This window comes from Dermacentor andersoni, unplaced genomic scaffold, assembly GCF_023375885.2.
Source record: "Dermacentor andersoni unplaced genomic scaffold, qqDerAnde1_hic_scaffold ctg00000039.1, whole genome shotgun sequence".
NCBI classification, from domain to species: domain Eukaryota; kingdom Metazoa; phylum Arthropoda; class Arachnida; order Ixodida; family Ixodidae; genus Dermacentor; species Dermacentor andersoni.
The window spans coordinates 36,334,859-36,406,947 of NW_027314752.1; the positions used below are offsets into that span (position 1 = coordinate 36,334,859).

Consider the following 72,089-nt stretch of genomic DNA (forward strand, 5'->3'; position numbering starts at 1 on the left):
CCTCACATCTTTGTTTTAGTCGTGAGGCAGCTGATTTATTATAAGTGAACAAAACACACCAACAGTAGAAACCATGATTTATTGCAAGCAGATACACTGAATAAATTTTAACAGCTTTATATTAGCGCTGTAACATGAACTCCCACTCTATATATCTACCACAACTTTCACATTAAGGAAGCTCCTGTTTCAATATATTTTTGTACTTTTCTCAGAAAGACTGTAAAAACCTGTGAGAAAGTTCAACTGGATAGATAATAACAATGTTTGATCAGAAACTCTGCAAGACAATTATTGACACCTCACTACTGTACGACTAAATTTCCTGCCTTAATTTGCATTTCACTCTCTAATTATTGGACCCACGTGCAAGAACATGCAAATCCATCACAATGTTGGAATTTAGATAATGTGAAGCTCGTTTGAATTGGCAAAGTAGCAGCAGTAGGGACTGACACCAGTACTTCACAACTTGTATCATGGGGACATGGGCAATGTACAATGCTTGCTGAGGGAAGAATATCGATTAGAGGTGCATGGACACGGAAGTACAGCACACATCTATGTACCTATAAGGCATCATACCCCCTGTGTCACAGTGCTACACCAATTTGAGGGACTGACCAAGAACTAGCACATACCCTTCTGTGCATACCCAGTGCTCAAGTTGTCTGTTCCAGTGGCCCACATCGACTACCGGGCTAGACAGCAAGTTGTCCTATTCAGGCAGCATGCCCAGTTGTCAATGCAATCCCAAAATATAGTCGGCAAGGAAATGACAAAATGCCAAACCACAGGGAAGAGGCTAAGAAAACATATTCAATGGCACAGCAATGGTGACAAACCATGATGCGACGCATTTCTTCTGTCATCCTTTTTTTTTAAGCTTATGATGTACAACCATGGGCTATGTAAAAGGGAGTACTAAATTACTTTCCAAGCAATGATTGCTCTTCGTTCTTAAGTGTCATGTCGCAGTGTCATGTCAATCATCGAGACATGTCAATTCAAGAATTATTCAAGGCAACGTCTGTTATTTTGTGTGTAATGTGTTGCTTGAACAGACAACTTAAAGCTTAGAGAAATAAGAAAACACGTAAACCGAATGTGTGAACGTTTTTGTTTTACTTCGCACCGCAGCAAGAGAGAAGTACTTCCATTTCGTCTGCTTGTCCCCATGTCATGCAGTTGAGCACAGACACCGAAACTGTGTCATTTTCTACAGTGTTCCTGTGCAGGATCATGCTCTGATTCTCGCGTGTCTGCCTCAGTATTCGTGTAGCCCTGAATTATACCACTAGTCAGGCGTCCTCATGCGCAACGTCCAAAATCGCGCGCTGCGTGAAACGAGACAATAACAACAGCTCGCACGTGACACTGTCAGCGAAAGTGCACCGCGCCGCAAAAAGCGAGGAGAAAAAAAAACTGAAGTTGGGGCCCATAACATATGCATCACGCAATCCTCCAGTTCCTGTATCGGAGAACGCAGGGAAGGAATTTCGCTTGCGGAGGCTAGATGGCATGAGTGGAGAGAGTGTCTCGCTTGGCAGTGGAGCTCGCCTGCTGAAATCGGGTTCACGGCACCGAAATATTTACATGTCAGCTATAATGAGCCAATTTGAAAAATTTATGCAACAGAAGGTTCCCTAAAGGGCACGTAACAACTTCCAGCGTATAACCAAAATTTGCTATGGGGCCTGGAGAGGGGCCCTTTAAATTCAAACAAGATGAGCAAATAAGCATCACCTATCCTACGTGCTCAAACGTACAGCCTTGCGGAACACATCTACATTCTATGTGATTGTAAAATCACCGAGAACATTTGAATACACATGCTGCTTGTCAAAATTTGCATCAGTGTGCGAGGTTACAGTTTGCATCAAAAGTTTGTGGGGCACAAAAGTTGAAGAAAGAAATCCTGGTTATTTGCAAACCTGGGCACGCAGCCTAGGTTTAAGATTTGCTACTCATGCCAGCACACACAAACAACACAGTGCTGCACTGTTTCACTGGCTTCAAGCTAAAAATGGGCTGAAATTTGGCTTTCTCTTGCGATGTACATGTTGTAAACTTTTGACGGTGACTGTACATGATTAACACCATACCTGCTATTAGTTTTGCACAGAAGCAGCATATAGTTCCCAATATGTTATACAAGTCATTTAGAAACAAAACCCCTTAAAAAAAAAGAAGTCAATAACCTAATAATTTCATGGTTTGGCCTTCGGACTCAGTGCCATATTGTGCAAGATTTTTCACATCATAGGAGGCAAGAAAAAGAAAAGCTCTTGTACACTATCACAATTTCTCCTAAATTGTCTCATACAGTTGGGCCTGTTTCTGCATTCTGTATTTTAAGCAAACAGAAGGACAAGTACAAAGGTCATGAGAAGTTTTCTATGGGAAAAAGACTTTTGGTTTTCTTCTCATAGTGTTTTCCACTGGTCGCTGCAGCAGGTTTGCGCTTTCCACTGGCCATTTCAGATCCACTTCGTGCAGGATTGTTCTCACTTGCTCCACTGCAGTGGCGCTAATTTGGACTATAACAGGACAAGAAGCATACCTCACTTCTACCTTCATGTTTATTGGTGCCAATGGCGACTTTGCTTGCCATGGCAACGTACATACAGGAAGTCAGAGATGATTTTGGGAACCGGTTTGCAAAACTTGTGCGCTAAAACTTCCTGTGCGATTTACCCGCGGAAGCATTCCTGCTCTCCACTGGCAGATTTGGATTGGTGAAATCCAAACATTCATTCCAGGATTTCAGAGACTGCTCCGGATCACCCAATAGAAAACACAATTAGTGTCTTTATGGCGCATCAATCTCGGGCATCAATTACTTAGCACTTCAGCGAGTTTCAAGTAGGTTAGAATTGACAACCTTGACGCTGTAACAAAAAGTAATGTTTACGCATATTATATGTCATGTCTCATAAATATATGACAGTCACCTGCTTTCGCAAGAATGCAAAGCCACTTTTGCTGCTTCTTTGGTAACACTTCAATTTTGTTTGTGCCAAGGTACATGCCACTTATAGACAATGTTAACAGACACAGAGTGCAACACTCATCCAAAATGTTTGAGCACCACACATTTATGAACAGATAGCTCTAAACTGAATCTCTTCTCAGACCATTAGATGCTAGGGACAGTTACAGTTCGCAGAAGTGACCAGATGTCGTTGAAACTAATGCACTTATGCATGATGATGAAACTTATGCAAACATTTTTCTGAAAGAAGCTGAGTGCACTGTTTCACAACGGTACTGAATCACTCATCAGGACAAAGTCTTGGGAAAGTTGGTCAGGACCACACAAATTGCAAGCATTTCCTTCGCTACAGGAAGCAAGGAAAGTGGGACAGGCTGCTGAAATATGCGATAGTCCCTTATCTTGGGGATCACAAGCTCTATATCTTCACGCAGAGACACTATGTCGTCCACTGTCAGCACACTTGCACTCCCATGCTGTCCTAGAAGCCGTGAAACATTTGGTGGAAGGCCCATTTCGTGCAAAATGTCTTGAACTGTTACGTCCCCGTCGCCCATCTTGCAGCTGTCGTCACAGGAAGGCGGCCCTTCTTGACAGTCATATGCCTTTGCAAAATGTCTAGCCGATGCCATGTCCATGGGAGGGCACACAAATATTGTGGCACTACGAGAAGAGATTGACGTCACTACTTTGCCAGCGTCTGAAATTTCTTGCAGTTCGGGGCAGGAGTCGGTTGGACGGTGATTGCAGTTGCTGACAAATTCTGTAGGACTGCTCACCAATGGTGCACCTCTTGCATGTGTACAATGGCCAGAGCAGAGATGATGCAGGTGCCGGTAGATGAATCTGGTCCAAGTCAGGCAGATATTAGAGACTGTGTTGCATGACACGCGAAACCGGAAGGCTAAGTCTGGCTCAGCCAGCCCCAGTCGGTACCGAACAGGGAGCAAGAACAGCCTGTTGCGGTGAGAGAGGCACCTACTGCTCCACGATCTCGTGTGACTTCCGACTCTATCGCCAGGCAGGCGCTGGTAGAGGTCCTCGAAAGTTGCGTAATCAGGAAGGCCAGTGTAGAAGTTCACGTCCTTCCAGCTGTGCCGAAAGCTCTCGATGGAGAACTGCCATTTCTCCAGCTTCTGGCACTTCTGCTCGAGCAGCTCCACTGTCCTTGCTAACTTGTACTTGTCCTTCTTTGCATCCTTTGCCTCCTGCCTATAGCACTCCACGGCACGGTTCATCTGTTTAATCTTCTTTTCCAGCTGCAAGACACGTTTCTGAAGCCCATCCAACTCGAGAGACTGTTCTCTGTTGCTGGGGTGAGCATCCCCCGAGTGGCCCAAGCGGACAGCACTTGGCATAGCCTGGCTGGGACAATATACAAACTCGGGGGGAACCTCTGTAGCTGTTTCCGAGAGCGTTTCCAAGGCAGTGTCATCCGGAAGAATTGCCATGCCATCTTCTGAATTAATGGGCATGTCGATGTCTGAAACAGCGCCCATGCTTGCATCCGTGTCGGAATCGGACTCGTACCCACCGGACGCTACTATTTGCACACTGCAGTGGGATAGTGCCTGTGGTGAACTGGTATCTTGGTTCAACATCTGAGTTGGCTCGTCACACGATGCATGGTCAGGACCTACACGTACTTCCTTCTCCACTCTACTCCCGGAAGCGGGCTTGCAGTATGTGTGCACGGGGTCCACAGTTACTCTCTCCTCAACGTCACCTTCACATTTCTCAACTTCATCTTTGCATTTCACCTCAACAACGGCGGAGTTTATGTTGGAAACCAACTCGTCGCCGCGACACACTCCAGTGTCCAACACGACTGCGGTAAACGGACAGGTCTGACCGAGCTGCGGCCGAACGAGATGGACGTCAGAGGTACGCGGGACTGTCGCGATGAGCAAAGCTGCGTCGGGAACTGGGCGACAGTGCCTGGCGGCGCCTTTCTCGGGCACCCTGCCGGCGAAGATGTGGGGCACGCTGCCATCCTTGAGGTAGCGCTTGCCATTCACATAGCCGCGATAGGTCGTCCTCATCGAAGTGCCTTGAACACACTTTTGTAGCTCGGTGGAACTTGAGATCTCGGTCCTCGTCCTTCGTTATGGCATCCAGCCACTTCTGCAGCAGATCTTGGTTCCCATAAGGCAAGCGGAAAAATGAAACCTGCACAAAATTCACTTCACTGTCATCAAGATGCCTGGTTTCATCTGTCGAGTGTCACGCTAATTTCATTCTTAACGAAAGTATGAAATGAGAAAAGGCAGGGAGGACAAGATGGAAGGTGGGACGAGTGCTCTTTTACACCGGGAGTTTACTAGGGAAATCATGCAATTTATATACATGTCAGAATAACACTTGGCATGTAACAAAGGCCACACCCCCACCACACTGCTTTGAAGTACATGCACCAGCTCTCAGCGACACCATCAATTTTGAAAGCATCTGCTTAGCCTTAGTTGGCACAAGTTCACCTTTGTAGAAACGGCACTAAACATGATGACACATAGTAGTGAAAGATGGGACAAGTGCCACTAGCAAGACTCATCCCACAACACTGAAAGTGTTCCAGAGATACTGCATCTCAGATTCAAACAGATATCAATGTGTCACTCACAAATTTCTGTTCTTTCTGCTTTATGAAAAATGTCACTAGTATCTTACATGCAAGGATGTCCCTGCTATTTTCAAAAATTCCTAACTCATGCAGCCATCGTTCACACCCACACGCAGAGACGTGCGCGCTTATTAAATGAACACTGTCTTTATTCCTAAAAATAAATGTGTGGCCCTTAGCAAATGCGTAAGTGACACACTGACATCACAGTATGCATCTGAGAGGTGGTATCTCGAGAATGTTTTCAATGCTATGCAATGAGCGCCCTGATCATTGAGATAGTGTGATTGCGCAGGTGGGGGGAAGGGGCATATAAAGTCTTACACCACTTTCATCGTCTTGTTTAGTACCATTTCTACTCAGATGGACTTCATTGTATTCTAAAGGAGCCAAAGAGTGAACTTGGAAAATGACAAGGACATTCAGTGAGCAACAATGGCTTGAACATAACAAAATAATTTGAAATATGCCACGTAACAATAACAAATACGGCACCGGACTTTCCATTTAAAAAATATGAATCTTGAATTCCATTTCCTTCTTTGATAATCAATCTGCTGGCATGAAATTAATGAAAATAAAGTTTTGAAAAAGTTTTATCACCCTATACTGAATGTTCCCATGTAGTGTCTCTTTCAAAGCAAAGCTAAATAATATGCTAGATCAGTTTGTAAATCGTAGAATATCCTTTCAAAACCATTCCATTCGTTTCGCAAGAAAATGGTATGAGAAATGACCAGACACGAGATCCAATTTTCCTTCCAATTCAGTGCTCAAACCAGCAACTGCACAGACCTCATAACATTTTTGCATACTTGGACCCTTCCATTGTGGTAAATGTCATTGAAAGTTGATACATTTCAGCCTTTTCTTCCTTCAAAATGCAACGCAATCCTGGTTTTGACCAGACGCAGAGAAAACCTGCGTCATCACTGAGAGTTCCTGTGACTAAAAAAGAGTGGTGGGGACCAAGGTGCGCAACTTTTCTTTGTTAAACCATACAAAGGCAACAGACAATGAAGGCAAGTGAAAATGACTTATTTTTAATTACAATGTAGACGTAATAAGCAAAAGGAAAATTAATGTACGTGCAAAAAGACCACTTATCGCAGGTGAGAGCTCAACCCACAACCTTCAGATTTTGCATGCAATTAAATTCTCTACCATCGAGCTACTGTGGCTATTATTACCCCATCCACTTTTGAAGGCATTGGCTTATGTGCACAATATTTAGCCTTCGGAGTGTTAGTCAGCACTATTCATTACTACTGCAGTTGATGTGGAATAGCCATGTTCCACAAGCACCTCAATGGCCAATAGTTCTGAGGCTAGATCCCCTTAGTCAGCGCCATTCATTACTACTGCAGTTGATGTGGAATAGCCTTGTTCAACAAGCACCGCCATGGCCAATACTTCTGAGGCTAGATCCCCTTGTATGTGCACACACAAATACTCAAGAAAGTGGATGGAAGGATCGCAGTCACAGCAGCAGTTGAGCAACACATACCAAATGCATGGCACGCTTTGCCTACTACCATTGCGGCGGATGTGGAACATTCTTGTATCATGTTAAAACGTGGCCATGAATGTTTCAAAGCTAGACCTAGTACACATATACAAATACCGTAGGAAGCCAGTCCAAGGATGACCATCGCAGTAGCTCAATAGTAGAGCACTAGATCTGTAATGTAGAAGATGCCTGTTTCAACTCCTACTCGTGGCAAGTTGTCTGCTCGTTCACTTCCATTTCCCTTTTCCTTATTGTTTGTACATTTCAATCAAAAATAACTTAATTTCCCCACATGCTTTTCCTGGCTTCATTATCTGTTGCCTTCATTTGGTGGGGTGTGGAATCTTAAAATGTTGCATCACTATCTATCTAACAATTCTGTGTTCTTTCTGACTTAACAAAGTATGACTTACGAAATCCTAATGATACTATCTTCTTGAAATGTAGTGCGAAGTGAGATAGACAGAAACTAGAAGCAGACAGGACGAGCGCTATTAAAGCGTTCACATTGAAAAGAGCCCTGTGTACAAGAAATGTAGTGCTCGTCCTGTCTGCTTCCAGTCTCTGTATTCGCTCTACAATTCCAAGATCATGTTACCATACCAACTCGCCCAACTTTCTATCCTTTTGCATTACATAGCAATACTCGTTTTTTCCTGCCTTAATAAATTTCACTCAGAACTTATACAGTAAAGCGTCACTTCAACAAATGTCAAAGAAAGAAAAAGGTGTGACGTAAGTTAACCAAAGCATGTGCACAATACCCTTTTATCAAAAGCCAAGGAAGTGTAGAACCTTCCAATTAAACGTAGCTGTTATTGACCATTTCAAAAATTTGGAGGATGTTAAGCTTCACTTCTAAGAGGGGAACGCAATAGCATTCAAAGATCCCGGACTGCTTTTCACATTTCGCACCAACTGCAGCTTATGTAACCACAATGTTTATCGGGAAACGCTGGCGGTGAACGCTATGCACAAAGACGCTTTCTGGCCAAAACGTGGCCTCTTGCATGGGTCATGATGGATGGATGTATGGATGCTATAAGCATCCCCTTTGGAATGGGGCGGTGGGTAGTGCCCCCAAGCTGTTGCTATTAGTATACTGCCTAATGTCCTACCTAGGTTTAAAAAAAAAATTTAAAAAAAATGATGAACTCTCAACTAAATTTTCTGACCCCCTATTGTGAACTCTGCTTTTGTACATCTCCATTTTTTGTTGTTTCCCTACTTTTCTTCCACCGATCTTCTAATCGCCTCTTACTAATCTCTATTGCAGACATGTTTACTCTTCCCCTGCTCTCCCTGAACCCAAGTGCTTCAAGGAGGCCAGTGGTACCTAAATCGACCACTGGGCAGATGTCTTCACATTCTAAAGCATGCCCCATCATTTCCCTAGCTATACCGCAGCAACACATGCCTCTTCCTTCATACATCTCGCTTTATAGGTGCGTGTTCTAAGGCATCCCGATCTCGCTTCGAAAAGTAATGAGCTTCCTTCTGAGTTATCATAAATTGTTTCTTTCCTGATTTCATTTTTTCCTCTTAAGTAGTTACTCATGGCAGGTTTCCTTTCCATTGCCGCCACGCATGAAATTATTTCAGCCTTTCTGACTTACCGCTTGACATTCTTTGTTGCTGTAATGCTCACCCTACAGGCTGCATACTTGCTGGTAAGCTTCCTAGTTCTTTTCCTCCGCTGTGAATCAATGTCTTTCCTGTACAGATACCTCAACCCTCTCCCAGCCCATTTAATTTCTTCCATATTCCTTAGTCGTTCTTCATAATCAATTTTACTGTGAGCTTCAGTCGCTTCAAAACTTGTCCAGCCCATATCACCCTGCACAGCTTCATTTGTAGGCTTCCCATGAGCACCCAGTGCGAGGTGTCCCACTGACCTTTGGTTCCCATCGAGTCCTGCTTGTACCCCTGATTTCAAGCAAACAACTGCATTTCCAAAAGTAAGTCCTGGAACCATTACACTTTTCCATATACCCCAGAGCACCATATACCCCAATGCCGTCAGCATAAAATAAGCCTGTAAGCTGCTGCTCTACTACTGTGCCCGCCCGTTTGTATAAAATTAAACCTGATATTACTTCCTTCTAGCGCCCTCTCAATCCTCACCAAGTACATCATAAACAGCAGTGGCGATAAAGGGCACCCCTGCCTCAGTCCCTTGCTGATATCAACTTTCTCCTCGCTCCTCATCCCTTCGCATTCAACGCAAACGGTATTTTCTAGGTAAATCTCTCAAAAGCTGTAGACAATCGTCACCTAAGCCTTCCCCTTCCAGAATATTCATCAAATAGTTGCGGTCTACGTTGTTATACGCTCTCGTGTAATGTCTAAAAAGGCCAAATATAACGGTCTGCTTTCTACTCTTGATATTTCAATACACTGAGTAAGAACAAATAAGTTATCGTCCAAATGCCTACCAATTCTGAATGGAATGGAAAAACTTTATTTCTCTATATCTCAGAGAGATTGGCGGTGGGCCGGTGTCTTCATGCCTTGAGTCCTGGCCGCTTCACAAGGTCGGCGCCCCTATTCCAGGGCACCGCTGAGTCTTGCTGCCTCGCAGGCGTGCTGCACAGTTGCCCGTTGGGCTGCGAGCTCGCTGCTGGTGAGCAGACCCTCCCATTGTTCCGCACTTGGGTTATTTACTTTATGGAATGCGAAATTACGCTTGCATTCCCACGTGATGTGGTATAATGTGGGGGTTGTTCCGCACCACGGACATGTATCCCTGTACTGGGTAGGGAACATTTTGTGTAATGTGTGCAGGTTGAAGAAAGTACCTGCTTGCAGTCTTCGCCAGCTTACTGCCTCATGTTGTGTGAGCGATGTGTGGGGTGGGGGGTATTTAAGTCTCCTTCCTCTGTAGTGGTTAAGTATTTCTGCATACGTCGGCTCCACCGTTAAGGGGGCCTCTAGGGTTTCCAGCCAGTCTAAAGTTCTCCCAAAATGCCATTATTCTCTGCCCATGCTTGCAGTTTTAATTTGATTGCCTGCATTGCTAGCCTGTATATTACTGATGTAATGGTCAACAGTCTATGCGAATGAAGATGTTTCTCCCCCTTGCCTTTATAAATTAAATTCATGAAGGCGATTCATAGAGCGATAAATTGTGGAGGCGAGCGCCATCTGGAGAAGCTTCAAGGTACTGGGAGTGCCTGTTTATGGCCTTTAATATTTGTGCGTGCCGACATGCGCAAATCTCGAAGGCCATGGCTGCTCTATGAATTCTAGAAATGCTGGAAAATGGGTTTGTGTTTGAGTTTCCACATAAAAGAACTACATTTTCTTGTATATTCAAACTACAATCTGATGATATCATGTCTGTAGGTTGTGTGTAAGTCATAATTTACCATTTTCCCAATGTATTCTACTTTGAGAAATTCAATTAGTTCAGTAACTTCTTTGCACTACACAGAAGGCCTGTGTGGTTGGGTATGCGTGGTTCAGAATTATTTTTGCCAGAATGACGGCCGAAACTGGACGCTGGATTTTCTGTGACATGGGGCCCTTAACACTATTGCGTCAATTCAGCAACCTACACAATTGGACACACACACGCACAAAGGAAAAGTCAAACCTCATGCTTTCAACAAGAGAGCATTTAAAGCTGACTGCACATTCAAAGTCTCTGCAGCAGTGCTGAGCTACTTTACTGCTGGACAAGTTAATACATATCATGCAGGGTGACCGGAGGCATGCACTGCCATGGTAGGAAAAAGCTTGTCGAACGCTTGTAATTCCAATATTTCCTGTAGTATTACAAGCCATGGGTGCGTAACCCAGAAACGACAGCAACTAGTGCTCCAACCGCAACAGCTGTATGCAGTTGGCAGCAACGAGTACCGAACCCGTACGGCAGCACACAACAACCTTATCTTTATTGAACACCCCAATCTTGGTCCAACCAAGTTAATAACTGGTTACAGAATGCTCTGTAGATTTGTTCTACTGTCTCGTAAATGTGACAGTGTCTTTGAAGTTCCCTTCCATTTTACACTTTCACAGTGGTTCACGGAGCACTCTGCCTACATTACCTTGAGCAAGGCTGGCAAGTCATAAGTGATGGATAGTAACACAGAAATATAAACGAGCAGAAGGAATCGTTGCATTACTCCAGCATAATCGTATTTTCCCGTATTTAGTTTGGTAGGTCTATTTGCGCCAAAACAGGCCTTACAGTACTATCTTTAAAGTTCATAAAGGGAACCTCAATGATATTGGCGATATTGTACAAATGTACCGAGTCGTTAGGGTAGGTCCTTCTGATCATTAAGTGACACATGTAATCCTTCCATGTAAAATGTGTAATTTTTTATTAGGTTTTAAAAATGTGTACCGCTACCGATTGCAGCGGCGCGGCTCTTCTGAGTTTTGAGCCACCCCATCCTGATTGACACATTTGGCCCAACTGACGTCAGTCGGGCAAGTTATCTGATTGACTACCCAGGTCACGTCATCTATGATTTTTCCAGCTTTATGGTGAACAAATGCTGTTCATAATAGTTGGAATGTTCTTTAATTCGTTTGTATAAAAAATTTACAGAAATAGAATGCATGACAACTTATCCCTATACTCAAGCACTTCCAGCATACAGCAACAGTCGTCTGCTTGTGTTACAATGTGCTCCGTCTTGATGTGAGCTGTGCAGTCAGTGTTGGTCTCAAGCTTTCTTTTCATAAGCCCCATAGTTCACCCTTGCTGTGTTGTGCAAATGTAGCAATCAGTGATATGCCAAGCAGTGACATCGTGTCCCTCCGGCAGCAGAAGAGCGAAGTGGCTGCCGCGCACCGGGCTGTCGGTGTCCGATCAGCACCAGGATCGATGCATCTGCTGTCGTCACTTAAAGCCGGAGCATTACTGCCATAACAGAGGGCTTTAGCATGTCTTGTATTAGGGTAAACACAAGCGCAAGCGGACTGACCATTTTACTGTATGAGCAGAATCGCAAACGTGAATGACCTGCACGGTACAGCGACCTGCTGGCACAGAGCTCAACCAGACAAACACAGAGCTAATATAGCAGTAACCAAGCATATTCTACTTTGCTGGTAGTGTAAATTTTCAGCAGAAACACAATTGTGAACTCACTGTCTTTTTAAATGTTTAAAGTGTTTTACACTTGGTTACAGAAATGGTAGCTCTGTGTTTGGCTGATCAAGCTCTGCGCCATACTGTGGCTACACCGCTTAGGCTGCTCAGGCCACTGATGTTTACACGGAAGCCCCTTCATCACAGCGGTAGTGGTATAGAGGGGCGTTAGTTTACACCTCTGCCCATCCACCAAAGCACCCAGCTCACTTACGGTTACCGTAATGCTGAACACGCTATGCGCTCACACAGTCACAAACGCTGTCAGAACGGTCACAAAGCACGCTGCTTGGATGGCTCTCATGGGGGATCGACGGCCAGGCGGCTAGCGGAGAGGTTGGAGAGGCTTTGTGCACTGGTGGCATAATGGAAAGGGCATTAGAGGGATGTGCTTGTGAAGAGGCAGAGAGACTAGAACAGGAAGTGTGCAAGATACCGATAAGCAACAGAAGTGCCAAGGGACAGGTGCAGTTGCTGTTTAAATGCACCATTGCACAGTGATTGTGTGTAGTTTGCAATGCATACTTAGTTTGCTTATAATGCCAATGCACACAGCATTGCAATGTACACTTCAGCATGCTCTTTTTGATGCTCTCAAATGGTTACACACAAGGAAATTCTAGAAATGCTGTGCATTTTAAATGTGTTTGAAAAACGCTGATTGCCAACCTTAAAAGTTCCATGTTTCTGTTCATGACACTCCATACGCAAAGTGGCTGGTACGAGTAATGCTTGAGCTTGTAAAAAGAATGTCCTCTTAACATCGCTTAAGTTTCAAGATATGCTGTAATGATTGTGCTACCAAAAAAATATTGCTAAACAGCTATGTGTATGACAGTTGTCATGTACAATTCAGCTTAATTTTCATGAAACTTGTTTCTGATGCTAGCAGAGACAACAGGAAGTAGATGACATGACGTTATAGCATGATGCAGAGCCAGTGATGGCGGAGCTTAGCCCCAATCATGCGGCGAACGAGTTGAGGAGGAAAAGCATGGCTATGTAGGAGAGTAACTTTAACCGTCCGTAGCTGCACTGATGTGAGATGCTTCACTTAAATTGTTGCGCTAATGTTTTACTGTAGCTGTACCTTACTCATCTAGAAAACTTGTCCAAACCATTTCAGTGACTGTTTCATGTTTTGTTGTGATAAAATGTGGCTGAATAAGGAATGTCGTAGGAGGCAACCTTTCAGCAAGGCATTTTGTCGAAACGCTCAATTCAGCAGTTGTCTGATCACCGTTATGTGTTGCACGGCTGTTCATTTGTTTCAACCTTCAACTTCCCGTAAACTTATTTCTTGTTTAAATAATTTTTTTTTCATTAGCTACACTGTACTTCAAGGAAGAACACAGCCAAAAACGGTGGATTAAACCCGACAATGTGCTCACACAAATTTTTTTAAGGTGAGAAAAAATAAGCAGGGCTTAAAGGGTCAGAGGACAGTTCAGAACATGAATAGAGATAACTCGGTTGATGGAAGGATTCCCTATTGCAGTGGCTAAAACGAGCCGTGTTTTTCTCATGAAACGTGGACTTGTATTTTTAATTATTCACTAAAAGTCGCGAACGATGACCTATGGCACACCACGCGGCAAGAACATGAAGCTACTTACGAGGTCCACCACGTGACCATCTACTATTGTAAGCGGTCCCTGGTCTTTTTATCAATATTGAAATGCAGCACACTTTTTATTATTATAAGTTTTTCCTCACTTACAATGTGCAGATAAGCTTTTCTTAGTAGCGAGCAGAAAAATAGCGCTGCCTTCGCCTTCGTTTTCAATGAGTTGGCTTGGCTAGTCTATTGACAACGACTACGGGGGCCAGCCAGTGATGACATGGGAGTGTACAAAAACGCAGTACAAATGTAAGAAATTTCTGTACAATAATGCATACTTATTGCAGCAGCTTTTTATTTTCAAAAGTGGTTGAAAAGGTTAAAATGTCGGCGGTTAACAACAGTTACAGTCACTGCTGTGGAAGCTCAAAGGTGGGCGGCTTTCAAATTTGCGAGGAGGACTATCGACATCTCTTTCACTTCTCAGCGTTGCTGGAGGAGGGACTTACTTTTTTAGAGGCTGCTCAGATAGAAAAAATATGCTTACTAAATATCCACGCACTTTTGGAAGTAACCGCTGCAGATGTCAACACCACGACCTACTGGAACTCCAGACCTGCACAGATATCCGGCTTCTATGGGAGCAGCTTGCGCCCACTTTCGTTCAACCGACGGCCGTAGGTGGCGCTTTTATAACCTGTTCGTCTGCTACGCAGTGGGCAGCTGTGCGGCGTTGTAATTAGTACGGCAGCTGATGTGTTGTGACGAACTGCTTCTCTAATTGATGATTTTTGCTAACACAGTGACAGTGATGTCACAAGGCTTTGATCGGTCACTTGGCTCCAAAAGTTCACAGCCCGAACCTAAAAAATGTCGGAGCGTGTAGTCCGCTGCTCTCTAAAAAAGCGTTAGATAACCGCTCCTATTGCCTTTTTCAAGCAGATTATTATAAATCACATTGTGTATAGAGTTCGCAACGTACACAACAGTTTCATTGTACACGTTGTAAAATTCGCTTCTGCGCCGCTCTTTAGAAACTTGAAGCCACCGTAATGTTCGACGACAGAACGATTACCACTCATTTTAACTCTTAAAAGTTGTCCGTGAATGCGCCGCGAGTTCAAAAAGTGAACTACGCACACAGCTTCACTGAGTACGTATCTTAAGCACCACCGTTATGCTGCCGCCGTGCCACGCAGAAAAGCTAGCTTTACAGTTTGAAAAGAGTTCCTTGACACGATTTAAGGCCTGCAGTGCAGCACGTTTTAAAGCACTGGGATCGCTCAATTTTTTTGCTAGCTTTGTACTGAGCTAGACATCCAACGATATTAAAAACAAGATATGCTTACCTTCCCTTGAAACAGAATCGATCAGCATATTGCACATATCGGGCGGAGGACTTACTCGTGAATACTTTTACTATACTTTTACCAAATCGCCTGCCTTTCACTACGGCTCACAGCAGTAAATCCTAATGTCATCTACGACATTAGGCTGTCCGTTATCAACTAAAAAAAGCCAGATTATCCTATGAATCTTTTTAAACAATTTTTCCAATCTCTTAAAGAGGCTAGGAAAGGGAAATTGATGCCGTCGATCTAGCATTGTAGCTGCCACCTATGCTCATTGTTTACATTTCTTGCACCGCTCCTCCTCTTCTAGTTTCACTATTCAAACGCAAAGTATTCGCAAATATGTCTTCTTTTGTATATTTGTGAATTTATTCATTTACCGCCAATACAAGCGCTTTGTGCCTGCCGAAGTGGCAAGACAAGCGCTGAACAGATCGCAGAAGCAGACGACAGCGAACAGGTTATAACTAGCGCCACTCTGCTCGTACGTTCTTTCCCTAGCGGCAAAAGGGGCGAACTAGACCAGGCGTGCTGGAGGAGGGAGATCTGTGCAGGTCTGGAGTTCAGTAGGTCGTGGTCAACACTACTAGAGTGACTTAGAATTGGAGAGTGCCCGGAACGAGGTTCCAAAAGTGAAGCCAAACGACCGTAACGCCGCTAGAGGCGCTGCAATCGGTAGCACTCATGCGGCGTGGTGCAGAGGTAGAATGTCTGCTTCCCACGTAAAAGACCGGGGTTCGAACCTCAGCAAGGGGTAGTGTTTTTCTCTTTTTTTAATACTTCATGCGTTGATGTTTATATTATTTATGCGGCTGCTTAATGCTTGCTTCCATTGCTATCTAATGCAACAAAGAGTCAACCATAACATGCGGGAATAACAACAATATAATTTTTTGAACGTTGAACGATAATTATTGCAGCGCCACCTCACGAGAATGAACAAAACTATCCCAACCAAAGCGTGGCCTCCGAGACCTGTACGCATACACAAGCCTGCTGACGCCGGCTTGACGGGATCCGCTTGCTTGCTTCGCTGGCTGTGCTTCCCGAAGCCATCGACGCAAAAGGGAGAGACGGGCTGTAGTAGCCGATGTTCGGTGATCGCGAAACGGCGCAGGTTCGAATACTGCATATGTTGCGTCAACGCGCGTACTCATATACTGAATGCACCCCAAGAGAGAAGTCTCCCATCGCTGATGCTATGCAAGAAGCATGCACTCCTGGAAATATTTTCAAAAGTCAAAGTACTATGTCCATAAAGAAGGCTGTTCAAGAAGAGTAGTCTTCGCTGTTAATTAATTAAACCTACCTCTACGCACAAATCTCATTTCCACGCACTTCGCTCATGAAAACCATCATGTCCACTGTTTTGTTTACAATTAGCAGGAATGAAAGCACAGGCAAAATATCACTTCTTTAGCGGTATGCGTCGATGGCTTCTGAAAACACAGCCAGCGGAGCCTGTCGAGCCAGCGTCGGCAGGCTTGTGTATGCGTACAGGTCTTGGAGGCCACACTTTGGTTAGGATAGTTTTGTTCATTCCCGTTAGGGAATTATCGTTCAACGTTCAAAAAAATTTTATTGTTGTTATTCCTGCATGTTATGGTTGACTCTTTGTAGCATTAGATAGCAATGGAAGCAAGCATTAAGCAGCCGTATAAGTAATGTAAACATCTATGCATGAAGTATTAAAAAAAAGTAAAAAACACCATCCTTTGCTGAGATTCGAACCCCGGTCTTTTACGTGGGAAGCAGACATTCTACCTCTGCACCACGCCGCGTGAGTGCTACCGATCGCAGCGCCCCGGCGGCGTTACGGTCGTTTGGCTTCACTTTGAATGCATTGAAAGAGCGGCCGTTCCGGACACTCTCCATGTTCTAGTACACTCTAACACTACCGAGGGTTGGTTTCGTGTTGCGTCATAAAACACTAGGCCATTAAAAATCGGTTGTCAGTCCCTTGAAAGTGGGAGAGGGGGAGAGGCAGCAAAGTCGGCAAACTCGAATCACGGAGATGGGAAAGCGCATTCTCCCTCACAATTAATGGCAAAGATTCCTTGACTGATAGTTCGCGACAAATTTCAAGGATCCTATTCTTTCGTCCGTGAAATTTTCATTACAAATGCTGCATGCTAGATACGGATTAATCGGCTAAATCTTCGAATTAGTGCATCCTGCTATTCCGGTTACGACTACATTCACACACAAACACGCACATACAAGCGCGCACGAGCAGTGCACCTCGAGCACAGAAACTCAGCTCAACGCATGTGCGTTCGCCGCGAATCGTATTTTTACGGTTTCGAGTGAACACAAGACGGTCGCTAACTTTTCTTTCAACAAATGCGCTTGAGAAGAAAGCTAGTGAAACGTTATAAGATCTCCTCTCGCTACTGTGGACGTGATCACGAAAGCAGACATACACGGGAAAACTACGCACAATCAAACGTGGCCAGGCAAGGCAAGCAAGGCCCCTTGCTGCAAAATACAGAAATGCAAGCTTACCTTACTTTGCGATTTGTATCCGGGATCCACGAGTTGCTTCTGTCGACACGACGGTACGCAACAGTATTTTCCCATGGTCAAAAATGGTGCGAATGCGCGAAGAGACATTTAACGTCGACTTCCTCACATGGTGGTTTCTAACGGCTGCGTATGGCGGATCCCATGTCGGGTTCCTTCGAGACTCGGCAGGTGGCGCGAACTGTTGAACAGACCCCTGAAGCGCACACAACACTTTCCGCTCCACCGACAGTCCCGTCGCTCGCTCAGCTTCTAGTTCCCCCGCCAGTTCCTCGCACAACAACCGCACCGTTCCCTTCGAGAGGCGAAAACGCCGTCGAAAATGGTCATCCGGCATGTCAAACGCGTCGTCTGGCTCTCCCTGTTCACGTCGGCGACGGCGAAGAGCCACGGCCATAGCGATCAGAGGGGCGGCCATTTTTTTCATGCCTTCGGAAACGACCCTGCCTCTGGCCGTTCCAAAAATCCGTGCCTTTTGCTCCGCATAATGAGTGCCTCAACGTCACGATGACGATTACAGTTTTTGCGGGTTCCTGACGTCGCGTGATTGACAGACAAAATGGGCGCGGCCCGGTCATTTTCGACCAATGGCTGCTCAGTGATGGCGGCAAAAGGCATGGAAAAAGTAATAGAATTGCTACAAAATCGCACCCCTGGGGTGCGATTTTGTAGAAATGACTTTTTTCATGCCAATGCCTTCTCGCGTGACGTCACCGATTTTGGAAATTGTGTGTACGTAGGCACGACGTTTTCTTGGATCGTCCAATCAGAAGCTCCCTTCATTGGCCGGATGTTTCTTTCGTGTTCTCTTCTCTTTTTCCGGGACTGTATAGCAAATTTGTTTTGTAAAACGGCACTTAATAAAAGCGGACTTCCATGCTGCGTAAAGCAAATTCATTTTGTTACCGTACAACGCAAAAGCTGCCGCAGTCCAAAGAAATGCAAACGCAAATGCTCTATTTTTGAAGTCGTAGCCACATAGTAGTCGGATGTGCATCCAATCCATGCCGTTGAGCGCAAGCAAAATGGCAGCCTTTGTTTACCTGTGAACAGCTGACAGCCCCTAGCGTGTCTGTCTGAACAGCTGACAGCCCCTTGCGTGCCCGTAATTGCGGCCCCGCCCACGTCAGATACTGATTGAGGTGAGTAATTATTGCTCGTGTAGTGCTTGCATTGTCGTGTGGTTTTCGCTGCATGTCTGACGTGTGATAATTTCTTCTTTAGGAAGAGCCAAGAAGAATTATCCGTAGCCCCCGAGGTGAAACTTTGCAACATAGTGGATCGAGAACTGTCAAGGCATTTTCCATAGGGCACCGCCATGACATAACGATAGCTTCCTTAAAGTTATCGCTGCATCGGTAATACTTCCTGCACTGATACGCTCCGAGAAAGAAGCTGCTACAACATTAAATGTGAGTAGTGACTTCACCTTTTTTTACATTAGTGGTATAAAAAGGCAGAAATAAGTCGTAGTGAGCACTTTATGCAGGCGCTTAGCTTAGACAGAATGTTTGCCTCTAAATTTCTTACTGTGCTGCGGGCCGGCTGAAATTCCCAAGTTGACAAAGAGAAAATGGCAGCAAAAGGGCCGCGGGTGTCCAAAGAGCAGGCGGCTATTCTCGTGCAGTTCATCGAGCAGCACCCATACCTGGCGAGAGCTTCTACAGAGTTCTCGCCACGTATGACTGCTGCTCGAAAAAACGAACTGTGGGAGGAGGTGGCGGCGGTGCTTAACGCACAGGGGCCAGCCGTAAAGGCCACCAGCCGTTGGCGGAACCATTGGGCCAAGATGGCCCATAAAGCGAAAAAAGAAGCGGCCAGGGCCGCGAGCGAGAAGAGGTGAGCTTCTAATGATGCTGACAGTAACGTAGTTTCACGTTGTCGTTGTTGCCGTGTTTGCAGGGCTACTGGAGGTGGCAAAGTGGGTGGCGTGGACGGCCGCGTCCTCGACGTCCTTATGAGGACAGGAGGGGTCCTTGTTTCCCCCCCTGAGTACTTCCCCGATAGCGAGGTGCGTACATTGGATTTAAAGAAGTGTTGTTTGTGTGACCTGCTGTGACCTCACAAATTTTCAGCATTACATTGTAACACAATATTGCAAAATTTTTAAGCCCTTTTTTTTTGTGCAAGTGACAATATAGGTTATGTACTCTGAGCAGCAACTTGTGTACATGATGCGCATTGCACACACTGCTCGCAATGTCTGAACACTACTCTGACTGCAGGACGAGGCAAGTTCAGAGGAAGCTGCAGGGCCCAGCGGTTCCCGCAGACATCTACCAGCGACAACTGCTTTCGTGGTGTCGGGCCCTGCAGCTGTTGCTGGGCCAAGTGGCCTTACACGTAAGGCAGTGACCTAGCTTTTGTAGTAGCATTGTTGTTTGCAGTTGCTGTATGATCTTGCTATGAAGTAAAGTACGTCACTGTGCTGTTATTACCTTTGTGTCGAACATCCAGCTCTCATTCATGGAGGAGAAATGCAACACTACAAATGACATCATGTTGTAATAGAGATTCCTTGTGCTTCTTAAGGGTTACTGCTACCAGCAACTTTCTGTGGCATCTTTTGCTCTAACTACCTGTTTTCTGTATCATTATTGTAGCTATGCAGCTATAATGACATTTCAAAGTGACTGGTTAGGACAATCAATCTGTGTAGGTTGGATAACAGTGAATGAGCAGTCTTTGCTTTTGCTTTGCATGAAGAGCCACCGGCTACCCCCCAGGTGCTGCGGCCTACCACCCAGGTGCCGCGGCCAACCCCGCAGGTGCCTCAGCCAACCCCGCAGGTGCCGCAGCCAACCCCGCAGGTGCCGCAGCCAACCCCGCAGCCAACCCCGCAGGTGCCGCAGCCAACCCCGCAGGTGCCGCAGCCTACCCCTCGAGAGCCACGGGCACCCCGTAGACAGCCCAGGCAGCAGGAACTTGATGGTGCTGTGATGACGGCTACTGCCGCATACGTTCGCCAGAGCCAGTTGGAGGAAGCCAGAGTTCAAGAGGACACTCGCTTCCGCCAACAACTGCTGGAGCAAAACCGGCAGGTATGTGCAAGGCCACAGATGTATATTTTTCTGCGTATGAAATTGATGAGCATATGACCTCTCTAAAAATTATATTAATCAGTGAACAAGCATAATGTATACGTGTAGTCCTGTGGTGATATCTTGTACACATTCGCGTGATATAACATGTGTAAATATCTACGCAATTATGTGGCAAAAAGAAAAAAGTGGCGTTGAATTCAAGGAAGCAGGTATAGCAATGTAACACATCTTAATGGAATGCGACGGCACAAGTTTGATGGGCCAGAAAGATATTTCCAGTGTTTGAATATACAATGACAAGACAATAGCCTGCAAATGGGGATGAATGCAACACACAAATCCCTGTTACTGAGCTTCTGTAATTAAACTAATTACACATCTTTGCTAACAGCACCACGAGGCCCACCTGCAGAGCCTGCGGCAGCACCACGAGGCCCACATGGAGAGCCTGCGGCACCTCGGGGAGGAGGTGGCGGCAATGCGGGAAGTGGAGTCTCAGCGCCTTGAAGTGCAGCGGCAACGCCTCGAAGTGGCGCGTCGGTCGCACGAGACCAACGAGCGCCTGCTTCAGCTGCTGCTGGCTGCACTGGGGCATGGTGGCAGCCAAGCCCCTCCCCCCTCTCAGGCCCCACATAATTAAACGATGCAAAGGTAGCATAGGCAAGGAATTTGTAACTTATCTTAAAATTTGCTGATGTATTAATGATATGAAGGGCAAATATTGCTAGTTTGCAAATAAATAATTGCTGAAGTCACCCTTTAATGCAACCATAAGTAGCATAGCCGTTGCAGCATGAATTTTTTCTTCAAGGTTTACTTCAGCCATAAGAGCGTGCACACCATCAGGCTCACCTGCAAAAGTGCCTGTAGGCCTGGTGTGTGCGGGCATTCCGACTGTGGCGCTGCAATTTTGAGGTGCCTAGTTATTGTCATGTCAATTTAAGCACGACGCCACACTGCAAGTGTTCTACAATTTAATCCTTGTCATCGAATGGTGAAATTTTCAGGCCTTACTATAATGTCGAAAGCAACCTGTCAATATACATAGCAAAAAAGAAAAAAGTTATGAAAATTCCTTGCCTATGCTCCTTCTTTTCATTTGTAATGTTTATTTTTTGTTTGTTGCATATGCATATTTGTTTGTGTCACTACGTACTGAGCTGGAATGTCTCTTTTCTTGCACATCTGTCTCATTATCAAACAATTTGTTGTCATTCAGTAATCTTTCAGGTTGTGATACATTGTATTTTAGCCCTTGTGGTGCAATTTGTGTGTAATATTTATGCAGTTTGTCTTACTGAATATCATATGGTGCTATGGCTCTTTCAGTTTGAGCGCCACAACAGCATGTTCCTTTCACATGTAGTGATGTACCTAGACATTTCGCTGTGATAAATATTCGGTTGGCATGTGATTTAAGCACCTGCTCATTTCTGTTTCTGGTGCAGTTTAGGCCAGTTGTTATTACTGTGTACTTGTGCAGTGTACAACAGTTTTCTGAAACGATGCGTTACCTGTGATATATTACGATGCAAGAACAATGTGATCCGATATTTATTCCAAAGTGTCTGTGATATGTTGCATAATGTCTCTACTACTGAGTACTCATGATTCTCACACTTCAATGTAGAGACTGTCACATGTGATGTGTGCATAAACAAGTGTATGTTGAAGACTGAAATACAGAAAGGTGCAGTTTTCCTCTAGTGCTTTTATTTACACATCGCAACCACATTTCTAGTGCTAGCTTGCACTGTACAAATATTACTGATTAACATTGCTGAGTTCTGCTATATACAAGTGAGGTCACTTTGTTAAAATCTATCAACTGCTCGTGCGTGCACACACTTCACGGGAGCCACAGCGTTTGACATGTCGGATGACCAGTTGGACGGCATTTTCGTCACTCGAAAGGAACTTTGCCGTTGTTGCGAGACAAAATGGTGGAGGACCTAGAAGCTGCGCGTGCAACAGCACGTTCCATGGAGCGGAAGGTGACGTGCACTGTACATCTTGGCTTCTGTGAGCTTCTCTGTGCTAGTAGAAAGTGAGGAGACAGGTGCTTATGTCCATCAATGCGTAAGGGGATACGAGTAAGAATCGGGCTACATGCATCTAGATGACGACAGCAGCAGCAAGCAAATTGTGGCAGACACTTTGAATATGCACTTATTTTTAGCTTGCTTTCAATCTCATATGTCACCTCTAACGATACTGTTTTACTTACTATAAGTGCAGGCTTTACATAACCCTTCACTACACAACTTTTATGTACCCACCGTGGTTGCTCAGTGGCTATGGTGTTAGGCTGCTGAGCACGAGGGATCGAATCCCGGCCACGGCGGCTGCATTGCGAAAACACCCGTGTACTTAGATTTAGGTGCACGTCAAAGAACCCCAGGTGGTCGAAATTTCCGGAGCCCTCCACTACGGCGTGCCTCATAATCGGAAAGTGGTTTTGGCACGTAAAACCACATAATTTAATTTTTTTAACAACTTTTACATTTCTCAACAAATCATGAATGCTTTGCATTACGCAGACATCAACTACAACTTAGCACGGGAAATGTATCTGCAATTTCACAGCATGAAATGCACAATGCAATTACTTAAAACTGTGTGCATGCACCTAACGATGTTGACGCTGCTGTTGACGTCGCAGCTGCCGCCGCACGCTCCTCAAATAACGCATGTGCTGCGCACGGGTTGTTCCAAACATGCCAATGACATTGTCGCGAACAGCCCGCCCTCTCAAGTAGTGCATTCTAGAGCCCGTGTTACGGGGCAGACTGTGTGGCATGGGGTCGCCGTTATTGTCAAGCTCACTACTACTACTGCCGCTGCTGCTGTCGTCATCACTGTCATCGCCTGACTCGTCGCCTTCAGAAAGGCGAAGGTTGTGCAACACAGCACATGCCGCGACAATGTTGGCTGCACGTTCCGGCTCGTAGAGGAGGGTGCGATATCGCTGAAGACAGCGGAAACGGCTCTTTAAGAGCCCAATGCACCTCTCCACTACGGAACGCATGGCGGCATGTGCTGTGTTGTACTGCCCCTCGGCTGTGTGCACTGGAGGATGGCCAGGAACCGGGGTAAGGAGCCACGGCTCCAAGGGGTAGCCACTGTCACCTGCACAAAGATGAAAATAGTACATTGAGTACTCCGCTGACGAGAGGCAAGTTGTCAACTGAGGAAAGCTACAGCATCATTCAACAAAGGTAGACTTCAGGGTTGCAAGTCCCAAGTAAAAGCATGAGTTGAGCATGTCCATACCCGTCACAAACTCTTAACCAATTTACAAGTGTACGCGGTGCCTGCCACAAACAAGAAATCAACACTTGTTGGTGCTATCAATGACAGTAGTAGCAGTAATGTGTGTTCATTTCTTCTGCTTCTGGCAGTCACTGGGTGCAGAAAGCACTAATACGTGTTGCTTTCGTCAGCTCCTCGCAGACACATAATGTGCTTGTAACTTAACACTTCGAACATTGCCAATGGTGGCAGTCAATGTCTTAATTTTCTTTTTTTACTCCGGAATTACTGATGTTCTTGTAGTTTGGTTAAAAGTTTGGGTTGGAGCGGACACGGCGTTCTGCGCTGCTGAAGCGTGACTGCGCCAAAAAAAAATGTTTTTTTCTCACCGAGGAGGTATTCCCCGGCATTCACGATGCGCCCCGCTTGGAACCGCCGGCGCAACCATGTCGTCCGCCAGACAAAAGCGTCGTGGTCCGACCCCGGTCGCATAGGGTCCAAGGCCAAGATTTTCATGTCCGCGTCGCAGATCTGAGGTAAAACGTAAACCAGAGAAAGTGCCCGTTGGCAAGAGCAACGTAACTTTCAAAAGGGATCGCAGAAAACGTGAGTTTTACTTACGAACATGCAGTTGAGGGCGTAGTATCCCTTGCGGCACATGAACACAGCCTTGCGCTCACCCTTGGGTGCGATGATGGCTATGAGGCTGCCGTCTACGCATCCGATGACGCCGGGGATAACGCCGCGCCGAAGGAAACCCTCCTTCACGGCTGCCTTTTCCTCGGCTGTCTTTGGAAAATGGACCCACTTGTTGCGGGCCCCTGCGTTCACGACAGCCTCTGCCACACGTCGCACGCACTCGCTCACCGTCGACTGCGACACACGGATCGTCTCCTCGCTCCCAACGGACGCTTGGAAGCTCCCGGTAGCAAAGAAGCGCCAGGAGGGGGTGTTACCAGGCCCCGCACACTCTCAAGTTCAACAAATGGCCACAGAGGGCGAAAAATCAATCGAGGCGCGTTTCAGCGTAAGCGCGCAAGTGGAGCTACTGTAATTTGGTCGAATACTTTAATTTGTGCTTTCTCTGCTAGGGGCGCTGAACATGCTGATTTTTTTACTTTACACAAACCATAGACATAAACAATCGAGGTGTCTAAGGATGTTTCTTTACCTCAGGCAAATAGGCAGTTGATTTCTTTTAAATTTAATTGTTGAAGCTGCTTTTTAGTCATAGCGTCAAGGTTTTTGTACTTGATTAACCACCGACAGCCGACAGCCTATTGGCATCGATGTGTTTCCTGGCCGTTGGCGTTCGAATACTACGGCGGTAAAACATTTTCGAAAGCACGCTGGTTTCGTCTGCGAGTCATTACATAGACTTGCTGTAAAGAGGTCTACTCTTGGCAAAAAATACTGCATCATGTTGTTTAGGCGTTGATTATCATAATGAATGCGGCGGAGGTTGAGGGAGTACGCTTGAAGGTACGTTTTTATGCCGTTGGTCTCCATATAACACCGTACGTGTGCAAACCGATGTCAAAGAACACCCGATGCATCATTTCGTGTTCTCCGTCATCGCTTGTTTGCTGTACGCCTACTAATTCTTCATTTCTTCTTCAAGTGTATCCTCCTTTTGTCCTTGTTCTCTTGTGCTTCACTTACAGTATGTCTTGCCGTCAGCTGTAATGCGCATTTGCAAAACCAATACATGTTTGATAAGACGCAGTAGTTATCATAATTTCACTACACATGTATTAAGCTGGCACATATATGGTTCAGATACAGATACCTGTATGCAGACTTGCACGACGTTGATACGGAGATTAGGATAATTATAAGTGCAGACGCACACGGTAGCACAGTGTGCTACCGTGTGCGTCTATCGGACAATAGAGTGATTGTTGATGGAAGAGGACTCTGGTTTCTGCCTCCCAAGTGGGGGCACGGCTCAATGACCTATCGGACTATATGACCGCGCTGTATAAAACTATAATAGTGTGTGTGTGTGTGTCGGGTTACTTGGTCCAAGCATTTCTAAAGAGGGTTCCATGTTCACAGTGTAAGAATCTTTTAAAAGGCAAAAGCCAGGAACTATCTTCGCCAAGCGAAATATACATAATGTTCAGAGCAGTGGAGGTGCAGAACAAGACCCTCGGTAATTTAACAGTGCCCACAGAAGCAGCTTTTAATTTTATACAAAAATTAGAAAAATTGTTTTCTTCACAAATAGGTGCTATTGCACACTGTGAAAAGGTGTCGGACAAATTGCTGCACATTTTGATGCAGGTAACAGGTTTCCCATTTTGCAGTAGCGAGTGTCACAAGTTGTTCCTGCAGATGTTTGTCCACATTAGGATTCTCTGGTATTTGAAATTCAAAAACAGAGAACTCAGTCAGGCAAAGACACACCAAATGTCACAAAACTGCCAAGCTTCTCGTACTGATGTTTCTGAGGGATCTTGAGAAGAAGGTCTCCGCTAGCCATTTTCGTTACATTATAACCTGACCCTATGGCTTCGCTTAAAGATTTTGCAACTATGAAAGGGGAAATGAATCTGGCCTGTTTTTCAGAGTTCTCACTGTGTACAACATGGTATTTTGGATAGGTCTCCCTTGTTCTGTTGAAGCATGTGGTTAGGTCATCAGTGCGTCCCCTCTTTTGAGGGTGACGATCAAGTATGCGGGGAAATGCGGGTGTTCCCATAGTACTTTCTTTTGTTTTCGGCGGCAATGGCGGCCGACCCACCACGGATCCCAACTTGGGGACGCTACAGCACTTAACGGGTAAGGTTGCAGGCACCAACCGTACATTGCCACTATAACCTAATATATTACACCCAAGGCAGGGCACATACACAAGGTTAACCCTAGCCGCCTAGGAAAATTAGGAAGTGAAGAGAAGAGATGAAAGGACAGTGAAAGAAAGAAGATAGGAAAGAAAAAGGTTGAAGAGGCGGCCAGGAAAAGGCGACTGCCGATTCCACCCGGGTGGGTAAGTCCAGGGGTGCCGTCTACGTGAAGCAGAGGCTAAATAGGTGTGTTGCCTCCGCCAGGGAGCCTTAACGGTCCGAACACCCGGCATCGGCTCAACCCCCAGGATCCCCCTTTCCCCGGACACGGCTAAGCCGCGCACGGCTACACGCGGGAGGGGCCAACCTTCGTGTGCTCGGGTACGTGGTGTCGCAACACACCAAACGCCTGCTAACGCAGACGCCCCTGCAGGGGAGTCGCAAAGTGACCAACCGCCTCCGAGCCCTGCTTTGCCTGGCGGCGACTCATCGAAGACCACCTCATCGAGCAGCTTGACCACCCCGCAAAGCATATAGCTCCCTGGGGAGCTGTCTCTGACGAGCGGTGACACGTCGTCCTCCAAGAGTGGCGACAAGACCCGGGACGCGTTGCCGACCAGCCAGGGGAGCCTCAGCCCTAGGAGCCCGGACAGCAAGTGTCAGCGACATAGCAGCATCAGCTTCGTCAAGACTCCCACTGTTCAGTCAATACCACCCAGAAGCCGAAACGCTCCTGTCTCTCCGCCCGGGTGTCTGGCCGCGGAGGAAAGCGCGGTGGAGCTTATCAGCACCAAGATGAGGAAACTCGTGGATGAAGGAAGTACAGACAAAGTGCTATCGATGCGTGCGCTTGCGAGCGAGAAGTTACCAGAGAGAGTCCCGCCTTGGAGGGCAAGACCCGTGCGCCCACCAGCCCGGAGGTCGATGGAGCTCCCTGAGGGATTTGGCTGCGCCAGCTGTTGCCAGCGCTGGAAGGGGCCGCGGAGGTTGGGGAAGTCTTGGCTGCGCCCACCTTCGGGGTCGATGGTCCCTTCTGCTGGGTTGACGGAGCAGCGCTAGCTGCAACCCCTGCGGGGGCTGTTGGCGTAACTGCCGACTCACTGCTTGTGGGTCGGACAGCCACCGGAGGCCGTTGTGACGCTGCCCCGACGCGCCACTTCAGCAAAGCTGGTCTTTAGAAGGTATGCTACCCACCTGCGTGCCTCTTTGAATTATATGTTTTCCTTTACTTTGATTGTGACTATTTCTTTTTCTTTCTTTCAAGACGAGCATGACCGCAAGTATGCGGCATGCTCGCCATCACAGTTCACGCAGTGTGGAGTGTTTTCGCATGTTTCAGAGGCATGGTCACGGGAACTACATTTTGCACATGTCTGCCGGCCTCGGCAGTTCTGTGAACTGTGGCCGAACCTTTGGCACTTAAAGCATCTAAGAGGATTGGGCACGTATGGCCTAACATGAAGTTTGATATAACCGGCCTCGATGGACTCGGGAAGGACATTCGAACCGAAAGTGAGTATCAGGTGCTTCGTCTTGATCTCTTTACCAGCTAGCCTCACCTTAAATCGTTTAACATTTATGACATTCTGTTCACTGAAGCTCTCCAAGAGTTCAGCTTCAGTGAGCTCTAGCAAGTCATCGTCCGAAACAATGCCGCGGGTGGTGTTCATAGTACAGTGCGGGGTTACTGTTACTTGGGTCTCCCCAAATGACACAAGTTTCGGCAGTTACTCATATTGCTTCTGATCTTGGAGTTCCAAAAGGAGATCACGGCTTGACATTCTGGACACTTTATATCCTGTACCAAAAACTTCAGTCAAAGACTTGGAAACAAGGAACGGTGAAATGGATCGTACTAGTTTGGTTTTTCTGAGTTAATTACGTGGAATTGAGGAAAGTTGTGGACTTGTCCGAAAAACTGAAAAACATCTTCGGTGCACCCTCGTTTCTGAGGGCGATCAAGTAGCTTAGGAAAAGCATTTTCCATAGGTAATGTTGGGTTTTCGGCCGCGATGTCAACCACCCACCATGAAGCCCAACCGGGGGACGTGACAGAAATTCCCACTAGAGAAGCCCTGCCAACGCCAGCCGTACATAGCTGCTGTAACCAAATACAGCATAACCAAGGCTGGCTAGCCACACAAGGTTAACCCTTGCCGCCGGGAAACTAGGAAGTGAGGAGAAGTGAAGACAGGAAAGATGAAAAAGGCAAGAGAGAAAGACGAAGATTGGAGAGGGGGACAGGGAAAGGTGACTGCCGATTTCCCCCAGGTGGGTCAGCCTGGAGGTGCCGCCTACGTGAAGCAGAGGCCAAAGAGGTGTGTTGCCTCCGCCGGGGGGCCTTAACGGTCCGAACACCCGGCATCGGCTCAACCCCCATGATCCTCCTTTCCCCGGACACGGCTAAGCCGCACACGGCTACACGCGGGAGGGTCCAACCCTTATGTGCTCGGGTACGCGGTGTTGCAACACACCAAACGCCTGCTGATGCAGACGCCCCTGCGGGGTCGCTGGAGCCTCAAGCTCATAGAGTATGCCTTTCGGGTTGAATACATCAAGGGCAGTGACAACGTCGGAGCAGACTATATGAGTCGGATGGACTAATTTGCTGAGGCAGGTTGTTATCACTGTACAGTGATGCATGTTTTTTTCAACGTCAGTGCTTCTATGTATTCATGCCACAGACGATCTCATGCAGTGTTCTTTATTATGTTCCTCCGTGTTCTGTATGGAGGCATTAGGTCTAGCTCTGTGTGACAATGATAGAATACAGTGGTGTGGTTGCTGTCTTTGTGTCGTGCAATATCATGTGCTTCTTAAGTATGTACAATATTGTGGACTTCGCGAGTGCAGTCGCGTCAGATGACAGTGCCCAGGAACTGTGTAGTGACAGTGCCCATGAGGCTGGGTCCAGATCCTCATGCCATTGGGATTGGACTATTTCTTTGGACCATGCAACTGTGAACTGTGCATACCCACCTGTGCATCCATAGATTCTACACTAGTTTTGAGAGTAGATTCCTGTTCTGACGTCCGACGCTCACAGGCTTCCTGTTGTTATTACTGTGTGATTTGTCGCTGGCCTGTGCCTAGTAAAATATTACGCTGTAATATTCTTGAGCGGGGGAGCAGTGTCACAGACCAGTGCCAACCATGTTATATATATACATTTCTTTAGAGTGCGTTGTTTCGGGTATCGCGTTCAGAAGCTACAGGTGGAGGTCGTGAGAGAGGGCTGAGAGGAGTGCCCAGGGTCGAAGGGCATCTGGAGATGGTCGGCTTTGTTACCTGTGCAAGCAGCTGTTCTTCGAAGGCGGCGGGACTTGGCTGCGATGTCAGGTTACCAGAGCGGAGCAGGCAGCGCGCACGGTAAAGAGAGTTGTGCATTCTTTGTCCACTGTTTGGTCTATTCCGCTGGTCGCAATCGCGTGTGCAGCCAGGCCACAAATCAGATAATGAGGAAATAATTGGCAAAACTCAATGTGGAGATTGAAGAACATGCGCTCGAATTTACTAGACGAAATTGGGGTAGCATATGTGAGCAAATGGACACAAGCATGAGCACAGCGGGAACGTGGCGGCTCCTTCACCGTCTATACTTGCAGAACACCAAACCAGCACCTAAGCAACAGCTATAATGACTCATGCATCAATTTAAAGGCACCAAAGTTGAGCTGTTAGAGGAAATAAGAAATCGGTACGTGAACTCGGCAGGCCCTGAACCGTTGCCAGCGTACACAGGAGCACTGAATCCTGAATTAGACGACCCGATATGGGGCTGACATAGACTCCGAACCAAGTCAGCGGCAGGGCCAAAAATGTTGAGAAATCTGGATGACAGATCAATTGGAAATTCGGTAAACTTGTAATCAAGCACGGAATCTATGTTATCCTGAAGCTGGTTGATGATGTATCAGCTTTATGGATGACTGGTTTCACTATATGGAAGAACTCTGCTGCCGTAAAGGTGAAAGCAATCCTCGTAACCTTTTGTGGTGATAACCTTTCAATGAATAGACTAGGCGGATTCACTTGTTCTTTCAGCCGAGGTGATCCATGCAGGTTTTGTATGGCACCAAGGTCAGCGTTTAACATTGCCTTTCACGAGAGCGACATTCAGATTCGAAATTTACCCCTGCACAAAAACCATGTTGTAAGTGCAAAGATAACTAAACCACTAAGCACAGCTCTCTATGGTGTTAAAGATCCACTCACAGATATTACGTATTTCAATCTGACATCGCAACTTCCCCCGGAATTGATGCATGATGTGCTTGAGGGAGTGAACCCACATGTATTGAGGCAAACTTTGCAAGGATTGCTTAGTTGTGGGATAATTAGGTACTCGGACCTTGATTGCATCCGCACATTCACTTTTGGTGCTCACGACAAAAAGAACAAACCTGAAGAAGTGGTGAAATCCTTTAATAGTGGGCGAAGTGCATACAAGGGTACAGCTTCTCAGAAGTGGTGCCACTTCAGATTTTTTCCCTTATGTTTCGAGATATTGTTTCTGGACAGAACGAGCACTGGGAAGTGTACCTACTTCTTAGATGTATTATAGACATTACATTTGCTGACGTGATTCCTCATGACCATCTGGCATATCTGCAAGATGAAATTCGAATTTTTTTTTTTAATCTTCTTTTGCTGCTCTCTACCCAGGCATAGTAATTCCTAAGCTGCACTTTATGTTACATTACCCACGGCTGATTAGTGAAGTTGGCCCGTTAAAGCAGTATTGGTGCATGCGATATGAAGCCAAGCACCAATATATGAAAACTATTGCACGGCAAAACCAAAATGTCACAAATATATGCAAGTCTATCGCACAACGGCACCAGCTACTGCAGAGCTTTGAATTATCCAACTTGGAAATGCACAGAGGCATATGGACTACAAAATCCAGACAGCTGAAGCAAGAGGACTTGTGCTCATGCATGTGTGAAGCTGTCTCTCCTGGCATCTCAGTGTGGGAAGTTGGATCTGCTATGGTGGAAAACTTGACCTTCAAATTGTTGGATGTAGTTATCTTGGAGAAACACCAGTGGCCACTTTTTGGACAAATAAGAAGGCTGTATATCTATTATGGGAGCTTTTTCTTGTAGATGTGCTCACGATGATCGCATTTAATCGTCATTGCTGGTCACATGTTCACAATACAGACGAGCAAAAACTTGTACAGGTCTTCAACCTTCTATCACCTCAAGTTCTTGACCTCTATTTCGGTGCTGAGCTGGTGCTAAGGCCATAAATTATGGTCGATGGATGATGTGCAGGCTGTTGTGTGTTTTTAGGCCTATTATTTTGTTAAATAAATCAAGATGACATTTCTTTTTCTTGTATTTGTCTTTTACTGTCCAGTGTCTCGTTTTGTTGTACTGTCTGTATTGCATTTGTCTTTTACTGTACCTAGTGTGCGCCTGATCTGCTCTATTTGTCACCCAGATTTCTTAATTTTTTTTTTCATTTTATCAGTGCTGTTAGTCTCCCCCCACTGTAATGCTCTTAAGAGCGCATGTCGATTTGTGTGATAATTAATGCACCAGCAATCACTGCATTTATGTGGAAAACATACCGATTTCATCTGTTTCATCTTATGCATGTCGTTGCTGTACTTATTAGCATCTAAATTAGTTGTTCATCAGCCATGAAAGAATGTCGCCTACTCCATACTAATAAAAAATATCCATCACAGTTCTGTTCACAAAGCAGTATTTCATGCTGTTTTAAATTCCATGGTAGCAATGGAGCAGTTAATCACTAACTTTTGACTACCCAATGTGTACTCTGCTGTTAAAAAACTGGCATTCTTGCCTTCTACCTCAATCGAAATATGGCAAACGTGCCTACAATTTTGTCCATCAACTTGGAACAGGACTCTGCAGCCACTGATTTAATGTATTTGGCATGTTTCCTTAAGGAGCTATTAAAATGCAAAGCTGTGAAAATTTGCATCTGGGCTCTTTTCGATTTTCTTACCTTGATTTACACATGTTCTCTTCTTGTGATGAGTGCACAGAGACGGGGACATGTTGACAACGGATGTTAATCAACACAAGAGTGTTTCTTATAGGCGACTCTTGTGCGGTGCCTAAACACTGAAACAGGTGCTAGAAATTAATGGTTTGTAACTGATTTTGGCATAAACTACAAACAAAATTTTGGATTTGTTTGATAAAAACTTATGTGCAATGTGTTTAAAGAGCCATATTTTGTTCATCACTCTAAACAAATCGTATTAATAAAATACTCAAAAGTACCACTTCGTAGTTATACACTTGTCACTAACTTGCGAGTCAATCCTAGCTTTTTCAGAAGTATACAGGAATGCTGCACTGCTTCTGAAACGAACTTACATACCAAGTGTAGCTCAACTAAAAAAAGTAATTTCATATCGGATGTTTACTGCACTGGCAGCATTATCATTTTTGCCATTATCAAAGTGCAAGTTCTGAGGAGAAGGAAGTGGATTGGAGGGGTTAGAGTGAGATACTACAATCACAGACGGGCCCTGAACCTCTCTGATATGAGTGTAAACAAGAAGACAGCAAAAGCAACACTTGCCAGTTTCATTCTCTTTTGTGCATAAATATGGCTGTAATACTATTACATAGCAGGATTCATGTTGGTTCCCAGTCACATAATTTTTCTCAATATTTACGAAGATTCAACTTAGCTTCAACAGGGCCTGGACAAGCGCAGTAACTTGATCAAAAAGACGTTTCTTTTATGAGCTTTATAGGCTCCCGATCACAACCAGCTGCTCATTTCCGTGAAAAATTTGCAGGGGTGGGGACGTAGGGGGCTGAATAAGGAGAAAGACGCTGCTTCTACAACCCTTGAAGGTAGCACACTCAGCGTCTGGGGAAAGGGAATTGAGTGGAAAGGGGTAGGGAGAAAGAGTCACGCTGTGGTGGATAGCTTTGAAAATTTTGACCACTTGGCATTCTTTATGGCCACTCACATTGCGCAGTGTGCAAATTGTGCAAGAAGAAGCAACATGGATGACTTAACCCCTGCCTCCCCTGAAATATGGAAACGCTATTATACCACTGCTTCTTCTCGTATGATACCTCTGCTTCTTGTATCATCTCGTTGCTGACGTTCAACTAGTGGAAGGGGCACACTAGCCTCCTCTTTTGTCTATTCGTTGGTATTTAGTTGTGCCTTGTGGGGAGCACCCGCCCCCATTTCCTCCCGCGTACTCGCGTCGTCCCGTTCGCACGTGGTGGGAGGGTTGAGCCGGCGTAGACAAGGGAGAGAGGCACTACGTGCCCTCCCTTTCTCCGTTGCTCTTGTGACACACGTAACTCTCTCCCCCCACGCGGCTCACGGGAAAGGGAAACGTATCCGGCGAGCGCGGAGGACTTCCCTTCGCAAAAAGGTAAAAAGGCATAAAAGCGCGCCACCGGAGGAGACTCTCTCTCTTGGGATGCCGCACACCTGGACCGCCTGGACAAAATCACCTGCCGCAACCTGTGAGTGACCTCGTTTTGCCTGACCCACCCAGGCAACGAGGCAAGCCTATTTATTACTATCACTGAGAGGACGTCCCTCTGCGAGTGTTCGTTATTGCTAATAGCAATAAACGTTATTACAGTTGACGCCGCTGGTTGCCTTATTCGTTCGAACCCGACGTAGCCGCGACTCCCGCGCTGCGGATTGGGAGTTCCACAATGCGACTGCGTGAGGCTAGATCCGGAGCTCGCCTTCAGCCCTAGCCGCATGTAGAGTGGAACCCCCACAGCCTGCATTTCATTTCTTTTTACTACTCCGCTTTCATAATAGCACAAAGGGTGCTTAGACATAGCAGCCTCTTAATTTTTGTGAGGTTTTGTGTATAATTTAGCAGACGTTGTCCTGGTCGGCTGGCACGCTAAAGAACGATATTTCTATATAATTCTGTTTACTAACTTAGCACACATAGGTAGTAACGCAGATCATGTACGTATTCAGTAGTGAGCAGGTAGCAAAACATTATCAACGGTTCAAAGGAGGTAGAACAGTTGCAGTTGCTCTTTGTATGCAGCTACTAAGTCTGGTAAGAAAAAGCAATGGCTCAAGAGAGGTAGTAACCGTTGCAGCTATTATACCTCTTTGCATGCAGGTAGTATTAGGTAGTAAACAGTTAGGAAGAAGTTAGTAATGGTCCAAAAAAGGTAGCAACCGCTGCCGTTACTACCTATTTGCTTGCCGTTACTAACTTTTTACTAACTTTTAAGAGTGTGGGCGATACGATAAGGCGAACATCCACCTGCATGTCTACAGGAAGAGGTCCCCGTGGTAGACAAGATTCCGGTATTCGGCCTAAGTATTCAGGTGAACGGCAAAAACTCTGACATAATTTTGCGACCAAATGTGTCGCCTCATAAGAAACATCTTTAACAGAAAAGCGGGCATGAAGGAGGCCAACCTGCTGCAACTAGCGCAAGCTTTCATCATCAGTAGAGTAGTACACGTCGTTCCCTATCTCAGAATTGGGGTAGAGGAATACAAGGAAATTGATATCATAATCCGGAAAGGCATCAAAGTAGCGCTCTGCCTCCCTCCGAACCTCCGAACACGCCCGTGGAGGTAAATGCAACTGGGAGTATCTTATACAGTCGAGGAACTCATTGAGGCGGTGCTCACGGCAAAGCATCACTGACTACAAGGAACAAAGACTGGAAGGAAGGTAATGGAGAGACTGGGATATCAGTCCAAGCAGGAGCAAGGGCGACCGCGATATACAGATCAGCATGTAAGGGACAAATTTAATGTTCTGCCACTACCCAAAAACATGAATCCAGCCTTTCACAAAGGTAGAAGGAAGGAAAGAGCAGAGGTCTTACAGGTCTAATACCAAGGCAGAGACAACATTGTGTACATACATGCGGCAGAATAGAGATAGGACTGTCCGCATGGCGGTAGCAGTCAAGGGGGACGGATGTCCAGTGTTGTGCTGTATGCTCAGCAGGGTCACAACCGTAGAGGCTGAAGCGATGGCCATAGCCTTCGCAGCTAGTCATGCGAGGGTGAAGTGGTCATCAGTGATTCCAAAAATGCAATAAAAAATTACAAAACAGGACAAGTTACGACAGCCAGCGCCCAAATATTAAATGGAGCGAGGGGCTCAAGGAGCGACTTGTTCTTGTGTGGGCGCCCGCTCACCAGGGTATCTGGGGTAATGAAACCCACAAGGTCCCCTGAGGTCTCACATTCCCGTTGGCCCCTGCGGCACTTCAACCAGCTGAGGACGTAGACAGAAATGAGGAACTGAGAACCTATCAGGAAATCATTACATTAATGATTACATTACAATCTAAGCAGACAGGCTATTCTGGCGATATACCGCAGCTTAGTAAGGAAGAAGGGGTAGTATGGCAGAAGCTGTGGACAGGGGTTTTCCGAAACCCACGCTATAGAGCAAATTCCATCCAGAAGTCTTCAAACCACATTGCAAGTTCTCAAAAGTAGTGAATATAGTCCACATGGTGTGGATGTGCGAAGCAATATACAATAGCTCAGACGATAGAATCCTGGGAGACCCTACAACGCAACTGGGACAGGAAGACTCGATGAGAAATCATCAGCCAAGCTCTACCTGCCTCCGAGTGCTTTGGTATCCCGGCCGACGAATAGAGGTGCTGCGGAAGACCATCTTCTGCGGTGTTGATTTACTGGTGGAAATAAATGTTATTTTTCTCTCTGGCAAAGTCGGTGTAGTGTGCGTGCGAAGCCAAGGTACTCGGAAGTGATGTGCATAGAACAAAGAACAGCAGGGCGCATGTTTTCAGGCACAACTAGAAGCAATGCAGGACCATCAGTTGAGTAATGTTTTTTTTGTACAGCAAACCATTACAAAAAATAAATGGTGTCATTCCAGCTGACTCACGTGCAGCTGGCCATAGGGATTTCAAGGTATGGTTGCAACATTGCTTGTTCTCGAAGGCGCTGAGGTCTGGAAACTCAGAGGAGATGGAAACTATAGTCGGATACAACTTTAGAAAAAAGGGGAGGCCCCGCTGGCCCCGCCCAGACGACCGAAGCGCGACAGCCGATTGCCTCCGCGACTAAAATAATCCCGCAAAAAAAATCGTGCTTCTGAAACGCGCAATTCTCGGTATAAACAAAGACTTTTGTATTTTGATGACTGGTTTAGTAGAGCTCTCATGTGCTACAGCACATGCCGGATCACGACAAAAAAAATAACCCCGTGCCTTCCACAATGCTTCCTGTCGTCTGCTCTTTCGCTTCATTGCAAGTGACAAAAGTAGAAGGAGCAGCTCTGCATGGCTTTTGCGCTTGTTTACATGTACACGGCACATTTACTATTCTTTTTCCTAGCTTAAAATGAATCAGTTGCTATTGGACAAGTACTTATATAAAACAATGCATTTATCGCAACCATTACAAACCTGGGGCGTGAATACTCGAGGCAGGAAAGGTACAAAAATGCTTCATTCATCGTATTAAATAAACACTCATGGTGTTAAATAGCATAAAATTTATATTTTTTGGTTTTGTGTTTCACAAATATTTTCCTTTTTTTTTTTGCGAGCCTGAAATCTCGCCAGTTCGCGCAAGGCATTCCGTGTGAGTTTTCCGACATGGAGCCCAACGAGGTGACATCGGAATGCGATTCTTTGTAGCCAAACGAGCCTTGTTTAGCCTCGATGTCCACACCACCAAGGATCCTCGACAAGAACAAGAGTGGCCACATCCTGAACAGCGATTCACGCAATATGATCCTCCACTGCTACACGTATTGGCGTAACAGGGAGCCTGAACATAGCGTGGAGGCCACGACCAAGTTTGTCGCCGAGATGCTTGGTGTCAGCGAAAGCACAGTGTTCAAGGTGAGGAGGGAGGACAAAGCATCGCATATTTCGGGTGGCAAACTGTCGACGCCCTCGCGAAAGTGTCCACGAAATGCGGAGAAAAGAAGACGCAGCACGAAGTATGACAGCTTCACGTTGTGCGCGCTGAGGTCATGTGTGCACGATTTCTTTCGCCGCAACGAGATACCGACGGTCGAGAAGATAACTAACGAGTTCTCGAAGCGTATGGATCTCTCATCACTGAAGTGGTGTACTGTGCGTCGTCTGCTTGTCGAGATCGGATTCAAGCACGAGAAGAGGAGCCGCAATTCGCTGCTTATCGACCGGGATGACATAGCTGAATGGCGGAATCGCTACCTTCGTGACGTGGAACGCTACCGGGCGGAAGGCCGAAAGATCTTTTTCCTGGACGAGACATGGGTGACGGCGGGACACACTCGGTCGATCGTGTGGACAGACACCGTGGTGCAGAAGCGCGGACGCCTATATGCGCGAGCGAATGGTCTGTCGACGGGTTTGAAACAACCTTCTGGGAAAGGCCAGCGCCTGATTGTGACGCACATCGGCAGCGAGGATGGCTTCGTCGACGGGTGCTTAAATATATTCCGAGGCCAAAAAACGGGCGACTACCACGAAGAAATGGATGGCAATCGCTTCGAGGGATGGTTTAATAACGTTCTGCAGAAGTTGCCTGCTGGTAGCGTCATTGTTTTGGACAATGCACCTTATCATTCCCGGCGAGAAGAGAAATTACCGACGACAGCTTGGAAGAAGGAAAAAATACAGGAGTGGCTCAAAAGCAAAAACATCACCTACAGCGAAAGGATGGTTAAAAAGCAGCTGCTTGAGTTGGTAGCATCTGTAAAGCCACACTTTCTGAGCTACATCGTAGACAATGCAGCTGACAGGGCCGGTTGCATTGTACTCAGGCTCCCACCGTACCACTGCGAATTTAATCCCATTGAGCTCGTGTGGGCAAAGGTGAAAAATGGCATCGCTGCGGACAACAGAGATTTCAAGCTGTCCACGGTCGAAGACGTCTTGAGGGAAAAAATCAAGCATGTAACGGCGGAAGACTGGAAGAAGAACATTCACCACGTGATGGATCTGGAGGCAAAGTTCAGGCTTGATACCTCTGGGAGTGATCATATCCAACCCATCGTCATCCAGCTGGGTGAAGATGACAGTGAAGAAAGCGACTCCGACTGCGAGCTGTCCAGCATTGAGCCACTCAATGAAGAATAACAGCTTTTTATTAACGAAAGAACAGCCCTTATTAGGGCTACCCAAATTTTGCCGGTGGGTTCGCAGCAGCCAAGCATTCTCCCGTGACCTCTCAAATAAATAAGCAGTTCATTTGGTGACGCATTCCTTTTAATGGAAGCTCAATTCTGAAAAAGCGATGTCCTGCACAGATCGTGCTCAATATAAATATTGGCATGGAAACGTGCTGAAATGCTGGAAAATCTGACTGCAAATACAATTATTAACCCTGAATAACCATGTGGGGCCCAAAATGCTCGTTCGGGCAGCCATTATCCAGTTTCACACGAAAAAGCAGTAGTCAACATGAAATTGACAGCCACTCTTAGCAGCCTGCAAGCGAAAGCACATTCATGTGTTTGCATTGTTTATTTTGGTTATCTGGCCCAGGCAAGTAATGCGAAGACAACAATTATCAAGCATCATTAGCTTAGTGAGGCCCAAAATACTCATTCGGGTAGCCATTCATAGAAGTACTCGAGGGCAAGCTTGAAAGGCACCATTAGCTGCACGTCAAAGCGCAGTCATGTCGTCACCACTGTTGGTGAAACGGCAGCAATCAACGCGAAAATGACAGCCACTGTTGCCAGCTTGCATGCAAAAACACATTTATGTGGTGGCATTGCTTATTTTGGTTACCTGGCCCAGGCAAGTTTTGCGAATAAGAACAATTATCAAACATTATTAGCTTTGTTAGGCCCAAAATACTCATTCGGGTAACTATTAATAGCAGTAGTCGAGGGCACGCTTGAAAGGCACCATTAGCAGTCTGCACGTCAAAGCGCAGTCAACTTGTCACCACTGTTGGTGAAACGGCAGCAATCAACGCGAAAATGACAGCCACTGTTAGCAGCTTGCATGCAAAAACACATTCATGTGGTGGCATTGCTTATTTTGGTTACCTGGCCCAGGCAAGTTTTGCGAATAAGAACAATTATAAAACGTCATTAGCTTAGTTAGGCCCAAAATACTCATTCGGGTAACTATTGATAGCAGTAGTCGAGGGCACGCTTGAAAGGCACCATTAGCAGTCTGCACGTCAAAGCGCAGTCAAGCTGTCACCACTGTTGGTGAAACGGCAGCAATCAACGCGAAAATGACAGCCACTGTTGGCAGCTTGCATGCAAAAACACATTCATGTGGTGGCATTGCTTATTTTGGTTACCTGGCCCAGGCAAGTTTTGCGAATAAGAACAATTATAAAACGTCATTAGCTTAGTTAGGCCCAAAATACTCATTCGGGTAACTATTGATAGCAGTAGTCGAGGGCACGCTTGAAAGGCACCATTAGCAGTCTGCACGTCAAAGCGCAGTCAAGCTGTCACCACTGTTGGTGAAACGGCAGCAATCGACGCGAAAATGACAGCCACTGTTGGCAGCTTGCATGCAAAAACACATTCATGTGGTGGCATTGCTTATTTTGGTTACCTGGCCCAGGCAAGTTTTGCGAATAAGAACAATTATAAAACGTCATTCGCTTATTTAGGCCCAAAATACTCATTCGGGTAACTAGTAATAGCAGTAGTCGAGGGCACGCTTGAAAGGCACCATTAGCAGTCTGCACGTCAAAGCGCAGTCAAGGTGTCACCACTGTTGGTGAAACGGCAGCAGTCAACGCGAAAATGATGATATGTGGTGTTTAATGGCGCAAGGGCCAGGTGTGGCCAAAGAGCGCCATGACAGGTGGTGATGTTGACGATGTATTATGGAGATGTGACTTGGCTGTAAAGTGGCCTAAAAATAGTTGCTGTAAAGTGCATAAAATCTACGTGATATAAAATTATGGCGATGACGAATACTGTGAACATTAAAATCCATCGTAAAAGAATGACATAGCATTAAAAATATATGAGATGGTAAAAATGGCTGGAGCACTGTTGCCTCGCCGGAGCCCTTGAAACACAAGGGCCTAGAGGCACGTGCTATACGAAAGAGCTATCACAGCGGTATCCTCTGAAGAGAGGATCCGCTATGAACATGTGGGGCTAATAACATGCAGGACAACATCTTTCAGGAAACTTAGGACTGCGCTGCTATCAAATAGCGGTTCTGGGCCGAGCAACATTGCGGGATAAAGGGGGATCTGCTGCCGGTATGCTAGTGGAAAATGTTTCTTTCTCTCAGATTCGGCTGCCCGACACTCCAGGAGGACGTGGAGGACGGTAAGCCTCTCCCCGCATCTACCGCAGGTTGGAGGATCATTTTCAGTGAGTAAAAAGTTATGTGTGCCAAATGTGTGTCCTATTCTGAGGCGACAGAACAGGACATCAGTTCGCCGTGATTTTGTTACGGAAGGCCAAGACCCTAATTGTGGCTTTATCACGTGCAGTTTGTTATTTACTTCTGCGTCCCACTTACGTTGCCAGTGGTTTCGCAGTTTCCTTCTTAAAAAAGGCTTCAGGTCTGTGACAGGGACCGAAGCAGCAGGATTAACTGTATGCAATGAAATTGATGTGGCCATCTGGTCTGCTAGAAGGTTTCCCTTGATATCCCTATGTCCAGGCACCCAGCATATAATGACATGCTGGTTAGACATATACGCTCTACAGAGAATAGAATAGAGCTCGATTATTACGGGGTTTCTGTGTTTACAGTGCGACTTCAAGGCTTTCACGACGCTTAGGGAGTCTGTAAATAAAATTGTTTTTTGAATATTTGATTTTCTGATATGTTTCACAGCCGATAATAGTGCATGCGCCTCAGCCGTAAATATACTTGTTTCAGGGTGCAGTACACCGGATTCCGAGAAGGATGGACCAATGGCTGCGTAGGAGACCCCGGCATGTGACTTAGAAGCATCTGTGTAAAATTCTGTGCACGAGTACTTGTACTGGAGCTCCAAGAAATGCATTTGGATATGTGTCTCTGGCGCATGTTTACTGACCTCTACAAAGGATGTGTCACACTCTATCAGCTGCCACTCCCAGGGCGGTACTAGCTTTGCTGGAGGCATTAGGCGTTGTTCCAGAACTGGGACATCCATTTCCGTGCTAAGTTCTCTTACATGCAGTGAGAATGGAAGTCTCATAGAGGGTCTGTTATGAAAAAGTGTTTCACACGTCAAGTCGTTAGCGGTTGTGAAACACGGATGTTCCTTATTAGAGCGAACCTTGAGAAAATATGTTAAGCTGATCTTTGTTCTCTGAAGATGGAGTGGCCACTCATCTGACTCTACATATAGGCTTTCAACAGGGCTTGTCCTAAATGCGCCAGTGGCCAGACGGATACCCAGATGGTGAACGGGGTCTAACATCTTAAGCGCGCTCGGTGCGGCAGAGTGGTATACTACGGCGCCATAATCTAACCGTGATCTAACTAGGCTCTTGTAAATATTCAATAAACACTGTCTGTCGCTACCCCACGTTGTGTGGGATAGGATTTTAAGTAAGTTCATTGTTCTAAGACATTTTTCTTTAAGATGTTTTATGTGAGGTATGAAAGTGAGCCTGGAGTCAAGAATAACACCAAGGAATTTGTGTTCTTTGTTGACAGGGATTTGTTGTCCGCCCAGTTCTACACAAGGATCTGGGATCAGGCCTCTCTTTCTTGTGAAGAGAACACAAGAACTTTTGTGGGGGTTGACCTTAAATCCGTTTTCGTCTGCCCACTTGGAAACCTTGTTCAAGCCCTGCTGTACCTGTCTTTCGCATACTGTGAGGTTGCAGGATTTGAAGCCTATTTGTATATCGTCTATGTATACGGAATAAAAAATGGCAGGTGGTAGTGAAGCACGTAGCGTGTTCATCTTAACGATAAAGAGAGTGCAGCTGAGCACGCCTCCCTGGGGTACACCAGTTTCCTGCGTAAATGGACGTGACAGTGCATTGCCGACTTTTACTCGGAAGGTACGATTTGACAAATAGCTTTCAATTGTGTTCAGCATATTTCCACGGATGCCAATTTCCGACAGGTCTCGCAAGATACCGTGACGCCATGCCGTGTCATATGCCTTCTCCATATCAAGGAATATCGATAGGAAAGACTGTTTATGTATAAAGGCATCGCGGATATTTCCTTCCATGCGCACAAGATGATCGGTCGTCGACCGCCCTTCTCGGAATCCACACTGATAAGGATCGAGCATATTGTTGACCTCGAGGAAATGTATAAGTCTGCGATTTACCATTTTTTCAAAAAGCTTACACAGACAATTAGTTAGAGCTATCGGACGGTAACTTGCCGCCAAGGAGGGGTCTTTTCCGTGCTTCAGAACAGGTACTACAATCGCTTCTTTCCATGTGGATGGGAGGTATCCGGAAGCCCAAATAGTGTTGAATAGTTTAAGTAGTGTAACTTGTGTGTCAGTATGTAGGTTTCTGATCATATCATACATGACTCTGTCAGGTCCCGGTGCAGTGCTTTTGCATGTGTTCAAGGCAGCTTTCAACTCGGCAATATTGAAAGGCCGGTTATACGGTTCATTCTGCCTGGATTTTCGTATGATTGGCTTACGTTCTATTATTTCTTTATGTTTAAGAAAGGACTGGGAATAATTGATTGAGCTCGACACACGCTCAAAGTGCTCCCCAAGTGAATCTGCCTGGTCTTGCAGAGTTTCGCCTTGTGTGTTTACCAAAGGAAGGGAGTATGTTTGTCGCCCTCTTATCCTACTAACCCTGTTCCAGACTTTCGCCTCATCTGTGTACGAGTTGATGCCCGATAAAAAGTTCTGCCAGCTTTCTCTTCTAGCCTGTCGGCGGGTTCGCCTGCCTTCGGATTTTACTTTTTTAAAGTTCATAAGATTTTCTGCAGTGGGAGAAGCGCGTAGCAAACCCCACGCTTTGTTCTGTTTTTTACGTGCGATCCTACAATCGTCGGTCCACCACGGGACGCGCCGTTTGCACGAGAGGCCATTTACTTGTGATATGCATTTAGATGCGGCATCTATTATAAAGGCTGTAAAATACTCCACAGCAGCATCAATTTCTAACGAGGAGATGTTATGCCATGCGATACCAGTAAGAGTTCGAAATTTGTCCCAATCAGCTGTCTCAATCTTCCACCGAGGTGCCTGTGGTGGATATTCGTTTTCTTGAGGTGTTCTTAGTAGTATGGGGAAGTGATCGCTTCCGTAAGGGTTCTTTGTAACTTCCCATTCAAGTTCAGGCAGAATAGAAGGAGAAACTATGCTGAGATCGATTGAAGAAAAGGTTCTGTTTGCTAGAGAGTAATATGTGGGTTCCTTCTTATTCAAAAGGCACGCACCACAAGAAAAAAGGAACTGTCCAACAAGACGGCCTCGCGCATCTATACGAGAGTCGCCCCACAGGGAGCTGTGCGCATTGAAGTCGCCAAGAACAACATAGGGTTCTGGCAGTTCATCTATAAAGGACTGAAATTCATGTTTAGTTAATTTGTAATGCGGGGGTATATAAAGCGAGCAAATAGTGATGAGTTTGTTTAGCAGAACAACTCGCACCGCCACTGCTTCAAGGGTCATTCGAAGCTGTAAAGGTTGACATGCTATACTTTTATGTGTGAGAATCGCAACACCACCCGATGATGCGATGGCATCATCGCGATCTTTGCGAAACGTAACATACGTACGGAGAAAGTTTGCGAGTCTGGATTTTAAATGTGTTTCCTGTAAACACAGCACTTTTGGATTATGTTTGTGGATGAGTTCTTGCAAATCATCAAGGTTTGTAAGGAGACCTCTAATGTTCCATTGAATGATTTGTGTATCCATATTTAAATTAAATTGGTGCTGTGTTTACGGAAACGGACGGGATGCCTTAGATTACAGAACCCTTTCGAGGCCCTGTAATAGGGGTTTTGTTCTTTCTGGAGCGTTCAAGGGAGCCTCGCCGCTCCTTAGGCGCTTGGTGCGCCTTGAGGATGGGTGTAGTGTCCATTGCCTCTTGTGAGGCGCCGGACACGTGCTCTTGCGAGCGGGAAGTTTTCAGAGGGAGTCCCGCCTTGGAGGGCAAGACCCCTGCGCCCACCAGTCCGGAGGTCGATGGGGCTCCCAGAGGGATTTGGCTACGCCGGCCGTTGCCAGCGCAGGAAGGGACCTGGGAAGTTGAGGCAGCCTCGGCTGCGCCCACCTTCGGGGTCGATGGTTCCTTCTCCTCGGTTGACGGAGCAGCGCTAGCTGCAACCGTCGCGGGGGCAGATGGCGTGACTGCCGACTCACTGCTTGTGGGTCGGACAGCCGCCGGAGGCCGTTGTGACGCTGCCCCCTGACGCGCCACTTCGGCAAAGCTTTTCTTTGGCAGGTATGCTACCCGCCTTCGTGCCTCTTTGAACGATATATTCTCTGTTACTTTTATGGTTACAATTTCTTTTTCCTTCTTCCAGGAGGGGCACGACCGTGAGTACGCGGCGTGATCCCCATCACAGTTTACACAGTGTAGAGAGTTCTTACATTCTTCAGTTGCGTGTTCAAGGGCACTGCATTTCGCACATGTTTGGCGGCCTCGGCAGCTCTGCGAGCTGTGGCCAAAACGTTGGCATTTGAAACATCTCAAGGGATTTGGCACATACGGTCTTACACGGAGCTTGATGTACCCGGCCTCGATTGATTCGGGCAGGACACTTGAATTAAAGGTGAGGATTAGGTGCTTGGTCGCAATTTCTTTACCCTCGCGCCTAATCTTAATTCTTTTGACACTTATAACATTCTGTTCGCTGAAGCCCTCAAAGAGCTCAGCCTCAGTGAGCTCCAGCAAATCATCATCCGAGACAACGCCGCGGGAGGTATTCATCGTGCGGTGCGGGGTTACTACTACTTGGTTCTCCCCAAATGATACTAGCTGTGGCAGCTTCTCAAATTGCTTCTGGTCGCGGAGCTCCAAGAGGAGGTCACCGCTAGCCATCCTCGACACCTTATATCCTGGGCCAAAAACATCGGTAAGGGACTTAGATACTAGGAACGGGGAGATTGTTCGTACTTGTTTAGCTGGTTTTTCTGCGTGGATTACATGAAAACGAGGAAAATTGTGGACTTGGCGTCCGAAAAACTGAAAGACCTCTTCGGTGCGCCCTCGTTTCTGAGGGCGATCAGGGAGTTTAGGAAAAGCGTTTTCCATAAGTACAGTTGGGTTTTCGGCCGCGATGCCGACCACCCACCATGGAGCCCAACAGGGGGACGTGACAGGAGCTCCTGCTATAGAAACCCTGCCAACGCCAGCCGTACATCGCCGCTATAACCAAATACAGCATAACCAAGGCTGGCTAGCTACACAAGGTTAACCCTTGCCGCCGGGAAACTAGGAAGTGAGGAGAAGTGATGAGAAGACAGGAAAGATGAAAAAGACGAGAGAGAAAGACGAAGATTGGAGAGAAGGACAGGAAAAGGCGACTGCCGATTTCCTCCAGGTGGGTCAGTCTGGAGGTGCCGTCTATGTGAAGCCGAGGCCAAAGAGGTGTGTTGCCTCCGCCGGGGGGCCTTAAAGGTCCAAGCACCCAGCATCGGCTCAACCCCCAGGATCCCCTTTTCCCCAGACACGGCTACGCCGCGCACGGCTACACGCGGGAGGGTCCAACCCTCGTGTGCTCGGGTACGTGGTGTCGCAACACACCAAACGCCTGCTGACGCAGACGCCCCTGCGGGGGTCAACGCGAAAATGACAGCCACTGTTGGCAGCTTGCATGCAAAAACACATTCATGTGGTGGCATTGCTTATTTTGGTTACCTGGCCCAGGCAAGTTTTGCGAATAAGAACAATTATAAGACGTCATTAGCTTAGTTAGGCCCAAAATACTCATTCGGGTAACTATTAATAGCAGTAGTCGAGGGCACGCTTGAAAGGCACCATTAGCAGTCTGCACGTCAAAGCGCAGTCAAGGTGTCACCACTGTTGGTGAAACGGCAGCAGTCAACGCGAAAATGACAGCCACTGTTGGCAGCTTGCATGCAAAAACACATTCATGTGGTGGCATTGCTTATTTTGGTTACCTGGCCCAGGCAAGTTTTGCGAATAAGAACAATTATAAGACGTCATTAGCTTAGTTAGGCCCAAAATACTCATTCGGGTAACTATTGATAGCAGTAGTCGAGGGCACGCTTGAAAGGCACTGTTCACAGTCTGCTCATCAAATCACAGTCATGCCACAGCCATTGTTGTATTTGTTTATCTGACCGGGCAAGGAACACCAATGTAAGCACAATTCTTCACCCTGAATAGCTCTGCTAGCATTGTTTGTACGAAAAAATGCTGAGTGAAGCTGAATGTGTTTTATTGAGGCAATTATTTAATTCAGTAGCCATCGGCATAGTGATGGACAGCCAGGTTCAGACAATGACATTTGTGAAGTAATAAATGGTGAAAGTTGCAAAAGCTCTCAGTGCACTGCTTCGCCGGGCTCCACTCACAGAAAAATGTCTTTGCAACGAAGAAAGCGTCAGACAGGAAATGACTCCCCACTGCACTATGTTATTCGTGATGAAAACTTTTACCATCATATGTGATGGGCAGCGAAACCGTCTGTTTAGTAAGACTGAATGCATGAAAAATGCAACAGCATAGAAAGATGTTGCTTCGCAATATGCAGCTTTTCATGTGCACTTCTGGCGAGCTGCCACATGTACTGATGCATAAACATGAACAGAGGTAAGAGGCAAAGTTGCTGTGCAACCCACATGACGCTTTTAAGAAAATGTATCTCTAAACCTTTCTGTTTTCATAGGCGATCAAAATTTGTTTTGAGCAAGTTGGTTAATCACATTGAAGCAACAACACAAAAAGTAAGGACAGAAAACACAGCGAGTAGGCAGATTGAGAAGACGAGGTGGACGAGTGAGAAAGGTTTTAATGAGATGGAAGAAGCCAGCCCTGCAGTGTACAGGAGTTGGTGCTATGAATGAGATTCGTTAATGAAAATGTGTATAGACTTCGTTGAAAGAAAACTAGCAAAAACAAATGCTAATATAAAATAAAAGGACAGAAATAAGAGCATGCGCAAACATGCATGGAATCAGGCACACAAACGCGAAAACTAAGAAAAGCTCAAATATAAAGAAATGTAGGAAATAAAAAAGAATTGACAAACGCAAGAAAACATACACACATTTACAAACAGACCTGGGTAGAGGTATTATAGGAGCGGGTTCACAAGCTGCTGTGCCTACCTTCTCGTATGTTCTTTTTTTTTTTTAACCGTTCTCTTAACACTGTCTTGGGAATTTTTAATTGCAGCACATCACAAGAATTTAATAGCAGCACGAAGCTATGTTGTGGGAAACCATATCGAGCGCTGGCAACACAACTTATGCCTGACTGTGCCACAGCACGCATTCAACAGCTTGCGCGCGCGGTGAGCACTGGTGCAAAGCAATCAATCGACGGTGCCACACAACGCACGAGCACCGCCGTTAGACGCTCGGCCATCTCACTGCTGAAAACGATTGTTCACGCTAAGTTGACGGCGACAAATCTTTGCGTTGGAGGCTTCTTTCGCAAATATTTTCTGTTGAGACGCTCGTAGGTTTGTTTCACGCGCGCACGCTTTTCTGATTTCTCCTGAGAATGGTTTTGCTCCATCACTTCAACCCGTCCGACGAGAAACGCAGCGACACAGTACACGAACACCCGCCGCTGACAGTAGACACCAGATTTTGGCAAACTTTTCTCGTCGTAACTTCACTCGGGAGCGAAATAAAACAGACATGGAACAAACAGGCAGGATGTGTGTTTGCAGCGGTCGCCGTAGTTTTCAGGCAAAGCGTAGTGCAGCGTCAGCGATGCTCGCTGCAATGTCTCTTCCCCGGATCACGGCTTGGAATAAACGCGCGTGGCACAAATGCCACATCGTAAGCTCGCAGTAATATTTCCGGCATGATAGACAATCACAAACAGTTTGGGAATTCACTGTGACGAGGCGTTGACGCGCACAGCTGACGCGACTTCGCCCAGTTCGAAGCCCGGGCGGCCATCTTCTCCGACGGCGGGGTCCCCGGCCGTCTGGCGCATGACGTCGGTCCAGAGTGCGCGCCCATTGGTGGATGTTCGTGTGCATCCGCCTCGGAGGAGTAAACGCCCCCTTTTTTCTAAAGTTGTATCCGACTATAGATCGTTATTATAGTTATCATTGTCCACCTTAGTGTGCGACGAAGGGACAGAGGATAGAAAATTAGCATTCGTGTGATATTGTCTGCTCTTGCAGGTGGCAGAAAAGCTGAACTTTTGAAGGCGCAACGCCTAGCGGGCCAACCGGCCAGACGGATCGTGCAGCCAAACAAGCCAACATAGTGAATGATGTCATTCACTATCATGAATGTGCGGCCATGCAGATACAGACAGAACTTCTCAATGACAAAGATGACTGCTAGACACTCGAGTTCAGTAACGGTGTAGTTTCTGTCCACTTGTGTAAGTGTCCGACTACCATAGGCAATGGCATGCTAGCAGCCACCGCATGCTCTGAACAAGCACAGTGCGAAACACCCCCACCAGTGGCGTCAGCATGGAGCTCAATTGAAGCCTCCGAATGAAAATGCAACAGAGCCGGTCCAGAAATCAACAAAAATGTCAGCTGTTTAAATGCAGACTCGCAGTCAGTAGTCCATAAGTATGGGGTGTCTTTGTAAAGGTGAGACGTGAGGGGACAGGCAAGCTGTGGGAAATTCTTGATAAACTGTCGGAAATATTAGGAAATGCCCAAAACACTTCACAGGTCTTTCACAGTCTGTGGTTGTTGGAAGTCATGAACTGCTGCTATCTTTTTGGGGTCTGGTGGTATGCCGTCTCTGCCGACCAGAAGACCTAGTACTACAAGGGCTTGACGCTCACCGAAATGACACTATTTGGAGATTAAAATAAGGCCAGCTTGCTGGATACAGTCAAGAATGACCGACAGCCATTGATTGTGCTCATGAAAAGTCCGGCCGTATATAATGAGCCAGAGCAAGAAGAATGGGGGCGCGTGAGCTCTGGTGTACCCTGCACCTCCACCAAAGATGTTACGAAAGATGTTTATTTACAGAGTGAAAAGAGGTCCAGGAGGAAGCTACAAAAATGGACCAGCCGGTGCGCAGTACAGCCGAGCTCACGCACCCCCACTCTACTTTCTCTAGCTCAGTCGTGCAGTGCTGGGACAGTACTATTAGAGAAAACTGTTCTTGCATAAGTGTTAACTTATATGCCGTGTAGTTCTCTTGCGAAAATGCGGATGCCATCGCTCAACCCGTTGCTAACTGAGCGAGGCAGTTGTTTAGGCTGCTGTACAGAATGCACCGCCTATTGTTTTCCGATGGACACAGAGGTCAATAAAAGCATCTCTGGAATTTAAAAATGTCTCAGTATAACATTACGTACAGATCCAACCACCTAAGTAGTGAATGCGACTGGGCAGCCTTCGGGAACGGTGACATACTGATGTTGGCACAGCACTGTATCGCCACCTCCCGCTTATTGTGTGCCATGCAAAATGAAGGGCAGTTGATTTCAAATCACAAAAGCCATAACTGAACTATAAAAGCAGTTACCTTCATGCTAACTGCTTACATATTGTTGAAAACCAGGAAGCGGAGCCGAAGTAGAGAACGTCTTCTTTATTCGACGCTTGCTAAAACCAACTAAAAAAAATGCAGGTGCGCGCTCGGCTCCACGCTCGCTTCTAACTTCGACTTCTTCCCATCTTTTTCGGAGCATAATATTTAACAGCTCCCGGCCGAACAATTTGCGTGTGTTTGTTTCTTTTCAAGACGGAGCTTGTCCAGCAGTGACTGGTGCATGCTGGTGCATGCTGGTGACTGCTGGTGCATGCGTCAGGTGTTATGTGATTGGTCTGCCCTGGCCCCGGCCCAGACAGCATTGCTAGCCTTCCAGGGGTTAAAGGTGGTGGTTGCTGGGGTGAAGGCAGTTCCTTTTCACGGCCTGGCGAGCTGTTGCGCGCGGTCATGGCTTCAGCCTGTCGTGGAAGTGGCATTCGCTCCACCCGGACTACGGGGGCCAGCGTGTGGTCGTTGCGTTTTAGCCTTTCTACTGCACTGCTGTGCCTCCCTGACAATGAGGACCCAGGGGTGCCTTTGCTGTTGACGACGGGCGTCCGGCAGGCCCGCTCGAGTGTCGCGGGTCGGAAGACGTGGACGTTGAAGACAACGATGAGGACGACGATGACAAGGAGCTGTGCCTCGACGACTTCCCTCCATCCGCCGGGTGGAGCACGGACGTGTCAGCAGTGTGGTCACCCCGACCAAAGGTGTCGATGCTCCCATGCCGCTGCTCCAAGTGATTTCGCAGAGCCTGTAGTTTTGTGACTTGGTTGCATATTTCACACACAACTAAATAGAAATCATCCCACGCTAGACAAAATCCGGAAAGTTACATATCCTCTTTTCTTAGTTTCATGGCATCGCTTTCTCTTTTCGCTGCCTCTGCCTCTGTATCGGCTTCTTTGTTTTTCTGGACTCCTGAAGCAGATCGTTTCGGCCCAAGAATTCCATGACTGTCCTTCAGTAGCCGACACACTATTAGTAGCCACCATTCTGTGAAGATATTTCAATAGTTTAGCAGTAGAAGGGTATTAGTCTTCTACCAGTTGGAAGTGGTGTCGCAGAGTTGTAGCAAGGAGAAAGGGACTGCAGCAGGCGCCAAAAGGAACCCTTGTCATGCGCAATTCTTCAATATTGGAAGACCCTTCTCCAAACCAGAAGTAACGAAACGCGTCTCGGTCTTGTTCAGCCAGCGATATTTGAAGAAACGCTTTTTCGATATCGACGGAAATGATAATCTTGAAGTTGCGAAACTTCAGCCGTAAGTCGATGATGTTGAGGTTCAAATTCGGCCCTGTCCACAAGACATCGTTGAGTGAAGGTGATTCTGGAGCATGATAAGAGGCGTCGGATACCACCCATACTTCAGTCGTAGTTCTATCGCGTCGCACTACTGCTCGATGTGGCATATAGTACGTGATATGTTCACTCGTACTGTCAATTGTGACCTTCTCAGCGTTGTCTTTGTTATAGTAGCTCCTAATGGCAGTGTCATATTCCTTCTGAAACTGGTTCTCGATGTAGCGTCCTCTGCGTGATATCCCGGTTATTTTTAGGCTGGGAACAATTGCTGCGCAACGGCAGTTCAACTTGATCGCTACCATTGTTTCTAATAGTTGTTTCCACGAGGTTCTTCAGGACGTGTTCGTCATCTTTCGAAAGTCTGTCTTCGTTAGTCAGTCCCAGATGTTCTATTTCCCAGGAAGACCTCAGTTGCTGGGAAACATTGGCTTCCGTTAGGCATGTGTTGAAGTTCCTTACGGTTTCCAGCTTGTAGAACTTAGGTGGACTTCTGGTATCTCCATGAAGTGTCCATCCTATGATAGTTTCGATGGCGGTCAAGGAGTCGTCCAGTCGATGAATTCTTCCGCTGACAAGCTGCCAGTAATAGTCGGCACCTATAAGGATGCTTATTCCAGGCTCAGGCGAGCCCTGAACTGCGTTGACGTCAGCCAAACGTAAGTTCTTGCTTTTCAACTTTGCAAGTACATTTGTATTTGTCAATGCTGACAAGTCATTGCATATTTCGGGAACTTCTATCGCCTCTACTTCTAGTGAGCTTGAGTCGTACTGGCTATGCAGCGTGACGATAATATTTCCGCGGTGCTGAAACGTTTCCAAATCCCGAGATTGTGAGCTGCTCTTCGGCTAACACAGTGGCTTTCAGCTTCCTAGACAATTCTTCCGTGATGAAGCTGCGTTGACTGCCACCATCAATCAACATTCTTACAAAGCATTTGCTTCCAGTGCCAAGAGCCCAAACTTGGGCGGTCTGCAGAAGAATTCTGTACTTTAGCGAGTCCGTCGATGAGCTGGAAACAGTTGTCTGCGTTTCTGTATTCTTCTGCTTCCATTTTGGGTCACACATCGTGGTGATATGTCGTCCCTTGCATTTCGCACAGCTTAGTCTCTTCCAGCTTCGGCATTCCTTAGCTTTGTGAAATTGTCTAGCGCAGCGGAAACAGCATCCTAATTTGCGTAGTTTGTCTTTTTTCTCGTCTAATGTTAGTTCCATTGGGCAGACATCCACCGAGTGATCTTTGTCTCCGCATAATTTACAACTCTCTGAAGTCAGTTTCACGGTTAACATAGATGCAGAATGTGGTGTCTGGCTCAGACCAGACGCATGACACTGGACCACGCAAGCGCAGTATGCAACTCTCTCCTATTCGTCACAGTAAAGCCACTTATATAGGAAATCATATTGAATGACGATGACGATATGTACACTGAAAGAAACGAAACTGAAACAATAAAGAAGGATACAACATCGCCTCGCGCTTGAAAATACAACACATTGATTTGCAACAACCAAAATAACTCGAACTGAACACTTATTGTTCAGGTAAAGAAAACCCATATCTTTCGACAGGTCGGCGTACCCTAGTGCTGCGACGCAAAGGTTGCTCCACCGAATCCTCTAAAGGAGCGACCACTTCTTCATTAACTTCAGCCCTTGTTTCCGGCGATCGCAACAGTTCCCCCTGTTCAGCGTCTGCGCGGCTTTCAGTCCCAGCGGTACCCGAGTAGTCATGAGGCAATTCCCATGCCCATTGTTCTGTTGTCTGCGACTGATTGCAGGGAACCCGAACTAGTTTAGACGCGTTCCAGCAACGACCGTCGCTCATCAAAAAGCTATTTTTGCCTTTTCTGCCGACAATCTTGAAAGGTCCCATGTAGTTTACCGACGCTTTCCCACCGCCTGCTGGCTTGCGTACACGAACGAAGTCCCCTACACAAAAGGCTGGTCTTTTCGCACCTCGCCTCCTGTCCGTATACTGTTTTGCATACGTCTGCTTCTCCTTAACCCTAGCAGGAACGTTTTTATTCGAACCGGCATGAACACCCTCTCTTGTCGGCAAACCCACTGTATTGAGTCTTGTCCTTGGCTGGCGCCCGTGAAGCAACTTGGCTGGCGACACACCCGTTGTCGCATGCGGCGTCGACCTATATATGCCGAGATAGTCAACCACAGCAGCCTGGAGGGGCCGTTGTTCCAATCGGGCAACCTGCATGAAATCTTTCAGCACGCGGTTAAAGCGTTCAATCGCACCGTTTCCTTGTGGATAGTACAGAGAAGAACAACGATGCGCAATGCCCCTCTCTCTCAAGAATGTTTCAAACATTTGCGATCTGAACTGAGGCCCATTATCTGTGACAATTTCTTCCGGATAGCCTTCTCGGCTGAACACAGTCTGCAAAAAATCGACCACACTCTGTGACGTCACTGTAGATGAAAAGGCAACCTCAGGCCACTTGGAATGATAATCGATCAGCGATATCATGTACCTACAGTTTGAAGGGGCCCAGTCAATCGGTCCCACTATATCCATTGCTAACTTCTGCCATGGTAGCGCTGTAAACGTCACCGGCTGCAGCGGTGCAAACGACGGTTTAGCGGACTTGTCCGCGGCCTGGCAGATATGACAGAAATGGATTGCTTCTTCTACCTGTTTATTCAAACGCGGCCACCAGTAAAGATCACGTAGTCTCTGCTTCGTCCTCACAATTCCTGGGTGACCTTCGTGCGCAAAACCAACAAGGAGCGAGGTTAATTCACTCGGAACAACTACCTGCTCGCCGCGCATCAAAAGGCCATCAACAAAAGAAAGCTCTCCCCGCACGTTAAAGTACGGCATTACTTCTGCTGGCAAAGCTTTTCTAGGCGCCCAACCATGTACCACGTGTACAACAACCTGTTGTAGTGTGCTGTCTGCAGCAGTGGCCACCTGCAGCCATTCCTTTGTTAGGCACTCTGATACAACGGACACAATTTCTTCCTGCATCGTCTGCAGCGAATCACAGTCAAGAGCTAGGCGTGAAAGCGCATCGGCCACGACATTTTGCGATCCCTTTTGGTACTCTATGTCGAAGTTATAATACAAAAGTCGAGCTGACCATCTGGATATACGCAAAGGTCGGCGTCCTGTACCGGCAGCTGAAAGTAACGTCACCAGTGCCTGATGGTCCGTACGCAACAAAAATTTTCTACCCCACAAGTAGACGTGCCAGTGCTCGCACGCGAAGAGACAAGCAAGGGCCTCACGTTCCCCAGCGGAGTACTTCCGCTCAGCAGGAGTCAGGGCACGTGATGCGAAGGCCACCGTGCGTACGCTGTCACCATCGCGTTGCTGAAGAACGGCTCCCAGTCCCTTATCAGAAGCATCTGTTGTAACAATTACATCAAGGTCTGGGTTAAACATTTGTATGACTGGGCTTGAAGACAAAGCTGTCTTAACAAGCTGGAAGCTACGCTCAGCCTCATCATCCCACGTGAACTGTTGACCAGACCGCAGGAGCCTTCTAAGCGGCTCGACGAGATCAGCAAATCGCGGCACAAACCGAGCATAGTAACCAGCGAGACCCAAAAATGACCTCAAAGTGGCAACATCGTGAGGAGCAGGCACTTTCACAATAGCATCAACCTTAGACTGCAATGGTGCGAGCCCTTTTGAGCTCACCGTATGCCCTAAAAAGGATAGTTCTGAAACAGCAAATGTGCATTTCTGGTTGAGCTTTAAACCTGAATCACCAATGCGTTTTAGCACCTGGTGTAGATTCTTGTGGTGCTCCTCACGTGTCTTGCCCCACACAATCACATCATCAATGTAACAAAGTACACCTTTACAATCTTTCAAAATATGCTGCATCATTCTCTGAAAGGCCGAAGGGGCAGATGCAAGGCCAAAACACACTCTCTTAAAACGAAACAATCCTTCGTGTGTGATAAAGGTGGTTAGTCCCCGACTTTCCGGAGTCAGTTCTAGCTGATGGTATGCCGATGCTAAGTCGAGCTTTGAGAAGCACGTTCCTCCAGCTAGTTCATGAAGTAGTTCCTCTGTATGCGGAAGAGGAAAAGCATCGGCAATTACTGCCTTGTTCACTTCACGTAGGTCCACACACAGCCTAATTGAACCGTCCTTCTTCCTCACGACGACAATCGGTGAAATCCACTCCGATGCGTCGACAGGTTCAATTATATCTTCGGCCAGCAGACGTTGTATCTCTGCCGATACCTGTTGCCGTAGCGTGAGCGGCAGGCGTCGGAGCTTCGCAACGACTGGTTTCACAGATGAACGGTATTTAACATGGTGAACAAAGCCTTTCACATGCCCTAACTGTTCCGTGAACAAGTGCGCAAACTGTTGCGTGAATTCTGAAGGAAGTGAATCAGGCATGTCACCTGGCAGCAATTCAAGGTTGAGCCGTTGATAGTGATTCCCAGGCTCCGAACGGCATCAAGCCCCAGCAGCGAAGTGCCCTTGGTTGTGACATGAAAAAGCACACTGGCTGTGTTTCCCTTGTAAGATACGTCAGCAAGAAAGCAACCGCTTAACTTGATTTGTTCTCCGGAATAGTTACACAAATTGGCAGTCGGCGGTCGCAACGAGTAGGTGTTGGCTAGATATTTGTGGTAGTGCTCTTCACTGAGCAAAGAAACAGTAGCGCCCGTGTCGACAAGCAACGACAATCTTATCTTCCCGATAGAAATGTTGGCTCGAATATCTTTCGCCGACGCATTACGGTTACCGATTTGAAGTACCGTGACGGCGTTGGCCTTCTCGGGCTTCCGAACGGCATATTTCTTTTTCTTCGATTTGCACATGCTTGAAAAGTGACCAATTTTTCCACAAGAGTGGCAACGCTTGTTTTTCGCCGGACATGCATTCGAGTTAGCCATATGCGATGACGAACCGCACCTGTAGCAACTTCTTTGCTCAGAGTCTGACCTTTTTCGCACATCTTGAATCTTGTTCACAGAGCTATGCGCGAATTCCCCGAGCTCTTGTTGCGTTTGCTCAATTTGCTTCCCGATGTCAACAGCACGCTGCAGTGTAAGCGAAGAACCTTCATAAAGCAAGCGTTCACGGGTTGGTCGTGACGAAGTGCCTTCCAGTAATTGGTCTCGAATCATGCTATCGGTAGCACTGCCAAAATTGCAAGTAGACGCAAGGTCCCGAAGACTTTGTAAATGCTTGAAAGGTCTCACCAGGCAGTTGTCGTCTTTGGCGAAACCGCGGTCACGTCTGCTCCTTGTGGAAGGATGCTGTAGAATATTCGCTGGCCTTCAACCCCGAGCGAGTTTAGCAGAATTGCCTTGCAACGCTTCGGCTTCAGTTCATCGCCGCCAATGGCCTCCAGGAAATTCAGGAATACGCGTTTCCACTGCTGCCAAGGCACAGCGGGGTCACCGGGTGCAGGCAAGAAAGGGGGCGGTGCTCGGAAACACCCGAGCGGCATGGCTCCGATACTGACCCTCGTCGCCAATATGTGGTGTCTGGCTCAGACCAGACGCATGACACTGGACCACGCAAGCGCAGTATGCAACTCTCTCCTATTCGTCACAGTAAAGCCACTTATATAGGAAATCATATTGAATGACGATGACGATATGTACACTGAAAGAAACGAAACTGAAACAATAAAGAAGGATACAACACAGAACCTTGGAAATTCTCATTGGATTGTCGTTTTGCTGTTGAGGCTTGTTCTCTCTTGTCAGAAGTCATCATTATAGTCTGTTCCCGGCTTCTTACTTCAAGACTCAAGAAGTCTAGAAGAACAGATATTTCATTTAGCCGGTCACTAGTAACGCCTGTATTTGTCGAAGACAAGATGCGCTGATTATAACGGACTACCATTACTTGCGGAAGATTTTGTATTATAGCAGTTTTCAGAAGCACTCCATATTCTTTTTCTTCGACGCCAAGGTTATGCAGGGATCTCATGCGAGTCTGCACTGCTTCATGCAACCTTTGAAGCCTTTCGAAATCTTCGCAAGAACGAACTTTACGTAGGTTTAGAAGGCGACGCATGTGGTCGTTAACAATCAGTGACTTCTGACCGAATCTTTCTTTGAGAAGTTCTATAGCTGTGCTATAGCTCTCGTTAGTTGTCGACAGGCCGTTGATGACACCTTCCGCTTTACCCATCAAGTAGCTCCGAAGATATTTCAATTTGTCTACGTCGGTGATATATCGGTTCTGGTGAACAGTAGACTCAAATTGATCCCAAAATTCTGGCCATTTAATGGGGTCACCATGAAACTTCGGCACATCGAGCTTCGGCAGCTTAACGTATGCGCGTGCTTGACAAAAGTCATCGTGAGATTCGCACGTAGTCGTTGTTTGCTGATCGGATAAATTGCGTTCAGCGCGGGATTTCGCGAGGACGATAGATTCTTGATACTGTCCGACGCTTTGAAGCTCATCCTCAAGGTTATCATCGGTAACCTGCTCTTCTACTTGGGTATCAAGGTCCGTAAGCATAGTTTCCTTTATCTTCAATAGGTTAAGATGGTCGGTCAGCTCACCATATGGCGTTGGTTCCGTCTGCATGAGAGTTGTCATGTCGTTGATGATCCTGGTGACCGCCGCTCGAACGGTAGCACGCTTCCGTCGTAGTCTTTCCATGTCGTCACGTCGGGAATGGTAGGCCTCATGATGACGTGGATCGTTCTTCAATTCTGTCGCAGCGTCGTCGCGTTGATCACGTCGGTCACGTCGCGTTGATCACGTCAGGAACAATATCGTTCCTGGTGGTTTGCCTCTGAAAATATACTTAGTAGCAAGTGAGCGTCTTTCATGTGCAGGTCTCATTTTTTTCACGTTTCCGCGCTCCCCTTTGCAAAAATGATGTGAATTCAGGCACACACTGCCACCACCAGCAAGGGAGAGCCGACACTGCCAAAAGTCACCAACGTGATGTTTTCGACTCCCCGTAGTGTAATGCAGGGATTTTTTCAATAAATTTGCTAGCAATCAATGAAAGCCTGCTGTATGTGCTTGATGGTGCAGTCCGAACAAAGCCCTGGCCAGTTTCAGTTTTAAACATGGAGTTGCAGTCATCAGCAATGCACATTTTCTCAGTACTGCACTGGCACAGAGCTACCGGTGGAGTTGCAACATGATGCACAGCACAATTGCGGCAATGTGCATCCGTGCACTTTCTTATTTTTGGGGGGGAGAAGGGGAACTTCCTGCCGAGACTCTAACAAAACATTTTACAACTAATCTGCTGCGGCAGGGCTCATGCGTCATATGCCATGAAAAAGGCGCATTCAGGGAACCAGTACGTCTACTCTGTAGTGCATGTCACACTGGCTGTAGACCTTGAGTTTTTGTCCTCCAGAAGGCTGATGAAAAAGGCACCAACAGCGACTGAAGAATGCATCCAAGGGCCACCAAACAAAAGGCCCAAGAATATGCCTGATGGTAAAGAGACCAGACAGTACAGCCTTGGCGTATTTTAATTAAATGTCCACTGCTTGTAAATTTTTGCATACCATTTACTACACACAGAATAAGCAGTAACTCGTGTAGTGATTCCCTGGATAGGAAGAGGACAGGCACGTGCCAGATGTAACTGTCTGGGCATTGCAGCAGTGAACCCAGCTTTCAGTCATGGCTGGATGCAACTGCCAGCAAGACATTGTGAAGCAAGGCAAAAAGGGACACAAAACACTGCCAGCAAGTGCCAATGCCGCAGTTGCAGCAGACGCTGTAGGCCAAGCCACAGCACTTGTGAGCAGTATTACGTACAAAGGGTCTGTTCGATTCAGCTGCACCACTTGAACCAGTTCACGCGGTGCCGCACCTTGCCGTTCGTTTCAGCGGTGTAGCTTAGCACCCCCTGCACCCTAGCGTTCCTTTCAAAAAGTGCAGCAAAGGTGCAGCGCTGGTTCAGGAATTCTCAGACCCTGCTCTGCCGGTGGTGCCGCGTTGGTGCACACGCGGTTCACGAACTTCCACACTTGAGAGCCGACCACAGCAGACGATGTCAGCGAACGACTTGCCGATGCTGTCTGTACTTGTAAACGGGGCGCAAACGCAGGTTACCCCTGTAGTCGACGAGGATGGGAGTCGCATTCCCTTCGGCGATGGTTTTGCCACAGAACGCCAGGTATGTTAACTCTTTTTAGTCACATGGGGTCAATTTCTTGTTGTAAGCTCCTTCAATTCAGCTGTCAGCGCCTGTGAATATGGTTAACACGATGTATTCTTTGTTTAGCTATAGCAGTGTGCCTGTTTGTCAATATGCCAGTACTGAAGTGTACAAAATGCATGTTATTCTGATCCAGAAATTTATCGCGCTTTGTTTCCCGTGCAACAAAGGTGGAGGGAATAGTAAATACGTAGTAACATGCGTAAAAATTAGAAATGTTGGCTGCGACAAAAGAAAGAAGGCGTTAACATTTATTTGTTGCACTGCACAGTACAAACTCGTATGCCAATCGTGAAAAAATTGAAGTAACTATTAGTAGACTTCGCTGTGGCATTCTGGCACCCTCACCGATTTGTCACATGTGTAGTGAAGATGAGACCATAGAAAATTTTTTTAAATTCTTGTCGACGATTTATTAGCTTAAGTAAACGAACCCTACAAACACCACTCTGCTTTCTTCAATTAGATTTAACTGTTCAAAATGTACTATCTTTGGGTGCCCCTACACTTCGGCATAGCGACAGGAAGGTTAGCGCTGCCATCTAAGATTTTCTTTTAGGATCAATGAGATTTCAACTCTGAATACAAAATTTCAAGCTTCTTTTTCTTTCACTAAAATTGAATTTGAACTGTTTTATTATAATTATGGTAGAATTTTCATTTTCGTAAAATCATGCAGGCTCTATAATCTTTGCCTTTTGATTATTACTTACCTATTATGAAATTTTGACCTATTTTACACTTTCCTATAAACTACCCAATTCTTGGCCAATCCCCCAGAGTGGGTACGTGCCACTAGGTCACAAGAATCTACATGTACATCTACGTCTGAGTGCATAGGTTGACAAGTCGCTCCTATTTACTACTGAGCCCACGTGTGAAGCTTCGAATACGTTAGTCCAGAGTAGATGCATGCCTACAACTCAATGTGGTACTTTTTTCTGTCACAGATGGGACGGTCATCACAGGGATATTTCGAGAATGTGACACTCACACGTCACCTGCCATGGAGGCAACACCTGCGGACCTCGGCGCCGCACCGATGGAGGAACGATCCGGATCCCCCGAGGCTGAACATTGGAGTGCTCGGAGGACCCGGTTCCTCATTTTACTATACAAAGAGCTTAATCCTCTCGTCGGGAAAAAAGGCGGCCTTAAGTAAGTTTCATTTATTTTCTCATTGACGTGTTAACAAAAAATTTAATTTTAACTTTGTTTGCTTTGCCACTTGTGAGCATATTTCAGCAGCTTTTAATGTGCTACAATTGCCCATTTTTAATCCATTACTTTTTTTTTTCACAGGACAAAAAAGGCCATGTGGCAAGCAATTGCTCTTATGATCACTACACAATTCTCAGCTGTGATGACTGAGCTGCAGGTGCAAAATAAATGGAAGAGCCTTGAACGCTCTTATAAGAAGACGAAAACAAAAAACAATTCATCCGGACAATCAACGGCTTCGTGTGAATATGAAGAGTGAGCACTGTCGACTATTGCATACAGTCTCAAGCTTTTGTATTTGCAACTAATTATTTTCTTCTTTCATAGAGAGCTAAGTGACGTTCTTGAAAAAGAACATCACATTACACCTACAGTGCTGATGAAGCCTGGAGCAACAATTGAAAAAGACAGCAGGTGCAGTTGCCTCATTTTGACAGAAGTTTAGTTATCCCCCTTAATCCTGCACTTTGTTTTTCAGCAAGTCTCCCAGCGCTAATGACGGCATTGACAACATGGAGCCAGAATTGTCAACGGGCAAACCCCTGCCAAGCCCTGCATCAGCTGCAGTTGTGAATGCACACCCAAAGGATGCCTTGCCAAGAAAAAAGGACAGCAGATCGTTGAATTCTCTTTTAAAAGAATTTAAAGAGGCAAAGGAAGAGCGGGCCGAACGCTTTGACAGAAAAATGGCCTTATTAGAGCGGCTGGTTACAGCTGTTGAGAAGGTTGCCAAAACGGCTCCTGAATAAATATTTCCAAAAAGAACAAACACTGATAGTTATGTGTGTGTGTATTGTGTATTATTACCACACAACACAAGACAACCATACAAAGTATTCTGGGGCTTGCAGGCCCTAAACGTCTTGATTCTTTATCTTTCATAAACGTCCCAGAAAGTATATTTGCAGCATTACACAAAGTGAAGCAAAACTTATCTGCATAAGTACTGCTAGCAGCACAAGTATATGCACTTAAGTGTTTTAGCGCTGCTTTTTGGCAATTGCCTTTCGCAGGCACTCACTGTAGCCAGAAGTGGTCACCAATGCACTGCGTCCAGTCTTTGAGCGCCTGGCTGGCAAAAAACTGCTGCAATGGTGCCAACGAGGGCAGACGCAGAATGCCAATGAGGCACTGCACTCTGCGATTTGGAGCCTTGCTCCTAATGACAAAAATTCTTCATTGCTTGCAGTTGAGGCAGCACTTGCAGAGGCAGTGATGTGCTTCAACCTTGGCACCCATGAAGCCAGCTCAAGTATATTGAGAGAGTTGCAATTAGAACAGACCTCTAAAGGTAAGTCGGAAGGCCACTGAAAAGGACTGTCGTTGCTATGTTAGTCAATAAGGCTGTGAGCAGGCGTTGACAAACTGTGGAGTGAGAATTTGTAAAAGTCGCCAGAGAGTTTGCCTTCATAGATTTTCATAAGAATCAGGAAATGTCACACAAGAGTGTGGAACAAATATACTGAGGACAGAAATGTGTTGTATATGGTGTGACGAGCATGTGACGCCCCCTCGGGCACAATCTTTGGTGGCCCTCCAGGCTCGGTGGGCAACATTCGTCCCCGCACCAAATAAACACTGATGAGCACAGCTGCTCGCGGTCAGTGATCGTTCACCACCACCACGCTGCAAACAGTCACTCTGACGGAAGGGGCTCTGACAGAGCTACTGAAGGGGCTGCCGTATGAGTATGGCTTGAACAAGTTTGCCCTTGAAAGCATCAAGGTACATATGACTGGTAAGCCAGAACATCATACGTACGGAACCATAATAATTGACGAGGTCAAGCTCAGGGAAACAACAGATTTCAACAGTTTCCTGCAAGTTTTACGGTTTTGTCAACTATGGTGACATGGCGACTATGGCCACAGCAGACTCCAACAAATTAGAAGACCACGCTCTGGTCATCATGTTTAACCTCATGCTTAAGTTATGGGTTCAGCTTATTGCAAGTTATGCAACAAAAGGCACTGCACCAGGATGGGTGTTGGCAAAAATAGTTTTGAACACGGTGCTGGAGTTGAATGAGCATGGTGCTAAAGTGGTAGCAGTGATCAGTGATGGCACAGGAAACAATAAGTCAATGTGGACACATCTTGGTATCAGTGGCAAACTCGCTGGTGCCCAGTGCAATATTGCGCACCCATGCATTGATGGCACATTTCTTCCTTTTATGTGTGATGTACCGCACATTATCAAGTGTGTCAGAAATCACATGATGAAGCACAAGTACGGGAAGGTAAGTGTGCCCATGCTCTAATCAAACCATTGTGTTAATACTTGGGATACCTGATCTTGCTTACAAGCATTCCCATTATGGAATTAATGTGGGCCATCTGCATTGCAAATTGGGGAGCACCAAACAAACTAGTACCAGCATTATGAATGGCTGTTTGAAGAAGAAAAGAAGGTCCACATTGAAATCGTGCCGAAACTGACGGAGTACCATGTGAAGCCACAGAGGCTTTAAACCATGAATGTGCATCTGGCCACTCAGCTAGGATATTTGTGATGCAACAGCCTCCTACACAGCTCGCCCCTATGCTCCGGCGGGTTATTGAAGACCAAGTTGTTGAGGCTCTACCAATGCAGCATCAGCAGTACCCTGTCGCCGCGCTACTTATGCATCCGTCGCCGCGCAGCCTCCTCGTCAACCACTCGTTGCACTACATCCACAGCCGCTACCACCCGTTCATCACCCCGTTCGTCGACCTGCTCCTGCCTTTACTAATCCTTGGCGCACGCAAGACAACAGGCTCATGCGTTATGCCTGCGGTATTCCCGGCCATGTTGCACGACTCTGCTGCCGCCGCTGTTGCCGCATGCTGCACTCCCTACGCCGACATGCAACCTTTCCACGACACTGATTTTAGTCGGCAGTCGAACAGGCCACCCACCGAGCGCCTGGTCCTTACACATCGTTCCCCTACCCCGCGTCATCGCTCGTTGTCCCCCATGCATCAGCGCCCTTCACCCACGCAAGAGGAAAACTAAGCGCCGCAAGGACAACATAGGGGAAATTACTTGTGCTTAATAAATGAAATAAAGAAACGATAAATTATTCGATCTTTCTACTTTTGTCACTTGCAATGAAGCTAAAGAGCAGACGACGGGCAGCGTTGTAGAAGGCATGGGGTTATTTTTCTCTCGCGATCCGGCATGTGCTGTAGCACATGAGAGCTCTACTAAAACAGTTACCAATATAGAAACGTCTTTATTTATACCGAGAATTGCGCGTTTCAGAAGCACAATTTTATGAGCGGGATTATTTTAGTCGTGGAGGCAATCGGCTGTCATGCTTCAGTCATCTGGACGGGGCCTCCCCTTCTCTCTAAAGTTGTACCCGACTATAGAAGTATAGGGTAGTGGGAAGAGCGGAGGGCTGGGCGCACAGGCAGCGTGAAGTCAAGAGCGAAGACTCCCGCTAGGGGCGCTGGCATGCTCTCCCCGAGGAGACCGTGCCGGTTGGAGCTCGTATTGCCCGCGTGCGCTTTACCACGTCGTTATTGGTGATACGAGCCAGCACGCTTTTCGCGTTTTCGCAAGTGAAGCAAGTGAAAGTGCCAAGCGTCACTGTTTCTCTGTTCGATGCTGCCGTGTTGTCACCTTTTGGATAATGGAAGAGAAGAAGAAAAAAAGCGCTAAGCATTGTTATGCGCCCGGATGCAAGAGCAGGTATCCTGGTTTTCAGGAAGTAAATGGGCGCACATTGTCTCTTTTTGGAGGGCTTAAAGACAACGACCGGCAGAAACAATGGGTGAGGAATCTTCACCGCAAAGATAAGCCACTCTCTGAGACTTCAACTGTGTGTGAGAGGCACATTGAAGCACATTTTATTTTGTGCGACTATGTTCACTTCATCAACGGTGAGGAAGGATTCATCTAGGTAAACCGGCGCTGACTGACGACGCGGTGCCCACGCTCCTGCCCAATTTGCCATCCTACCTCTCAAAGGAAATGCGTCAGAGAAGACCAGAGAGAAAACGTATTGCAGTGTGCCCAGCTGCACATATGTCTCGTCGTGACGGTCATGATTCATCATCCCAAGATGATGGTATGGACGGCAACGACAGCCTGGATGTGACAGTGCCCCAGCATGATCTTAAAGCTATCGTAAACAGTGCGATTGTACCGAACAGGTGGGCACGATTTGATGCAGTAGACTTCGATGGAGTTCTGTTTGCCACGACAAGTGTGAGACAAGATATATTTGCTCTTTTTCACGAAAGAGTGCTGATGTTTATGACTGACTGCGCAAACACAGTTACTGGCCGCCTATACTTTCGCGGAAAAGAGAGCAAGGAAGTTATATTAAGATTGATAAAGGAGGCAGGCGAGACTTTTAAAGACTCAGATACTGCTACTCACTGCAAGGGTGCCATGGACCAAGCAGAGTTTGACAACGACTACAGCAAGGACATCACATGCCACCTCAAGCACTCCGTTGACATTGCACAAGGCACACTGTTGTCAGCAGATTTTGCTCGGGAATAGTAAGCAAAAAAGGTAAGCACTCAACTTGTTCTGCAACAGTGTGCTATTAGATTTTTTTTTCATGTGGGTTAAAACATACCTTAAGACATGGAAAAAAAGCCAATCAGCTTCGCTTGTACACTGGCTTGCATGTGATATTACGTAGCTACAAACTTGAGGCATCTTCAAGACCCTTAAGTTTCAGCAATCCCAAAGAATACTATATCATAAAACCATCGTACCTATCCAAGTACAAACTAAACACTTAATTGAGAAATGCTGTCACGCACAGCCTACAGCACCTACAGGGAACTATCCATTTGGATTCACCCTATCTAACGTGTTATTACAAATTAATAAAGGTAACAGCACCCCACAACAGGAAAGCACAAGTGAAATGAGTGTTTTGGCTGCAAGAATAATGTTGGATTGCCACGAGCAAAATATAAAAATTTGGCTCGTGTGTCTTTTTATTTTCACATATTGTAACAGGTGTTGAATAAACATTGCTCTGAAAATGAGAATGACCAGCCCAACTCTTCTTTTTTGTGTGTGTGTTTTAGGTGCCACCTGTGTAGCGTGCCGCTACCTAAGGAAGAGCCTACAGTCAAGGAAGTCCCGGCTCAAGACAAGAAAGCCTCTGAAGAGCAACATTCCTAAGCATCTGAAGCTGGCTTGGCAAAGGAGAAAGCGCCTGGCCACACATGCCAGAACACTTCAACACATGGTTTGTGAGATGAAAAATGCAAATTCAAAAATCACTGAGGAATCCCTCAAGAGCAAACTTGAAACATTGTCATCAAAACAAAAAGAGGCTTCTATTCATATGTTTGCAGCAGCTAAACGTAAAGGCATGCAGGGAATGATATACACAAAGAGCTGTATCCTTGAGTGTATAATTATGAATATGAAAGAACCTATACGGTATGAGCACATGCGCAAGCAAAATATTCTTGCACTCCCAGAAGAATCAATGCTGAGCAATCCCCTGAAGTCTTATAGGACTGAATTTGGCTTTAATGCAAAAATTTTTAGAGTCCTTAAGGAAAAACCAAGCATGATGGACTGTTTCAAAAGACACGGTGGACTGCTTGTCGACGAGATAAAGCTTTCAGAAAACCTTGCTGTTACTTCTGGTGCACTTATTGAAGGATTCGTTGATCTGGGCTCTTTCACACCTAACACTGACAAACACACCGTGTGTGACAATGGGATGGTCATTTGTTTCGTGCCGTTTGTCGGAAAGTGGACACAGATCCTGGCCGTTTTCGCCACTCATGGAAATGTAAAAGGAAGCCTGCTAACGAAAATTATGACGGAGGCAGTTATCCTGGCTGAAAATGCAAGATTATTTGTTGACTTCATTACTAGTGATGGTGCAAGATCGAACAGGAAGATGTCGTGATTGATGGGAATTCCTCATTCACAAAGTGCAACGTGCAGTACCCAGTTGACGCAAGCCATTCACTTCACTTCGTGTTGCACCCAGTTGACGCAAGCCATTCACTTCACTTTGTGTCCAACTTTCCCCGCTTAATTCAGTGCCTCAGGCTTTGGAATAGACAACAAAGTGGGAAAACGAAGGACTGCATTTTGGACTACCTTGATGGTTACGTTGCAAGGAAGTTTGCTAAAATAAGCTGCAAGGACTGCCTCCAAACACCAAGGAGCACCTCCCGAGAGCCAAGTGCACTAACTGAAATAAGAACTAGAGGATTATTGCAAGTGCCATCTGACCGGCTGCTGTGCCTTCTGCAAATCGTGGAAGAGCACATTGAAGTGTGCACCATGGACAATATAAGCCTGTGCCAATGTTTACATGAACATTGTAGAAGACATTCTGCTGGACGACCGTACTTCCTCGGCCAGTGTTGGCTGCGGGGCACATTTTGTCAGCACTACAGTTGAAGTTGTACACTTTTTTATTAAGTGCCGTTTGCATTTTTTTACGCGCGAAAGGAACAAGCTATTTCGTGCTGGTGCACATTCATCTTGTCCAGCCACAGGAGGGAAGAAAGCAGTGACATAAAAATTATTTTTCCAGGTTTTATCTCATTCCCTCCATCCACTCATTTTTCTGCCACAGTCTATCAAATGCAGTCTTAATTACAACCATATGTGCTAGTAGTGCTTGCGGCAGTTTTGAATTCTTGACACTTACTAGTAATTATTGCCTAATAATCGTATAGCACGCCGTTCATTCCACCCTTTTACTAAGCAGACACTGTCCTGTAAGGAGTAGCGTAGTTAGCATAATTCAAAATGCTATCTACGTTTAATTGAAGACCTAGGCAAATGTTTGCTATTAAGCAGAATATTGTCACACAAAAAATGTTAACGTCTAGTTTGATTAAAAAAGAACTGGGCGTATAGAGACAAACAAGAGAAACATGAAAAAAAAATTAATATAGTTATTCAGTTTGATGGGTAAATGTAGTCTTGATTAGCCTAGTGATGATGGAAGGTCAGAGTTGGTTTCAATCTGTGCTGGTAGTATATTTTAAGAAAAGGCTTGGGTGGTGCTTCGGGTGCCTAAGTAAAATGCCAAACTTGAACTGGTGGTCACTGCGACATTAAATGTGAATGGATGAATGAAGAGACAGTCGCACAGGTCTGAAGTGATCAGTGATATGCGTGAATGCAAGAACTTTCGCCTAGAAACTGCGCATATTGCCTATACCTAGCAGGTGTAGTTCACAGCTGCTGCTACAATTATTGCCAAGATGGTTTCATCTTCAGACTTGCTTGTACTGCACACGAAATTCTCAATGGCAGCTTTGTGATGCCTAGAATAAACAGGCAATTCGCAGGAGAATGAGTGTTGTGGGCTGCCAGCACGTGGTAGGGCCCACCATAAGTTCTTGCGCCAGCGACGTTAATCTGTGGGTCAGCTAGACTTAGTCACAGTGTACTGTATAATTTAAGTGCAATTTTAACCAACTAGATGGTATAGTTGGTAAGTTCAACGTAGTTTGCTTACATCTCCAATTGATGTGACAGTAGTTGAACAAACTAAACCACCCAATTCATAACACTATTCATCTGGATGAACAAGAGTGACGTAGAGGCTTGTGAATATTTTGAATTGGACATCTGCTGTGATAAAGTGAAGTTCAAGACTTGATTGATCAAATTCGACAAGAAATCATTGTACACATCCGCTTTGCCTGCAGGGATTTTAATAACTAGGCCAGAGAGCTGTGTTTATTCACATGATGATATTCCCATGCCCACTGATAATGATGAAGCTGAGTAACTTGGTCTAAGGAATGCTGCAAGAAATTAACATTACTTGAGTAGCGATATTCTCGCAGCAAATAGATGCATTGCAGAAGCGACAGTCATAGCTCCAAAAGCACTGAAATGCACAGAGGCGAATCTGAATAATTGTGCCGCAAAAGCCATTCTGTTCTCTGTCAGGTCTGCTGTGCTGTCAGTCATAGGTGGCCTCTACCCTGAAGATGGCCACAGCTTTCTTTTTAACTGGGACTGATAATCCATCTGACACCACTGCTAAAGAAACGTTATAAACTTGTGTCATAAAGACAAAAGTGCGAAATGAAGGGGGGGGGGAATGAAGCTTGCAGAAGAACGGGACAAGGATTGTTTGAGATAAGGTGTAGAAGTCGGGATCAGCCACCAGAACCAGAATGATAAGACAAAGGAGTTTGCACTTTTGTGTGCGACCAAACAAACAGGCATCATACTGAAGGCATCAAGAGCACAAGGATGAAGCGAAGGCACTTGGCAGGTTGGAAAGACAGAATCACGCTCTCAAATGCAGAAAGATTGCTCGAAACAACTCAAACCCCTGAATGGAAGAAGAGAGTGAAAATTATACTTTGTGTTAAACAAAAAACAAGGATTTCCTTTCAAACACAAGGCTAAAATAACACTGCCCAACCGCACAATACAGTAAACGTTATAAACAGCTCCGAAATTGCATAACAGTGCAAACTCGACCTTAAAGCCTGAAATAGATGGAATAAAATTTGTTTCTTGTGAGCAAATAAGGATGTGTGGCTTGGATAAGCTGAGCATGTGCAGTTTTGGCTTGGCATAAAGGTTATTATTAACAGAAAGGTTATTAATCAATTAAACTTCTATAGTGGTGACCGAAATAGAAAACTGGCAATAAGAAAGAAAATAATGTGTGCAGTGGTGTGAGAGTTTATGTGGGTAGAAGTGCAGTGTGTAAACAGGGTTTATTTTAGGCAGAAATACCGAGATAAATATTGCACTGCTGTTGCACTGAGGCAGGTTATTTTGACAGGAAGCAATAGCCTGCCCTTTTATTTGCAGAGATTTTGCCATACAGTTTGCCAACACTTCCATGGCTGTCACACTATTGCATACATTGGCAAAGCCAGATGGCTGTGCAGTGTGTTTTCAGGTGGTGGATAAACACTGCATGTGATAAATGTCATGTATATAATGCGGCCATTTATGTCTATCCACCAGCAGGCACATCTGTATTTTATGACTATGCACCAGTTTATTGTTGACAGATACCGTATGTTGTGCATAATGTAAAGTATGTCCTTGCATTCATGCTGGACGGCAACAATATTCTTCAGTTCTACCCCCCCCCCTACTCTAGGTCTTTGTCCAGAGAAGGAATGCCTACTGCTTGAGTGCCCATGACAGAGTCGATGCTCCTTCAAGCTTCAAAAATTCTCGTGCCAGTTACAGCTATGCAAGCCAATATTTGCACTAAGAAAATGCTACTTAGCTCTTTCAGATTTTTCAAGTAAAGTACTTTACCAGCAAAACTATGCCCGCGGGCTATCCCCTTTCCACTTTTCTTTAGCATTTACAACACTTACTAAGAACATAAATGTTATTCCAAGCACCCACATAGGCCGGACATCTTCTGCAAAGTTCCAATTGAAGAGGTACTGACATGATATCTTCAATTATTCATTCTTTTTTTTTCATTAAATTAAGCCTCTAGAGCTCTAAAAGAGAATAGTGACAAGCCTTGGAGCGGCATGATTTAGTATAATAGCTTTCCTAGAGCCAGTTTCAGTTTTGTTTTTTAGGAGGATACTGTGTCGTGACATCACAACCCAGTATGTGGTCACGTGGGAGAAGGACATTGCTGCGCCTTGACATGCTCTCGGGGCCTCTGGCTAGCTCGGTTGACTCGTGGGCTGCTACTCGTGAAGGCCAATGTAGCAGCATAGCGGACAACCAAATGAGCCACAGCGAGTACTGTAACGTCGCAGTGTCCTGCTCCCACATGACCATAACTGTGTCGTGACATCAGGGCATAGTATCCTGGAAAACGAAACTGGCTGTAAAAAGCTACTAGATTAAATTATTTATGGCATTTTGAGGCTTCACCCCTCTGAAACCGGGGCAAAGTCAAAAGGGCAGCCACAACGCTGTCTGTTGTCTTCTCTCCACCCATCTTCACCACTAGCGTGCACTAACCGCACTTGTTAGCGCTGATGATAAGTGGAGAGAAGATGGGCTAAACGTGCACTGACCAGCTCAGTTAAGCACACTCGTGCAGTATGTGATACGAAGCGCCTTTTTAATGCTTTCCATGCCACACTATTACCCCGATGGGGGCGAACTGCAAAAACACCTATGTACTGTGCATTTGGTGCACATTAAAGAAACCCAGGTGGTCAGACTTGATTAAGAGTCCCCCACTATGGCATGCCTCATAATTATACTGTGGTTTTGGAAAAAAAAAAAGTTTTTCACTCTGACCAAAAGTGGCCAAAGTATTTTTAAAACCCCAGTTGGCAACATGTTTTAGCTTCTCATAAAGAATAAATTTGCTTCTGCTTGTGCTGTCCCATGGATTATGTGTCGCCATGGATAAAAGCGCGCAGGCATAGCATGCCTACTGTAGCACGCCAGTGCAGGTTGAGTTCTGCATGCGCAATTGTTCCAGCCTTCCTGAAGGTGACGGAGGGCTTATGTGTTGCGTTCGGGTGTACCAATCGCGTGAAGAAGCTGCTGGGAATAACACTTCACGTGCAAGTACACCGAACACATCCTGTGACTTGCTCCCTTATGTGTTTTATGCATCAGACCGTACGAGCACATGAAGGCATCATTAAAGACATGCCTTGGAGATGCATATCGCACATGGACCTTTTTTCGCGAATCACAGGCTTACCAAAGATGATGCCCAGCGTGGAGCCTGGGAGCATGCAGTGCGGCGAGTTGGTTGGGAACCCAAGAAAGCTGACGTTCTGTGCTCTGTTCCTTTCGAAGCCAGCTGCTTCGACAACACGTTAAACAACAAGGCTGCGAGCAGGCAGTATTCCCACCATATTTCTGGAGTTCCCAGCCCATCTTCAGCAGCCAGTAAGTAAAAATAGTATTTTAACAGATTTAGATTTAATAGATTTAAAAATAGATTACACCAACCTTACAGCTGCCCATTACTGCGCTTTTTGTGATGAAATGTTGATGTTTCTGTATAATTTTTCTTTTCTGGTCACACATTTTTGGTAATAAATTTTTTCATATTCTGCTTGGAAAAAATGTTGATTGGGACAACTACCATTGAAATGAGAAATTCCTCCTCCAAACTTTGATGCTATACTCTTTAGTATCAAGCACATTCTTTTTAAAGGAAAAACATATTTGCTACACTACTAAAAAACTACTACTTTTCTCGCGATCAGGAAAGTGTTTGTTGCTTTACATGGA

At 46.2% G+C, this 72,089-nt stretch overlaps 2 protein-coding genes across 2 annotated transcripts; one reads left to right on the forward strand and one right to left on the reverse strand.

The window, feature by feature from the left end:
• The first annotated feature begins 19,086 nt into the window (after positions 1 to 19,086).
• LOC126519848 (uncharacterized) lies at positions 19,087 to 22,210 on the forward strand. The gene is made up of 5 exons (XM_055065446.1): positions 19,087 to 19,507; positions 19,571 to 19,679; positions 19,894 to 20,011; positions 20,375 to 20,709; positions 21,104 to 22,210. Exons 1-5 carry the CDS (start codon positions 19,242 to 19,244, stop codon positions 21,350 to 21,352), a joined length of 1,077 nt encoding a protein of 358 aa, XP_054921421.1. The 5' UTR covers positions 19,087 to 19,241; the 3' UTR covers positions 21,353 to 22,210.
• Positions 22,211 to 22,403: 193 nt separating this feature from the next.
• On the reverse strand, positions 22,404 to 57,017 carry LOC129382081 (uncharacterized). Its single transcript, XM_072285709.1, has 6 exons — positions 56,767 to 57,017; positions 50,656 to 50,927; positions 27,208 to 27,390; positions 24,586 to 24,935; positions 24,354 to 24,495; positions 22,404 to 23,841 (listed from the first exon to the last, which is right to left on the reverse strand). The coding sequence occupies exons 1-6, from the start codon at positions 57,015 to 57,017 to the stop codon at positions 23,342 to 23,344; spliced, it is 1,698 nt and encodes a 565-aa protein (XP_072141810.1). The 3' UTR covers positions 22,404 to 23,341.
• Between the last annotated feature and the right edge of the window lie 15,072 nt (positions 57,018 to 72,089).

Bases quoted from the DNA above. Each gene is read 5' to 3' on its own strand.
- LOC126519848 (XM_055065446.1), top strand. From the start codon at position 19,242: ATGGCAGCAAAAGGGCCGCGGGTGTCCAAAGAGCAGGCGGCTATTCTC. The intron at 19,680-19,893 runs GTGCGTACATTG...CTCTGACTGCAG, and splicing joins AGTACTTCCCCGATAGCGAG to GACGAGGCAAGTTCAGAGGA. The intron at 20,012-20,374 runs GTAAGGCAGTGA...CTTTGCATGAAG, and splicing joins TGGGCCAAGTGGCCTTACAC to AGCCACCGGCTACCCCCCAG.
- LOC129382081 (XM_072285709.1), bottom strand. From the start codon at position 57,017: ATGCCGCTCGGGTGTTTCCGAGCACCGCCCCCTTTCTTGCCTGCACCC. The intron at 50,928-56,766 runs GTGAGACCTTTC...CGGCGGATGGAG, and splicing joins CCAAAGACGACAACTGCCTG to GGAAGTCGTCGAGGCACAGC. The intron at 27,391-50,655 runs GTGAAAAGGAAC...CCGGGCTCCTAG, and splicing joins GCGCAACAGCTCGCCAGGCC to GGCTGAGGCTCCCCTGGCTG.